At 42.9% G+C, this 71222-nt stretch overlaps 4 protein-coding genes across 7 annotated transcripts; 3 read left to right on the top strand and 1 right to left on the bottom strand.

Moving 5' to 3' along the window:
- Positions 1–29144: 29144 nt before the first annotated feature.
- On the bottom strand, positions 29145–38323 carry prdx6 (peroxiredoxin 6). Its single transcript, XM_015976214.3, has 6 exons — positions 38188–38323; positions 37430–37530; positions 34594–34750; positions 34133–34276; positions 33895–34041; positions 29145–29467 (listed from the first exon to the last, which is right to left on the bottom strand). The coding sequence occupies exons 2-6, from the start codon at positions 37519–37521 to the stop codon at positions 29342–29344; spliced, it is 666 nt and encodes a 221-aa protein (XP_015831700.1). The 5' UTR covers positions 37522–37530; positions 38188–38323; the 3' UTR covers positions 29145–29341.
- plpp6 (phospholipid phosphatase 6) lies at positions 37905–41808 on the top strand. The gene is made up of 2 exons (XM_015976213.3): positions 37905–38554; positions 41341–41808. Exons 1-2 carry the CDS (start codon positions 38071–38073, stop codon positions 41706–41708), a joined length of 852 nt encoding a protein of 283 aa, XP_015831699.3. The 5' UTR covers positions 37905–38070; the 3' UTR covers positions 41709–41808.
- A 2050-nt stretch (positions 41809–43858) lies between these two features.
- LOC129157123 (uncharacterized) lies at positions 43859–47073 on the top strand. The gene is made up of 3 exons (XM_054736285.2): positions 43859–45791; positions 46215–46442; positions 46513–47073. Exons 1-3 carry the CDS (start codon positions 45702–45704, stop codon positions 46858–46860), a joined length of 666 nt encoding a protein of 221 aa, XP_054592260.2. The 5' UTR covers positions 43859–45701; the 3' UTR covers positions 46861–47073.
- Positions 47074–49979: 2906 nt separating this feature from the next.
- LOC107374648 (flavin-containing monooxygenase 5) lies at positions 49980–70939 on the top strand. Of its 4 annotated transcripts, none has more exons than XM_070554070.1 (11): positions 49980–50085; positions 51432–51570; positions 51710–51898; positions 51976–52141; positions 52211–52353; positions 52435–52634; positions 54608–54743; positions 60517–60736; positions 60859–60931; positions 69886–70138; positions 70231–70939. In XM_070554070.1, the coding sequence occupies exons 2-11, from the start codon at positions 51439–51441 to the stop codon at positions 70360–70362; spliced, it is 1644 nt and encodes a 547-aa protein (XP_070410171.1). In that variant the 5' UTR covers positions 49980–50085; positions 51432–51438; the 3' UTR covers positions 70363–70939. The 4 variants fall into 4 exon arrangements, with proteins under 4 accessions (XP_070410171.1, XP_070410173.1, XP_070410174.1 ...); XM_070554071.1 differs by lacking the exon at positions 49980–50085 and adding an exon at positions 50730–50834; XM_070554072.1 differs by lacking the exons at positions 60517–60736; positions 60859–60931 and having other exon boundaries at positions 49981–50085; positions 70231–70319.
- Positions 70940–71222: the final 283 nt, after the last annotated feature.

The following is a 71222-nucleotide window of genomic DNA, read 5'->3' as shown; positions in this document are numbered from 1 at the left end:
CTGGCGGAGTTTTAGGAGTCGTGTCTCTGCCCCCATTTCGCTGCTGGGTGGAACAAAAGTCTTTCTGAGAGCGGCCACGAATGCAGCGTAGTCGCTGCACTCCGGTGATTTGGAGTTGTAGAGCGCAGCAGCCCACTCTGCCGCGCGTCCGGAGAGCAGGGAGGTGAGCTGTGCCAACCGAGAGCGCGCAGTGGGGAAGCGTCCTGGGTGGCACTCGAACTGCATGTCGAGGGTAGCAAGCAGACCGTCTGGACTCCCCGTCTCTCCATTCCACTTCTCCGGGAGACTGAAGTGTGGCTCTCCCGTTGGTGGAGTGAGGGCTTGCAACTGGAGCGCATGAACCTGCTGCTGGAGAGCCGTGACGGCAGTAGACATCTGCAGGGAGAGATCAGTCTGGGAGTTCAGCCTGGTGTTAAGCTGGTCGACCAGGGCGTGGAGCTGAACGTTCTCGCTAACAACCTGCTCCAACTTCCTCTTCATCTGCTCGAACTCCGCTGGATTAATGGACTCAGTCATCCTGTCAGACTCGAAGACTGGGTTCGGGAGTAAGAGCTTTATTAGAGATTGCTGGCTGCAAGCGGTGCTGAAAAGGTTGACGGAAGGATGAGGTCTGAGTTAGAAAGGTGGAGGTTTAACTGTCTTAGCTTCTAAATACTCTGATCATGGAACACGGTGGAACGTGGAGGGAATCCCCGCGAGGGGCATGCTGGGTAATGGTCCGAGACAGAAGCCGGTCAGCTGGGAGAGCCCGGCCTGGGGGCTTGGACTCTGACAGTGTATTGATTAAACAAACGTTCCACACCTTTAAACAGAGATATAGCTCTTCACCTGCACCCGTAGTTCTTGTGTTTTCTTTGTCTACTGCTCTATCCATCATCCATTCCTTCAGGCTCTTTCTGGACGATTAAAGGCTCACAGTGAAACGTATCCATTTAAAATTCAAACAAACAGCGCTGATTTCAGCCGAGTCTTTCTCTAACCTGATGGATGGGCTGTGATAGCTGAACGTGCACTAAACATCCCTCCAAAGCAGTCCCTGTTAACTGAGAGGAATTATAGTTCGGGATGGACCAGTTGGAAACAAAACGGTCTCAGTGTGCACTGATTTGCCATCACATGCAGGCGATTACCCGGTCATTACAATCAGAGTTAAATGTTTATTACCTGATTGTGCTACAGTATTTTTGCTTTATTAAATAATTAAAGAAGGAAAGTTGTTTTTAAGTCAAACCTTGATGGGAACCTGCCCTTGCTCAGACCAACACATGCTTAATATCTGCCACGAAGCTCATTCCTGTTCATCTTTTCCCACAAAGTTCACTGGGTTTTCCTGCCGTTGTCATCCGAGTTGCCAAGGCTCTCTAGCAAATTGCATTTCTCAGGCTTCTCTCTCAGCGTTTGAACTGGAAATTTGAAAGGAAACGAGTTTCCACTGAAGGGAATTAGTGAGAATGTGTTCTCGTCCCCGTGAGACTCGTGTGGACAGCCAGTTAGTCCACACTTTGCTTTCTGTCAATACTTACCAAGTGTCCAAAAGATCTGACCTGTTTAAAAGTGATGGGAATAGCTCAAACAACTCTTATATTATAAAGCAAAAACAGCACATTTTTCACAGAGGAACTATTTATGCAGTGTGTCCTCTCAAAACAAAACAAGACTTTAGCTGGATGCCCACCAACTGTGTGTGTGTGTGAGAGAGAGAGAGAGAGAGAGAGAGAGAGAGAGAGAGAGAGAGAGAGAGAGAGAGAGAGAGAGAGAGAGAGAAAGAGAAAGAGAGAGAGAGAGAGAAAGTGTGTGTGTGTGTGTGTGTGTGTGTGTGTGTGTGTGTGTGTGTGTGTGTGTGTGTGTGTGTGTGTTTGCAGCCCAGCTTCAAAGCAAAGTTTGTCACAACTTTCTCTTCATTTTTTTCTCTCCCTTTGCACTTCTAAGATCCAGATTAAATTTCCTAGCATTTGAAATGGTGCAAAACTTTGTTCTTCACCTGCTCGTGGTTCTGCATACAGTTATGTGTGGAAACAGAATTTGTTTTTATTTGTTTGGCACAGAGTCAGCCAAGTGCCAGGTGTGGAAATAAAAGTAAAGATCAAGAAAATCATTTCCCGAGTTTAATAAGTTACACACACACACACACACACACACACACACACACACACACACACACACGCACACACACACACAGGTTTAGGGATCACAAAGTTCATCTCCACTGAATGACAGAAAACATGACAATGTATTTCAAAATTATGTTTATTTATTTGGCAGACACTTTTATCCAAAGTGACTTGCAAATGTTAACCTATAGGCATGTTGTGATCTGTGGGGAGAAACCGGAGTACTCAGAGGAAACCCACATGCACGGGGAGACTCCACGCAGCCGGGTTTCAAACCTGCAGCCTTCTTACTGTGAGGCAAAAGTGTTAACAACTGCGCCACCATGCAGCCCAATTATTTAATTACACTTTTTACAATTATCTATCACATAACTGAAAGAAAGAGCTGTACCTGAGCTGGTAAATTTTGCATCATTATGGAGCTGGCTGTGGGATACGAATCTGCCCATGAAGAGCAAAAATAAGAATTTAAAATGTTAAATTATGTAATCACTGAAATAACAGGGGACATGAATCTGTATCTGGTGTGGTTATTGGACTCATTGTTCTGGAGAAAGACTCATGGGTCAGCAAAGGTGCATGTTCTTATTACTGCTTTTCGTCAAGTTTTGTTACAGGTCTTTTTTGTTGAGTTAGAGGTCTGCTGAAGTGATGTGTTTTACAAATTTAATGCATGACTACTGAATACTAAAATGCCACTTAATTCTCAAATTGTATACCACCTTACAAAGGACAGCAGAAGAAATCACAAGCACTGTGGATGGTTTAAGCAAAACGTTTGACTAATTGAAAACACGTGTTGCATGAGTATACCTGTTGTTGGTTATTTCAAATAAGCCAGACAGTATGACCAAGATGAGTGGTGATCTCAACGGCATCAGTACCACTTAGAAGAAGAGGTGTCAGTATGATGATAGAAATGTATGAGCTCAAAATATGTGAGAAATTAAACAGAAAATGTCATTGCCTAGTTGACCAATATACAAAATCCATATATATATGGATACACCCGTATATCTTGTCTGAGACATTCATTGAGCCCATCATCTGTTGGGGCCTTATCCTTGATGTATGGATCTTGGATGTTTCATCCTATACAGTGGCTCTCACATTCCGGCCTCCTTACTTACAGCTAGTGTACAGTCTCAGGGTGCTGTATTTGGGATGGAACCCTCCATGCATGATTAGGAGCTTCCTTGTATTAACTTCTGAGATCTGTGTTTCTTCCTTTGGCCTGATTATTATTCCTGCAGGATATCTGATTATGGCAGGGCGTAGCTGTTAATATCACGGCTCTTGTTCTTACCATTGAGCTGACTTCTTAAGACTTGCTTTACTCATTGTAGATATCTGGCTGTGGCTCCTTTCCTTGCAACTTCATTGAGGTTACCATTTGCTTGTGGGATACCAAGGTACTTGTAGCTGTCCTCCATGTCTGCTATTGTTCCTTCTAGGAGTGAGATCTCTTCTGTGTGGACTGCCTTCCCTTTCTTTGTCACCATCCGACCACACTTCTCAAGTCTGAATGACGTTCTGACATCAGTGCTGTAGATCCTGGTGGTGTGGATCAGTGAGTCGATGTCTCGCTCGCTCTTGTTGTACAGCTTCCATCCATGTAGAGGAGGTGGCTGATTGTGGTTCCATTCTTAGGTCGGTATCCATAGCCAGTCTTGATTATTTGGCTGAGGCGATTCAGACCTATGCTCAACAGCAGTGGGACAGGATGTCTCCTCGGTATATGCCACATTCGATGGAGACTTGTGCAAGGCTTAATGGCGGTTTCCCACAGCCCCAATGATTTTGCAGTGAAGGCTCTCAAACTCCTGTTTTGGAGGGGTTCAGTTTTGGAAATGTTGTCGACATTTGGGCTGAATCTCGGACATAATTCAATGGTCAACATTGCACCTCAAACTCACCTTTTACTATCTCATCACAGGTCTGATCACAGGTCAAGCCAAGATCACACAAACATCTTATTCAAGAAAATAAAACACACACTCCACTTTGAGATAAAGCCTAAAGGCTTTGATCTTTTCTCACAATTTCTGTCAAAGGTGATGATAAAAAGTTCCATCCAGTAATCTGCAAACAGTAAAGCCTTCAAGTTCAAAGTGAGCGCAAGCTGACGCACACGTCGACTGCTGAAGTGACTGAGAAAAGTGATCCTTTATCTCCATGTTAGGTAACCACAAACGTGTGGGTTGTGTTCATGTTTACATCATGATAATAGAGTCTCAACTCACCACGCTGCTGCGCGCCAACTCTTTTTCTCTTTCATCGTGACGTTGTTTTGTGAAACACTGCCAGAAAATGTTTCCACGTCTTCCCCTCTCACTGACTCTGTCACATGACCTTCAGAAACTGACTTCAGGCCAACTTTAGGTGGTTTTAGCCCAAAAAGAGGGACATGTGGGAGGCAAACATGTTAAAAATGTGTGAGACATTTAGAAAAGTTTGATTCAGCATCACATACGGAGCTTTGAGTTAGAAAAGAAAAAGGCCAGCAAAGAGGAGCTGAAGAGCAGGGTGGTGCAAAAACTGAAATTTGAAGCCCGGCCAATAAGAGTAACTGCTCTGCCTGCAGCTGCGCAGGAAATCTTTCCCACTGCTCATTTTCCCTGCACATCTGTCCTCATTCCTTGTCTTTGTCTCCTCTGACGATGACCTGATCACTAAAGCAGACATCAAACATCAAGGAACAAAAACAAGTTCAAGTGGAGTGATATGATGATGTTGATGTGATGATACAGTGGACAACGACCACAAAGTGCCTTTTCAGATTTCTGCTTATTTTAAACACACTTCCTCATCGCAAACAACACTTCGGACAAACCCTCGTGCATGTGGAGCGCAGGAATATACCTGCTATGACTTGTTTTGCTCATCATAGACTGTAAAAGGTTTAGTATCACACAAGAGTGTCTTTGATTCAGCAGACAGGACTGGGGACCCAGAGACATATAATTAGAGTGCAGAATGACTTCCTGTCAAAAAGAGATGATAACACGCTCACAGAGATGTGTCTGTCACAGACCTCCTAACAAGTGTGTGTGTGTGTGTGTGTGTGTGTGTGTGTGTGTGTGTGTGTGTGTGTGTGTGTGTGTGTGTGTGTGTGTGTGTGTGTGTGTGTGTGTGTGTGTGTGTGTGTGTGTGTGTGTGTGTGTGTTCAAACTCCTCCCGTTCCCTTAGCAATCAAAGAGGTGTATTGTCTGGTGTCATCTGTTCATATCCGCACAATGAGGAGGAGGAGCTGAAAGGTTGTAGTTAAAGCGTCTGTTGCTTCCCCGCTCTTCAGCTGTAAGTTAAATTCACCGCATAGCATCAACCAAACTGAACTATCTCTCTAGTGTAGACAGGTGTGGCAGACAGGTGACAAATGAGAAGAAATCAGTGATTAAAAACATTTGATGGAACACATTTTCACTAATTAAACACTGTCACTGAGTTGTTGGATGTGGTTTCAGTAAAAGGCCTTCTCATTATTTGCAATGTCTTTTGCTCCCAGCATCACTGGTTGAACTATATGCAACTATGGTAAAATGCTTAAGCACTAACACAATGAAAAAAAACAAAGTGCTGCAATGTATATTGTGCCACTTAAATCCATTTACTGCCTTGACTTTTACATTTCACACCAATGATGAAGAAATTTTTCAAAAGGCTATTCACCTGGTTTGTTTGTTTCTTATATTTGGTTCCTGGAGTTTATCATAAGACCCTAAACAGTTTAATGTTTGGGTCCTGACCCGACTCACTGATCTATTTGTCACAAGGGAACAGGGTGGAGTCAAACACTGTCTCCATCATGAGAGAAGAAGTGGAGGTGGTTGAGGAATACAAATACCTTGGAGTTCACATGGACAACAGACTGGACTGGAGAAAGAACAGCGAAGCCGTTTACAAGAAGGGACACAGCAGACTGCACTTCTTGAGGACACTTAGGTCCTTCATTGTCTGTAGCAAGATGCTGCAGATCTTCTACAAGTCTGTTGTTGAGAGTGTAATCTCTTCAGCCATCGTCTGTTGGGGTAGCAGCATCAGAAGCAGGGACCTGAAAAGGCTCAGCAGCCTAATAAAAAAGGCTAGTTCTGTTCTGGGGACGACTGTGGAACCACTGGAGGAGATAATGCAAAGAAGGATTGTCCAGAGAATCAAGAAAATTATGGACAATCCTGAGCATTCAGATTTACTCTCAGGTGGAGCATCAAAGCATCTGCTTTTAATGTCACGCCTGATACTTAAAACTTTATTGTTATTGTTTTTGAATGATTCGTAATTCCGACCAGACACGGAGACAGAGGTGAAAGAGAAAGGAAAAGACAAAAGGTGGGGAGAGGGGGGGGGGGGGGGTCCACAAAAATAAACAATAATTAACAAGAGTCTGCTTCTAGACCTGCAGAAAGATAAAGAATAGAAAACAAAAGGGACACACAACAATACATCAGGAGCAAGCTATCGCTGCGTCAGCCTGATGAGGAAATATAAAATCAACATTGTTTAACTGAACAATCACACGATAATAAATCATAGTGCATTTAGTGGCAACGACAGCCTTGAGACATGTGTTCAACGTGCCCAAGTCCATACTTATGAGAGCACCATGTGAGCACCTGTGTGTGTACACGCGCTTGTTTATGTAAGGTTTCTCTATAAGAGTGTCCAAGAGTGTGAGGGTCCACAGATCCGCCCCCCAAAGATGCGTAGGAGACGGGGGGAGCTCCAAGTCCCAGAGATCCAGGCGCTGCCCCAGAACACAGGAACCCCAAGGAGACTGCAACCAGAAAGGCCCCCGCCCCCCTCGAGAGGCACAGAGGATCGCCCCGGGGGGGCCACAACCAGCAGCCGGCAGAGTCCCTGGAGACATCAGCGGCAAGCCCACAGGCCCGCCCGCAGCCTCACACCCCCTAGCCGGCCGAGCCCGGGACCCAGCGACCCGGGACCCAGGGGCGACCACCCCCGCCGGGGACCCAGCAGAGCCCAGGGACCCAGACCCCACCAGACAGCCACCGGCATTGATCAGGCAGACGCCAAAAATCTTAAACCCCCTGACCCGGTTGCCACGAACACTCAGGCAGACCAAGGCACCACACTCCACACCAGGTGTGGCAGGGGGAGGGGAGACGAAGATCTATATCATCAAAAGAGGTCTCAGGAGAAGGGAGGAGTCAAAGGCCCCACCTGACATATACAGTCATACACAAACACAGTCACACACTCCCTCCCTCATGCTCACACATACACATACAACCAAAGACTTACAAAAATGCACGACGGACATCCACTCATGCTCCCCATACACACCCTATTCACTCTGGTCCCGGTACTGCTGCACATGGGGTACAACCATTACCGGTTCCCAGAGTTTGACCCTTTCTGCTGGGGTGCTGATGAGCAGGCTCCCCCGCCCAACACTGAGCACAGCAACCTACCACCCCAGACCCCAACCAGACGGCCAGATCTCCCTCCTAGCTTCCAGCCCCGGGAAGCCAAGCGACAACAGAGGTGTGTTAAGACCCCTAGTCTCCCTCCGCCTGCTCCAATATAGTGTTGTTGTGTGTTCATGAGGTGTATTCCATGGCTGTGGTGAGCGGGCAGTGCGGGCATTGTCTGGCCTATGCCAGCTGATGCCACCGCACCATCCCACTTACACCCACAGCCCTCGGTGTCTAAGTGCAGTTTAAAATTGGAAGTGGGCACCGGCACTCGGGATGAGGCTGAGAAATCCTCCTGCCAAATGCCGTTGAATGTGCTCACTCCCAAGGCCCTAAGTGTGTGTTTGCGTGGAATGTCGTTGGTGGAAGTGTATAAGGTGCAAATAAAATTGGGGGGCAGGTTGCCACAGGAATGCGGAAATGGGGTCCATACCCACACTCCCTGACTTGTCCACGCCCCAAGGTCCTATGTGCATGTTTGTGTGATGATGTGAGGGAGCAGCACACTGAGCATTCTGTTCACAAGACTGTCCGACAACGAAAGAGTGTCTTCAGTCAGAGGCTTCTTCAGTTTCGCTGCAACACTGACCGCTACTGGAGATCCTTCCTGCCAACACCCATTGTAATATACAACAACTCTTTGATGACTTGATTATTATTATTATTCTGAGCTACTACAGCAATCAATTTCCCTCTGGGACTAATAAAGTATTTTTGAATTGAATTGAACTGAACTGAAAATACACCACCATTCCATCTAGGAATCTGATGCAGTCATAGTTGAAGTCATTGACTTCAAAAACAGAAACAATTTTCAGAAAAAGTATTCAAGCATCACTAAAGAGTCTTTTCACAATAAAACTACTGTTTCATCTCTATGTAACAGTTAAGGTTTTTTATGCCACTGGCAGTTGATTTCTATAGATAATCTCCAGACCTCCCACTATATGTTTCATGACCCTTAGTCAGGTCATGATCATAAATTTGACTAGAAGTTGTTACACCAGAGAGGACATCTCCACCTGCACAACCCCTTCCAAGGTTTAGAGTCCAGGTCCATCTTCCTGAAGGGTTGCTTAAATAAACAATCAACAAAGCATCAAAGCAGGAAGAGGTGCTGCAGAGAACTCTTCTGTTCCTGTTTCAAAATCTGAGCTCTCTTCTGGTCATTTGAGGAAATCCCTATGTACATCTGGCATTCAAGCTGATGATCCATCATACCATCCAATGGTCTAGAGTCTGGAGAGGTCCTGGAACTTCATGTGGTCTGCACGGGTTCAGCCAACCAGAGGTACATGAGTCCAGGAATCTGCATATGTCAAGCTCTCCATGGGGTCACATTTTCTTTGGTTTTACATCCTGTTGACTAGTTGTTGAGTCTGTTCGTTTTAGAGGAAAACCTCAAACTGTGGATTGGACTCAAAAATATCTGACTCAAAGTCGAGTCCTAGTTTTGTTTTATGCTAGATAGACATTAATAATCAAAGTGATTCTGAACAAATGCTTTAAACTCCAGATGAATATAAAATGTTTATTTATAGTAAGGGAAGTGTTTTGTAGTTCTCCAAGTGTTGAAAATACTTTCATCCACCAAACGTGAGTGTTTTAACACTGCCTGGTATTACTGGTACTTGGTACTGTTATGTATCTCTATTCACGTCAGTACAGTACAAGTATTATTTGTCTTGTAGTAACAGTTCCCAACAGAGCAGTAACCAGAACAGAAGCAGAAACAAAGGCTTCTATTTAAGGAGAAATGTTCTGTTGAAGTCCTGCAGATTTTGCCCAGTATACTCTCTAAAACAGCATCAAGTAGATTTTAGTTGCTATTTTGGAGAGTTAAGATAAGAAACAAGCTCAGAAATCCCCAGCATCCATGGTGCCCTGACATGAGAAAGCCTAGCTGGGTAGAGGCCAGCTGGAGCCGCCCTGAGCTCCTCTGAGAACTAGAGTTACAAAGGCTTACTGTGCTGAAGTGGCTCAGAGAACTGCACCCTGGCAGCAGCTCTGAGCAGCACTTTAAATGTGATTTTTCTGCCTGCCCTTAACCTCCATCATCATTCTATTTTCCTATTAGCAACACCGTGAGCGTTGGGTTTGTTTTTTCTCCATTGTCCCTGCTTGTCTTTTTGATTTCTCCATAGTTTCTTTTCCTTCTTGCCTTTTTCTTTTTGTATTTTCTCCAGCACCATCAGATTTTTGTTTCTGGCAAAAATGTACAACCAATCTGTCATTCCCAAAATACCTTGCCCTTTTCACATGCTATCCCATTGGCAGCAAAGGTTTTACATAATGAAGGTAAAGAGATTTACCAGCTCTGTTTACTCAAAATCCCCTTGACAACATGGATGTGATGTCATCACTGAGAGACGGGGATTGGCTTGTTGGTACTATAATCTTTTATAAGAGGCATAAGATCAAGGTGACAGGATAACAGAGTCAGTGGGGAAGTACCTTCCTAACCTGAAAATCCTCACTGTCATTTGGCTTGTAGCGGTTTATTTTAGACTGAAGCACTTTGTTGAAGTAAAGTCAATTTTAGTTGCAAGCAACGAGTTGAATGGTCTCAGAAATACAAAATGTTCACATTTTGCTATAAATAGTCTATAGTTAAAGGAGCAATATGTAAGACTTCTACAGTGAAGTAATGACAAAAGAGTCAAATTTTTCAATCATGCTGGAAGGAAGGCTACACTGAAACAGATTTAACTCTCAGCTGGCTGGGGGGGGGGGGGGGGGTGTCAGTTTTTCTCACTTCAAAAAACCAAAAGAGGGACGTAACTGAAGTATTCCTTGTACCACCAGGGGCGTCGGACTGGGGGGGGGAAGGGTACCGTTTACCCAGGGCCCACTGCAGGGAGGGGCCCTGAGACAGCTTTGAATAAAAATGTTTTATTGTTGTTGTGTTTTTCCCCCAACTTACTTAATGTCTTAATAAACTTCCCTTTACCTGGATAAAGAGGTTAAGAAACAGAATTTTGCCTTAAAAATAATAACTGAATAATCTCTGAGGCATCTATCACCCCTTAAAAATGTGCAAAGTGGTTCAGTCCACACCAGCGGCCAGGGGCTGCACGGCCGCATGTACAGCTATGAGACATCGCAGATGCCGACAGCCAGAGCTGGAGGCAGGAGAGTCAGTCATGTCTTTTCCCAAGATAGGGAAATCTGGCTTTCAGAAAAGAAAAGAAAAGAAAAAAAGGAGAAGGAGAAAAAGTTAATTGAACAGAAGCAAGTATAGACTAGGTTTTTCAAGAAGGACGGTGAGCAGCAGCAGAACACAGTTTTAGCTGATATTAGCCAGCTCTCAGAAGCTGCATTCATGTTAGGTGTTCAGTGTTAAACGCCTTTAGTTTCACCATCAAGCTCAAATATAAATTAATTAGTGTTATCAGTGAAAACACTAATTAATATATATAAATTAATCAGAATTATTATCGCGGGCGGCCGCCGCCAATTAATTCGCGGACCTCGCAGTAAAAACAGGTTCACTCTGTGTGGATATTTCAGCTCCTTCCCAGTCATGGACCAGGACAAACTTGGTATCGATGGATTCATGGTAATCTCAGGAATGTGAAGCTGCCACTGTTTTTCGTATAGCATGATGACACTGGTGTTAGAGGATTGTTATTGACTTGGTTAGATATTTTAAGCCTATTTTAAATTTCTTTATATTTGATCTTGAAAACGGACAATCTCATAATTTGGCTGATAATGCAGGGATTATAAAATTTAGAGTACATTACATTCACAGAGAGAACCTGGTTTATTTCATGTCATATGTATTTAATATATCAATATATATCAGTATTAGCAAAGCTTAACATCATGAACCATGACAGACATGACTGAAGAGCAGATGAAGATATCGTGCCAGGCACTGATGAGAAAATATTACAAGGATCTCACAGCTGAATTTGAGAATGAGATGCTACACCTGAGAACAATATATGGTGCCACATTTCCACACATTCGGTCTCCTCTTGAGCTGCTTAATGCCACACAGGATGCAATTACAGAGCATTTCTGGAGAAGTTTGTATTGGACTGAGGATATTTTGCACACTACCTGTGACTGTTCCTGGGGGTGAACGGGCTTTTAGCAAACTGAAACTGGTGAAAAATTATTTGAGATCAACAATGTCCCAGGATAGACTGAACAGCCTAGCTCTTCTTTCTATTGAAAGCCAATTAGCCAAAGGATTGGACTTTAAAGATCTCATAAGTGATTTTGCTAACATGAAGTGGGCATTTACTGGAAAATAAATTCCAGGATTTTTTTGTTTGAACACATTGTTGGCAAATAAAAACAATTATATGTGAAGTCTGGCCATTTCACTTTTATTATGCTGGCATTTGTATTTGCTCAATATAGAGGTTAAACTAAGATCATATTTATTATCTTGTCTTATAGCATGACAAAAAATGTGTAAGAGAGATATTAAGTAATTGAGCATGGGGCCCACCTAGAAGACTTGTACCTAGGGCCCAGAATTTGGTGCTACGCCCCTGTGTACCACTATGAAGCCACAGCGTCCTTTTGTTTAGCTCTAATATCGAGTGAAGAAGGCTAGAGGCTAACATTGAGCTGACAATGCTAACAGTGAATTAAAAACAAAGAGTCGGCTCTAAAAACATCTCATCTACTTTTTTGATTACCAGTAACTCGATATTACAGTGAAATGTGTGTGTGAAGTGAATAGTGGGTCAATCATGGCATTTACTTCCTTTAAAGTATTTTTCCAGAGTTTTCTCCTTTCAGAAATGATGTATGAATTTTCAGAAATCTGTAAAAATTATTTTCTTATCAGGTACTGTGATATAATGTAAGCAATACGTCAGTTTTATTTATTTATTTATTTTTGCTAAGCACACCCCCTGCCCTGCAGAGCTCTGTGCAATAGAAAACTGAACACCAACCAGAATTAACCAATAGCGTTAGACTACTGCTTAACATGCTTCAAATTTAAGGAATACCTTGGCTGATGCAGAGTTGATGAACTTTTCATGAACAAGTAAGTCTCTAAAATATAAATATATGAGAACACATCATGACATGAGAATAATACTTGTAAAAAAACATCATGTTTTTGCTCTGTTTGTCGGCTACAGAAGGACATAAATAAACAACAAACGTGAAGTTATTAAAAAAACGGACGGAGAAACTATTTGTGTGATGTGCTTGTCAGCCACTAGATGGTGCCATCGGATAAGTGAAGTACTCAGGAAAGAGATTAATGATAAATGCCCCGCACTTGTATAGCGCCTTTCAGAGCCAGAGGGCTCCAAAGCTCTTTAAACTATCATTCACCCATTCACTCACACACATTCACATCCTGATGATGATGAGCTGCATTGCGGCGATGGTGGCACAGGACTTAAGTGCTCACCCCGTAATCGGAAGGTTGCAGGTTCGAGCCCCACTCAGTCTGTCGCTGTCGTTGTGTCCTTGAGCAAGACACTTAACCCCACGTTGCCTGCTGGTGGTGGTCGGAGGGACTGGTGGTGCCAGTGCACGGCAGCCTCGCCTCTGCCATCCCCACCAGGGTGTGAATGGGTGAATGACTGATTGTGTTGTAAAGCGCCTTGAGAGGTTCCAGGACTCTAGAAGGCGCTATATCAAATACAGGCCATTTACCATTTACCATTGTAGCCACAGCTGCTCTGGTGTGTGTTGACGGGGGAATCGGGGTTGAGTGTCTTGCCCAAGGACACAACAGCAGCATTCTCCACTGGGAGCCAGAATCGATGCCACAGCCCTTCAATTACTGAACAGTCCGCTCTACCTCCTGAGCTACTGCTGCCGCATAATGTGTCATTCAGAACTACAACAGCAAGCTGACAGCAAGACGGTAAACAATCACCCTTCCTCTGATGCTGGAGGCATATTACCGTAACTGTAGTAAAGGATGCCTACCGCAAAACACTCCAGAGGGCTAACACCAGATATGACAATGTATTTATCTACTAATCAACTTCATGTGGATGGCTCATCTTTGCTAGTCATAATCTGGTGCTGATCCGTAACTGAACGACAGTGAAAAAGTGACTTTTAACCAAGAAAAATGGAATGCAGTAATCACATTTGACCACAAGATGTCATTCTTACAAATTGTACCTTTATGACGTTTTTCAAAACTTTTTTAAGCTTGTATCTTAAGCAAGAATCTCACTGGTTTCTGACAGTTGAATCGTGATAAAATGGGCAAATTCTTTTAGTTGGCATCAACCTTGAATTAATAAATTACACTTTTACAGTAAATGACCAATTGTCATGTGTGACATTTGACTAATTGTGACACTTGTGAGACTGTCGTGCAAATTGATTTCTCCCATTTTTGTCACAAAGTGTCTAAATTATGTCACAATTGTCAACTCCTCCCAAACTGTCTCACGTTTCAAACTATTTTTGACTTTCGGAACCTAAGCAGAGAAGTAGGTTCCAGATGCCCTTGAAAACTCTGCAACTATTTTTAGAGAACATTTTGTCTGGCACAAGTTTTTAACATGTTCAACATTCCTGTGTCACAACAGAGACACTCTGTGACTCATGTGAGGAAATTACAAACTAAACAAATGCTTTAAGAGATTTGAAACGTTCTGGTGAATCATTTTACAGCTAGTCTCCTTAAGCCGCGTGCCACAGATGCAAAGCAAGGTCAGTGGCTTTGATGCACTTCAGTGAAAACAAATGAAACATCATCCATGGTTCCTCTGTGGTAGATATTGAAAGTGGCCAAATAGTTCCAATTGTCCTTTGGATAACCAGATCTGGAAATGTTGCCCCTAATTATCTAGGAGTCATTCAGATGCTTTCAGAAATATTACTAACAGGTTTTCACAGTCTTTCAGAATTTCATGTGTCTGACAGATCTACCACATTGGTCTCACTGGTGGAGAGCTGCACTGATTGTCCTTGAGATGTTGGCTTGTTTGTTGGCTGTCTGATAAAGTATCTTCACAAAGTTCATCCAAGAAGTTCTAAAGATATTAAGCTAACATCCAATTACAAAAATGCTATTGCTGTAGATTCCCCATTTTTGTCTTCAAGTCCTAATATGATACCTTCTGAAGACAAGTTGGTAAAGTTCAAGTGCTGTTAATTTCTTTATGCATCTCAGGCCCTGTCCACACGTAGCCGGGAATCTGCCAAAACGTAGATATTTTTCTACGTTTTGGCCTGTCATCCACACGAAAACGGAGTTTTTTCGCAAGAAAACTGATCTTTTTAAAAACTCCGGCCAAAGTGAAGATCTGCGTTTTCTCCGTTTTGGGTGTCTGCGTGTGGACAGACAAAACCGGAGTTTTAAGGTCTGCAACGTCACTTTCCGCGACAGAAAAATGCTAACATCACGTGTGCGACCTGTGTTTACACTAGCCGACAGCATGGATGCCCTCAGAGCTGCGCTCGCTTTATCAATTGTCCAAGCGCTTTTTGCTTGTTTGTTTTTGCAAGCGGAATTACTGCTCCTTGCGGAAGACCACAGACGAAGGACGAGGTTAAGAACGGGGGAAGTACTGCCGCCTACAGGTCTGTCATGTCCTTAACAACGTATTTATCCGGGTACGTGTGGACAATTTTTTTTTAACGAGGTGGTGTGGATGCAAGTTTTTGGAGGGGCGGATATTCGTTTTTTTTTTTAAAAACCCGGCTACATGTGGACTAGGCCTCAGTCAGTAAGATGCACAAGAGCAGCGATGCCCAACCTTTAATGCATCACAGACCGGTTTTCCAGAGCATTTCCTATCTACGGGGCTACACAATGGAGCAGGTGGTAACACTACTGTCTCACAACAAGCAGGTTGCAGGATTAAACCCAGATTGCAGCCTTTCTTCTCCCTATGCATGTGAAGGTTTTCTCCAGGGCACTTCCACTTCTTCCCACAGACCAAAACCATGCTATTCAGGTTAATTGGAGGGTAAGCAATTATCAAGTGACACTTTCCAGCATGTTATAGTTGTTTCTCTGCTCCAACACACCTGACTTTAATCAGGAGGTGGTAACCAGGCTTCTAAAGTGCTCAGTGAGCTACTGAACAGGCAATTCAGTCATTAACTCAAGTGTCAGCTTGAAACTGCTGGATAGTGGCACTCGAAGACCAGGGTTTCCTAACCCTGCTCTAGATTGTCCCTAAGAATGAGCGTGTGACTGGTCGAGGTGGGAAAAATGATCGATTCTAAGATGCATCGCGATTCAGCCGTGCATGATTCCGCATCGATGCAGCAACGTGACATAATGAGATTCTCTCCCTATAGAGCTCCGGGAGTTGACGTCACTTCTCCCGGCATGCAACAGTCCAAATCGAAAATGCGCCATATTGGCATGCAGAAGCCGGCAGCTGGACTATTTGTTATTGTCAGAAAACTCAATCAAACGGGAAATATGGTAAATTCCTGTTGTGCCCCAGGATGCAGGACGACATAAGGAATGAGCCATCTACAGGATTCCCCAAGATCCGGAGCGCCGCAAACGTTGGATCATTGTAATAAAACGCGCTAATGACCGGGCTGAAATGAAGCTGTGGGATCCCGAGAGTAAAGGTTTTCGCTTATGCAGCGACCGCTTCATATCAGGTACTTAAACCAACGTTTCCTCAACTGTGTATGGTATTTATTTTAAATGCTTTTATTATGATTCTTAGTAGGCTTCCTAAACTTATTTTGGCGTGGCTTTTTCTGTCTTATTAATCATAGCAGCAAGTAAACACCACGTAAAACGTTGCCTCGTGAGTTCTGCGTGCTGCCGTTTACGTGTTTTATGATCACAGCAATTAACCGGCTAAGCTGTATTTCATTTTTAAGCAATGGTTGATAAATTGTCAGATCACACATAAAAAGCACTTTGGATTGCTATTATCTGTGTCACAGTGACTACTTACGTGTAAATCTGTTATTTGTCCGTCCATCCATCCATTTTCATCCGCGTATCCGGAGTCGGGTTGTGGGGGCAGTAGCGTGACTTCCCTCTCCCCAGCCGCCGGAGCCAGCTCCTCCGGGTAAATCCCAAGGGGTTCCCCGGTCAGGTCCGGTGCTGTGCCGGTAAGAAGTCCGCTCCGACAGCTTCTGGCGTCGGAGCGGGCAGTAGAGTTGAGCGTCCCAGACCTTCTCCCCAGCTCCTCCGGCCGGGGGAATCCCAAGGGGTTCCCCCGGCCAGGTCCGGTGTTGTGCCGGTAAGAAGTCTGCTCCAACAGCTTCTGGCGTTTTTAAAAAGTATCCCAGGGGCACGGTAAGGGTCGGAGATGTTTAGTCTATTTAATTTCTGACTATATAAAACGATTTCTTCTGTTTTAAAGTGTGAAGTAAACTCCGACGAAGTAAAATCCAAGCGGATCCCGTTCATGTTCATGGTTACATCCGTGTTTGTTTACCTTTTTTGCATGCCAAAATGGCGTCCACTAACTGAGAGTCACGTGGGGTCCGGAGCTCTATGTCTATGTCGGGGGTCGGCAACCGCGGCTCTGGAGCCGCATGCGGCTCTTCCATCCATCTGATGCGGCTCTCTTTGCTTGTAAAATAATGAATGGATATTTAAATAAAATGCTTTATATTTTACTGCATTAATTTTACATCTGTATGCCAATTCTAAAAGTAAAGATTGTCTGCGTAAACCTAAACAGGCCCAACCTGGTCTTACTATGAGACCGGGTTGACGGGTCACGCTTGAGCGTAATCATAGGCGCTTTCTGAGCTGTAGAGGATGTGAGATTCTGGGATTCTCCTCAGCTCCTGGATATGTCGCCACATTGGAGACAGGAACAAGCGCTATTCAGCCAAAGTTTCATAATCAGGGAACATTTTCTAAGTGACAAGTCTCGCTTCAGTCAGAGGAATCTTCCTGCATGCGCTCTGGTTCTGCGACGCGCTCCAAGCCCCTCTCCACATCTTAAGCTCGCTGTGCGCCGTACGTACGCGCTGACAGCGAGCTGCGCTGAGCTCCGTGTCCAGCTCAGATGGGAATCATTTATTGAGTGATTTAGCTACATCTGCGCAAAACGAATAAAGTATCAGTTCGTCTGCATGCGTCGGGGTAATTCTTTTCTTTCCGTCAAAATAAATAGTCAAATATGGGAACTGTCCGGTCAACACAAGCCCTGCTTTTAACTGTTCTGTTTTCTTGTGAAAATTGTTGCAAAGAGATATAATTTAACTTGATTAACACCAGAGCCAGGCGCACTGCGCCGTTATTTCCGTCACTGTAAATGAGGGAAAAACAAAATGATCGGATCCTTTTCTGACCTTCCCCACCTACACAGTTTAATTACAACAATCAAACGTGACAGAGCCTGGATTTGTATTCTGAACAGTCTAAACATGTTTTAAAAAGAAACATATGACAAAAGTGGCACCTGCTCAGTAAAACCACCAACAGGGAGAAAAATATTTAAATATTGTAGGCAGAGACGGGCTACAACTTCTGGATCCACTTTGTATAAATCGTTTTATTGATTATCGTCTTATGAAAGATAGCTTTGACGTACACGAGCGACCGGTACCGGCTGCTGTCACCTGTTGTGAGCAGCTCTCTGCTGTCTGAGGGTAGGCCCCACCCACAACGCCGCGGCTGCTGCAGTGTTTTCTTTACTGTGGGAAACTGGTAATAATGGCTCTTTGATGGGACCAGGTTGCCGACCCCTGGTCTATGTCTATGCAGGACAATAAAGTTTTGAGGTTTTACAATTACTTCTGGGGGCAGAGTTGCACTGACATGCGCACTGCGTTGCCCTAGCGCCAATTTAAAACAGAAAAGGCGGACAGGGATACAGGGCCAACATTACCAGTAATCAAAGATGTACCCGTTACATTTAAATCGGATGTCTGGGTTAATTTCTGTTTTGGGATCCTGGATGTGAAAGAATCACTTAACACAGTATTTGTTTACTATTTTTAAGTTCAGTAATATTCTATCTTAAAGCTGCTCTACCGAAAACATTATTTCTTATATTATTTAAGTAATTATAGGCAGCACACCTTAAAAATTATTGCTCACTATAGTGAATAGATGAATGTTCTGTTTTTCAGGGATTTTGAAATCAAAAAGAAATTGAAAACTATTCTACTGCTTTAATTAAGTAATAAAAAATTTTGTGTGAAGAATCGTGATGCATGTCAGACTCAAATCGAATCGTTACGCAGATAATCGGAATCAGATCGAATCGTGAGGCAGGTAGAGATGCACACCACTAGTGACTGGTTGCTTGGCACTGCCCGTTACTTACATGTCCACATGTTGATATTCACAACACATTTGCACATAAAGAATAGCATATCACGTACTTTAAGGGTTAGAAACTTGCGTAAATGAACAGAGTTGTAAGATCCTGAGGGCTTGTCACTTTGTGTGTGTGATGGACTGGACACATACAGGAAACCTTAAAAATATCTTTAGACTGGCTTAAACAAAATTTCCATTCCACGGGCTTTTGAGAAAAATTTTACATTTTGTATAAAAACTGAACAAAGTAAAGACAAAACGCACAAACATTTTGTGCGTTCATGCATTGTTTATAGAATCCTGCTGCAGTGAAGTCATGTGACTATTTCTGCTGCAGCCTCAGGTGGACCACATATCAGCAAAGGCCATCCTCTGACCCTAAAATGGTTTGGCAGAGGCTAAAGGACACAAGAGTCAGTTCCAGGCAAGTTCATGTTTAGTCTGATTTAGCTGATCTGCTTTGCTTTGGTAATAAAACTGACCTCAAAATCATCACCTCAAGGTCAGTCTGAGGTGTGAAGCCACTGACCCAACATCTAAGCTGGTGTGTCTGTCTGTCTTTTCCCAGCGGGCCGAGGGGGGGGGGGGGGATGAAGAAAAATCCCATCAACTTGTTCCCACTCCTTCATTTTCTTTACCTGTGAAAATAAACGTATGTACAGGCACTCAGGTCACCTTTCCTCCCCACCATCTTCTTCTTCAATAAACACACGGGGGGGGGGGGGGGGTTAATAAGGCCAAGTTTAGGGAAAGGGGAGGAGAATGGAGAGAGTGATGGAGGTCTGGAAAGAGCGGTGGAAGGTGGGGGAGACCCAGGGGAGCTCATTATACTCAGTCAGAGGAGACCTCAACTCACACGCACACATTCTGACCCACACCTCTAAAGTTTTAACACACACAGAGAGACTTATTACTCCCCATGTGCAGCATGTGTTGGCTCAAAGCATCATTAGCACAAAACCTTTTAAAAGCGTACTCATGAAATAGTAGCGCAGAAAACTCACTGGTTTCTTCTGACTTGAAAGATTCAAGATCAAATTTAACCACTAAAAATAACTTTGTACAATTTTTGCAACTGTCTCTTTTAAGAAAGTTCACTTAAAAGTTAAACATACTTCTATATTTAAAAAATCGTATTATAATTTTTCTAGGTTATAATGACATTGTACTAAAGCTTTTGCCTTTTCCTGACTCTGTGAACATGTTCTTGTTTTATGATCATGGCTTTAATTGATAGTTAACTGTGGCTCTGCTGTCCCGCTGTTGGATGAACATAAACAAGTACTAAAATAAAACATGTGTTACTCTCTCCACCCTGTGTGAGGACGTGGATGCAACCCGGGGGTGTGGGAGCCAGGAAAGCCAGACTGGTTTCATTATCGTCCAAACTGGCCCATTATGGTTTGGATAAAGAATCATCCAAAACTCTAAGTGTTGCTATGGCAATGCCATTTCAACTCTTCCTTCACTCATTTCTCTTTCCTAACCTCAGCAGGCTTCAGTCTACTCCCTCAACAATGCATACACGTGAAAACACACACACACACACACACACACACACACACACACACACACACACACAGGAACATGGCACTGTTTCTCCCAGCGATAAAGTTTCATGGCTACCCTCCCTCTGCCCTTTCACTCTGATCAACCTCTGCTTAAAGAAAAATAAACCAGTGGAAAAGAACACAGCGGCTTTTCTTTCTGTCCTTTTTCCTTTCTGCTTTATTTTGGTCAAACTTTCTAGATGCTAGATTATTTAAGGCTCACTGCTTCCTCTCACTGTTCTGATGTACAAGTGTGTGTGTGCGCGTGCGGGCAGGCGTGCATGTGTGTGTGTGTGTGTGTGTGTGTGTGTGTGTGTGTGTGTGTGTGTGTGTGTGTGTGTGTGTGTGTGTGTGTGTGTGTGTGTGTGTGTGTGTGTGTGTGTGTGGGACAAGTCAGCTGGCTTGCTGGTGGTCATTTGTTATCACGTAAAGACAATCTCTCACAGTGAGCTAACTCCCCTTCTCGCATTTTTCAACTGGGAACATTTTATCTTTGACTTGACCAGAAAAAGAACATTTTCAGAATATTTTTTAAAACAATTTTTATTTAAATAAGCTTTATCCAAATAATTCTGACTGATCATGAAAAAAGTTATATATATATATATATATATATATATACATATATATATATACATATATATATATATATATATACATATATATATATATATATATGTGTGTGTGTGTGTGTGTGTGTGTGTGTGTGTGTGTGTGTGTGTGTGTGTGTGTGTGTGTGTGTGTGTGTGTGTGTAGAAAATAGAAAACAAGCTTCAAATCAGAGATAGCTAAACATTTTAAGACATGAGCCACAACTGCCAGGTTGACAGATTTTTACGGCTGCAGGATTTTGCCGAATGAAGATGCAAACGTTTAATTATGAGTCCCCCCATCTCCTGGGGAGTGTTGCTAAGTGTAATGGTGTGAAAATTAATTTAAGATACTTAAATTAATAGCAAAAGTTTATTTATTAGACAGAAGATTCAGTAAGATTCTTTTCATTCGATAAACTGGAAATGCAACCCTTTTCTGTGTTTCATTTCAAAAATGAGGCAAGTTTAAAAATGAAGAAGTTTTATTCCTAACAATTTTTTAACTGAAAATTTGAAGCGACAATTATAAAAATGACAATTCATGGATGGCAATTTTAATGACAATTCTCAACAGCTTTGATATTAAACTTGTTTAAAAGCAAACCTGTGTTGGATGGAACTAAAAATGAGAATGGTGAGTTTTGGAATGCGTGAATGAAGTTCTCAGAAGGTTTCTTTCAGAGGGAATGGAAGCGTTCTGGTGAAAATGATGTTTTACGGATAACGGAGTTATTTTGAGAGAAAACAGCATCAAACGTCATGTGTCGTGTTCTACCTCACCCAAACAGGGCTGACCCTCTTGTGGATCCGGAGATCGGAGGATGGGTTCATCCAAAATGACACTCGGGGCTGGCAGCAAGGCGCGAGTGTTCGATGCTCTTTTCCTGAGTGGTAGCCGGGTACACAGCTGTACGAAACGTTTGGCAGAAGCACGTTATCTTCTTAACTTAACTTCAGAAATCAATGACTCTGGGAGAGTCTTTCGATAGTTCGTTATTTTCGTTTGTTCTTTAGCTATTCTAGTCGGCGTGACAGAACAGCAGGTGGAGGCTTAGGAGACGGCCGTTCTCCTTTCCTCGTGGTGTTGGTTCAAGAACTGCACGTGAATCTGTGATGGTTAGTTTTTACCAAAACTCTCTCAGAATCACTCCCACTCTCCGGAAGAAAGCTTGGTCATGCGTCAAAAAACATGTGAAGCAGTTATTGTTTATCTGAACTCTGTTGGCTGAACAGGGTGAAGGTCTTCTTTGCTGAACACATCTTTATAATCATTATTATACCCAAAGCATAATAATCAATTTAATGTAATTAAAATACCTTTATGTCTGAACTAAGTGAACATGTTATTGACGCTACAGTTTCGCCGACGGCTGCCAGCTTCTTCAGGCTGACGCTGATGGTGGCGCGTCACTTCCTTCTCCGTTTATCTGCGGGCAGCAGAGGACGTTGTCGCCCGCTACTGCCCGCTGTCCCCTCTCCGACGATGCAGTCCCATGCGTGGTCCAGCGTGTAAACTCCGTCGTCCCTGTTCATGGTCCCACATCCACGTCTCCTTATCTCGATTGCTTCCTTGATCCATCTTTTGTATTTTTGTTGTTCGGTGGTTATGATCCGTGTGTTGTCCCAGTCCATTATATGGTTTTCTCTTAAGCAATGATCTGTTACGGCTGACTTTTTTATTGTACTTTCTGCTTCTTCTTTTGCTGCTCTTGTGTGTTTTCGATTTGCCTCTTTCTCGCACTCCTTTCTATGTTCTATTGTTCGTGTGTTGAGTTGGCGTCCGGTTTCTCCTATGTATGTTTTATTGCATATTTTGCATGGGATTTCGTAGATGACTCCACATTTTTGTCCAGCTGATATTTTGTCTTTTGGGTGCACTAGTCTGTTTCTAACTGTTGTGTATGGCTTTGTTGGTGTGTTTATGTTGTGTTTTTTCATTGTTGCTCTTATTTTTTCTGTTATACCTCTGATGTATGGTAGGGTTATCACTGGTTTTGGTTCTTGTCTTTCTGGGTTTCTGGTTCTTTTTTTGGGTTGTTCTTTGCTTTCTGTTTTTAAAAAGAACGACAACATAGATCAGCACCTCCAAATCTGAGACCATGGTTCTCGACCGGGAAAGGGTGGCTTGCCAACTCCGGGTCGGGGGAGTGGTCCTACCTCAAGTGGAGGAGTTTAAGTATCTCGGGGTCTTGTTCACGAGTGAGGGTAGGAGGGATCGGGAGATCGACAGGCGGATTGGTTCGGCGTCTGCAGTGATGCGGACGCTGAGACGATCTGTCGTGGGGAAGAGGGAGCTGAGCCAGAAAGCCAGGCTCTCGATTTACCGGTCGATCTACGTCCCAATCCTCACCTATGGTCATGAGCTTTGGGTAATGACCGAAAGAACGAGATCGCGGATACAAGCGGCCGAAATGAGTTGCCTCCGTAGGGTGGCCGGGCTCAGCCTTAGAGATAGGGTGAGGAGCTCGGACATTCGGGAGGGACTCGGAGTAGAACCGCTGCTCCTCCGGATCGAAAGGAGCCAGTTGAGGTGGTTTGGGCATCTGGTCAGGATGCCTCCTGGACGCCTCCCCGGGGAGGTGTTTCGGGCATGTCCTGCTGGCAGAAGGCCCCCGGGGCGACCCAGGACACGTTGGAGAGGTTACATCTCCAATCTGGTCCGGGAACGCCTTGGGGTCCTGCCGGAGGAGCTGGTGGACAAGGCCGGGGAGAGGACGGCCTGGAGCTCCCTAGTTGGGATGCTGCCCCCGCGACCCGGACCCAGATAAGCGGAGGAAGACGACGACAACGACAACATAGAATTAGAAATAACGCACAGCAAGAACACACCTAAGATGTTCTAAGTGATCATGTTGTAATGATTAATTAAACAGTAATAAAATCATAAGTTTATTAATTATTATTTAATTATTATCATCGTGGCTTGAAGTGTCCTTCTTCTGGGACGGAACAGCAGATGATGTTATGATCTTGGCTAGACATCGTGTCTCCTTGGGTTTAATCTGTGGATTCAAAGTACTGTTTGACCCAGCTGGGCAAATGTGACCTTTGGCACAAATCAGAGAACCTTCATGCCGTTACATAAGCAATTCCTCGCCAGGACAACAGAGGGTGTAGCGATGTTCTGGGGTGTCCTGTCATGTATCCGGTCCAGGATAGTGCATTTACTTTTGTGTTTATATTGTGTTTTTGTATTTAAGAGACGTTTTTACAGGGACAAATTTGTCCCTCATTCTTCTCCACCTCTTCGTGCGCTCACCACCTCTAAACCCATGTTTCCCATCTTTTCCATCCACAAATAAATGCTGGCTGCCTATCTTTTTACTCTTCCAGTCACGGGTGAATAAAACGTTCATATTTTTTAGAGTTTTTCCATGAGGTATTCTTCAAGTTGCTCCATGTCTGTCACTAGATATAATTGACTCGATATGTTTTTGAGGGTGCAATTGTGGAGCTGTTGACGAAAGCGACGTCCTGACCAATCATAAGCTTGCATTCTCCATGTCATTCCACGAATGTTTAGAAAAGTGGGCTTGGCTCCGTTTGTCCTTGCGAGCCTGCTGGAGAGCCCTCGCAAGGACAGATAATGGCGTTGCGTGTCCCTTTTTCCGACGTAGAAGCATAAACTAGGCTTTATACCTCAATGTGTCACTTTGGGAAAACAAGCTGGAGCTGGTCACAAACACCCCTCCCCCACCCCGGCTGCTCATAGCTAAAAAGCTCTGATATCCAGGAGGCAAGTGCTCAGAGTAGAGCTGCTGCTCCGCTAGCAGCAGCTTCTCTCTTGCATGATATGAAGTTCTAATATTATTTCCTCTTTTAGTGACATCACAATTGGAGACTTTTTGAAACAGATTGTTTTAGGCGTATAATTCCCAACCATTGTTCATTTGGAACGGCAGCACAAAAGGATGCAAAATGTGAGTTTTGTATAACGAGTTCCCTTTAAAGGAGAAGTTATTTCAGTGAGTTTATCATGAAACAGAAGAGCCAGGGAACCAATCATTATGAATTTTGGGCCGGACGAGTGTTACACCAAAAACATACTGACTTCAGAGATAATGTACACCGCTCACAAAAATTAAAGGAACACTTTAAAGAAACACATTAGATACGTCAGATCTCAATATGAAGTTGGATAACTATACAAATAACGACAGGGCAATGTCTTAGGAACAAAAGGATGCCAAGTCTTTTAATGGAAATAAAAGTTATCAGCCTACAGAGGGCTCAATTGTGTAGACAACCTAAAATCGGAGTGAAATGAAGATGTGGCAGGCTAGTCCATTATTTCAAAAACAATTTCTGCAACTCAAATTGCCTTTCAGTATCTTGTGTGGCCCCCACGAGCTTGTGCGCATGCTTGACAACATCGGGGCATGCTCCTAATGAGACAACGAAAGGTGTCTTGTGGCATTTCCTCCCAGATCTGTGTGAGGGCATCCCTGAGCTCTTGTACAGTCTGAGGAGCAACCTGGCGTCGCCTAATGGACCGAAACATAATGTCCCACAGATGTTCTATTGGGTTTAAGTCAGGGGATCGTAAAGGCCATTCAATTGTTCCAGTTCCTTCATCCTCCAGGTACTGCCTGCATACTCTTGCCACATGAGGCCAGGCATTGTTGTGCATTAGGAGAAAACCAGGATCTCCTGCATCAGCGTAGGGTCTGACAAAAGGTTCAAGGATTTCATCTTGATACCTTATGGCAGTCAGAGCACCATTTAGAGGTCTGTGCGTCCCTCCATGGATATGCCTCCGCAGACCATCACTGACCCACCAAACCTGTCATGTTGAACGACGTTGCAGGCAGCATGTGAGCATTGTATTAACTCATTCACTGCCAGCCGTTTCCTGATCGCTAACGGCCTTCGCTGCCAGCGTTTCTCACCGTTTTTACTGTTTTTTAAGAGTCGCAGAACGTTGCGCGCTAGCATGATGTCGATGCCAAAACAACCTAAACAAAGAGTAGACTCACCTCTTACATCAGGAAGAAGCCGTGTCTTTCGAGCGTTATCCGTTCTTTCATAATCCGTTGTCGAATTGTGATCGGCAGACGCTTTTCCGGTTCGCGCCTCACTTTTTTTTTACAGGAACGGCCCAACACGATCTCAAAACACATGGACGGTCTGCTTCCTGATCATGTGATCTGTGATGTATGCGGATGAAGATCGGCTTCAGGGCTGAGATGTTTGTTCTCTCAGCGCGGGGGCTCGTTCCAAAGCTCAAACAGTCAAAAAAAATGCAAATGACGACTTTAGTCGTCATTGGCAGTGAACGGTTGGATCTAAAATGACGACTTTAGTCATCAATGGCAGTGAATGAGTTAAGGAGCAAAAGTACAATAGTAGACTGAATATAGAACTGAAGCTATAAACACACATTATTAATTATTGAAGTGATCTACTAGCTCTGTGTGAGGTGGAGTAATTCTGACAGGATAGTAGCTGGTGTTTCTCCTCGATGCCCCCTGATTTAATTACACACACACACACACACACACACACACACACAATTACGTGAGCAACCATTCACCATGTCACCTTGATGAAGCTCCTGGCGCTCTTCTGGGGCTGTTTTAAAGCCCAGACATCCTTAGCCATTACTCAGGTGATATGCCAACAGCCAGTGATCAATGTGTCTCTAATAGTGGCAACAGGACGGAGCAAAAAGGGAGAGAAAGGCAATGAAATTGATAGAGAGAGATAAAGATAAGCATGGAGAGGGACTGCACTTTTACCAGCTCATTTATCACCCTGTTAGTTGGGACTGGCCCTAAACCTGCAGCTGTAATAGCCTGTCTGCTTGGAGTATTTACAGGTGCCGTCACAAGCAGCTGCATTTATCTGGGCACTTGAATCAGAAGCCTTTATTATCGTGTCTTCACCATTGTGTGTCCAGGTGTGTGTGTTCTCTGAAAATCAGGCAGAATGGCGTTTCAGCAGGACAGAGGAAAGCTCAGGGTGGGAGGTTGTTGATTGTGAGGTGGACTTCACTCCTTTAAAAGTTCACGTTTCTGTTTGTTTGTCTGTGTGACCTTCAACCTGCTCATCCATCTTCCCGTCTGTCATTGGGTCTGTGAGCAGGTTAACACCCAGTGAACCCCATGGTTTTAAAGGGGCAGCAGTTTTAGGACCACTATGAATCATAAAAGGGAGGATTTTTACTGATGGGGAAACAAAGCCAATAACTTTTCAGTTTTGAGCTTGCATGGGAAAGGGAAGAAGGAGTGAGGCGGGGGAGGGGATCTAAAGTGTGTGTGGAGGGGGGTGCAGCTGAGAGAGCCAAGAGTGCCAGGCGATGCTGGAGGGAGAAAAAGGGAGGCGAGGGGTGCGTCTGGAAAGCATCAAGTCGTAGCTCAACATGTGCGTTGTGTAGCTCCTCTGGTCTCTGGCTTGTTAACCTGGGGGTCACGGGCAGCTTCAGGTGATGAAGTCAAAGCTGGCACACAAGATGGGAATAACGACCTCTTCCATTGAAATCACTGGCTCATGAATAAACACATGTACTTAGAAGCACATGCAGAACCGCTCGTCCGTGGTCTTTCTAATAGTAATGCGATACTTCTGAGGAATTTAGCTGTTTTGTTTTCTGAAAACAGGTCTGTTTATAAAAGCCTGAAATATTCCGAAAAATTATATAAGTTTACGGGAAAACTGACATTTGGATTGTCTGAAATTAGGTAAAATCATTCAATTTAGTTTGATGGCATGAGGGGAAGCCCTTTTTGCTCTAAGTGTTCGGTCTGAACACTGTTGTGTTATAAAGTATCTCTGCAGAGAGAGAGAGAGAGAAGCTGGCATGGTGTTTGTGTTTTGCCTTGAGACCTGGATGGGGTCGGTATTCAATTACACGAACTGGTGTCGCTGAGGCGAGGTGGGGTGAGTCGGCTCGAAAGCCGAGAAGTGAGAGGGTGACAGATGAACAGGGTGATGGGGGGGGGGTTGAGCAATTAAGCTAGAGTCTGACACCTAAAACAGCTCTCATGCTCTGGCACAGGCTATTGTGGCGTGGAATCTGAGAAATGCATTTGATCGGCGCGGTGTGTGTGTGTGTGTTATTTTGGACGACTCCTGGGGACAAAACAGCCACCAGAGAAGAGAAAGGGAAAAGAGGGAGGGGGCGGCTGAGAGCAAGGGTTACCTGGCAAATGCATCAGCTTTCATCACATAGATGAGTGCTTTTATCTTTGAACTAGTGTGTGTAGCCTTCATTATTCACAAATCTCTGCAAACTTGATGGAAACTTCTGCATTAACTCTGCTTGCTGACTGTACAGGAAAAAAAGAGCGAAGAACATTCTAGTTGATTTCATGGGGATAATAGGAGTGGAAAGGAGGGACCAAAGATATTTTATCACTCCAACTCCCACCTCACTTAAAGGGAATCCCAGCTTTTCTTTTTGACCTCAACATTCCTGAGTCTCAGAGTGAATTCAAGGCCAGAATGAGTAAGATCAGCATTCACCTCAGGAGTACTTTAGGTAATTAGTACAAACCTCTGCCCTGCAGTTTGACGGTTGAATAACCGAAGGAGAAACACACACCACCGTTCTGGCTTCAGTGTCTACGATTAAAGCCAACTTGCTCCTAAGTGTTGGGGTTCTACATCTAATACCTTGGGGTTAGACGCCTTCGAAACGAAGTCTTGAGATGATGCATGATATGAACCCAACAAGGAGTCTAAAGAGTTTCATCATTTAGAAGGAACTGCAAATGCAGTTTAGACATGTGAAAGGTGAGGGGCCTCAGCTGGGGGTTTCAGTGATCAACTCCATGGGAATGCGAATCGTACCGAACTGTGCGTTTAGTGCTTTTCTGGTAATTGCTGCAATTTGATTAATTTTATAAACTGAAATAAATATTCACAACCTAAATTGTTTCAATACAATCTTGTTGCCAGAGTAAATTTTCATTAGGCTCAAATCTGAGGAAGTTGCTGGTGTTTAACAACATTTATAAAGAATGAAGGGAAATATTTAGAGCTCAACACACGGTTATAGTTTTAAAACCTTTATTTCTTTGATTAAATAACTAGGTAGATAAAGCAGGTGTTAAAATCCTCTTCAAATGCAACTTGAGTCTGTTTAAAACGTTTTATGGTGAATGTATCGCCATCTATTGGCTAAACTGAGAACTGCAGCAAAATATTTCACATATCTAAGTCTAGGTTGCAGAGTGACATCTAGAGGTGGGTCCTTAGAGGTAACCTGCATGTCCAATGACGTTTGAGCAAAAAAAGAAAGAACATAGTTATACAAGGTGTTTATTTTAGGTGAAAAAAGCATTATGGTGTGGCAGTATAAATATTCCTGGCTCTGTGGTGAAACTGGAAACATTTCACTACAACAGGAGAAGAGACTATCTTTATTAGTCCAGTTAACATGTAGAGTGACTTTCAGGTGAACCAGCATTAAGGAGAAGAGTGATTCTCCTCCATTGAATTTTTAAATCTGGGTGTAGCGCAGGTATTTTTTCCCCGAAGGCAGGTCTTTGGTCGTCACCCCGTTGGGAAAAAGATCAGCAGCTTCAGAATCAGAGAGGGAAGGGATGACCATGACTTTGTCACCGGGCTGGAGAGAAGGGGAAAGTACATTTTAAAATCAGGGTGTAGTTCTGTCACAATGAGAATGTAGCAGAAGGATTTTATGACTCAACTGAAATTAGACTGTGTGAAGTTTTTTAATCATTTAACACTGAAAAGCTACTTGGTACAGCTTTATTATAAATGAAGTCGCATATCTCAATGGTCTAGTGGTGGAGTGTCCACCCTGGGACTGGGAGATCGGGGTTCAAATCCCAGCCAGGTCATACCAAACCCCTTAACAATGGGACCCAATGGCTCCTGGCTTGACACTCAACTTTAGAGGGGGATTGGGGGGGTTAAACCACCAAATAGTTCCCGAGCGCAGCCACAGATCACTACAGGGAGGGGTCAAATACAGTGATGAATTTCACCAGTGTGTGGTGATGATGACCATGGGACTTTAAGTCTACTCCCTTTTCTACTCCCCGCAAGAATGAAAAAATAAATCCAGGTGAACGGAGAACAAAGTTATTTTCTAATCCGCTTTGCCTTATGCCCTGGATCGCACATATGTGGTATTTCAATTTTAATGAAAGGTAATGATGGGTGTTTCAACCACACCCATCATGTACTTTGAAATTCATCAGCTTGTAAAAGTTTGTAATTAGTAGGACTACAAATCAGACATCGGTACATTGCATATCACAGAACCTCCTCTCCCCTATCTTTGCTGCTACTTACCACATGGACAGATTTAAAGTCAAATTCTTTCCTCCTGAAGGAAGGATTTGAAGTTCGCTACACTTACAGCCATTTTTACTCTGCTCTTCTCCGTGTCTGGTTCAATTACATCAATTTGGTGATGCACATTTGTAGCCCTGGACTTATTTTCACACAAAACCTAAAATAGCACCCCCCCCCCCCCCCCCCTTCAAAATAAGGGCGTTCTTGGCATCAAAATGAGTTTTTAATATTCACGGACATCATATGTGAAATCCATAGCACATAAGGGGAATTAGAAAACAGCATTTTTAGCCCCCATGACTTGCATTCATTTTTTCGTTCTTCTGGGGGCCCATGGTCCAGAAGTTGTGAATTAGGCTCCATGTAGATCTGACAAAACAAAGAGCCAAGTGTGCCCCTAATCGTCCACCGAGACAGATCTGTCTCCACATCAACACCAGATGTTAATCAGCTCTTAAAGACGACACCGCCCACATCTACTAAAACTTTACTGCATGCAGAAATCACCAACAGGCTAGCCACAGAAACCCCTTGGCAGAGGTGACTTATTTAACCAGTTATTTTGTCACAGTGGGGCTAAAGTCGTACATGCTAAACCTCCTTTTGCTGGTTTAAACATCCACTCTAAAGTTCACGTTTAAATTGAAAGCTGCTTTTGTGCAAAGTTTTAATAAAACATTAACTAAACATTCCGTTCTGTGCAAAGTGCTTGTGTGTGTTCCCACAATTATTTTTTATTATTTCCTGTGATTTACAACATCTAAATGTAAATTTTTCCCAATGGGATATTTCATTATTTTAGTATAAAGGATAGATGCAAAGTCAAATTTCAGATGTTGTGCTTGAGGCCCAACAAGAATTGTTCTGATGTTGCAGGCAGGAAGGCCATATACAGGTCCTTCTAAAAAAATTAGCATATTGTGATAAAGTTCATTATTTTCTGTAATGTACTGATAAACATTAGACTTTCATATTTAATAGATTCATTACACACAACTGAAGTAGTTCAAGCCTTTTATTGTTCCCAATATTGATGATTTTGGCGTACAGCTTATGAAAACCCAAAATTCCCATCTTAAAAAATTTGCATATCATGAAAAGATTCTCTAAACGAGCTATTAACCTAATCATCTGAATCAACTAATTAACTCTAAACACCTGCAAAAGATTCCTGAGGCTTTTAAAAACTCCCAGCCTGGTTCATTACTCAAAACAGCAATCATGGGTAAGACTGCCGACCTGACGGCTGTCCAGAAGGCCATCATTGACACCCTCAAGCAAGAGGGTAAGACACAGAAAGACATTTCTGAATGAATAGGCTGTTCCCAGAGTGCTGTATCAAGGCACCTCAGTGGGAAGTCTGTGGGAAGGAGAAAGTGTGGCAGAAAACGCTGCACAACGAGAAGAGGTGACCGGACCCGGAGGAAGATTGTGGAGAAGGACCGATTCCAGACCTTGGGGGACCTGCGGAAGCAGTGGACTGAGTCTGGATTAGAAACGCCCAGAGCCACTGTGTACAGGCGTGTGCAGGAAATGGGCTACAGGTGCCACATTCCCCAGGTCAAGTCACTTTTGAACCAGAAACAGCGGCAGAAGCACCTGACCTGGGCTACAGAGAAGCAGCACTGGACTGTTGCTCAGTGGTCCAAAGTACTTTTTTGGATGAAGGCAAATTTTGCATGTCATTTGGAAATCAAGGTGCCAGAGTCTGGAGGAAGACTGGGCAGAGGGAAATGCCAAAATGCCTGAAGTCCAGTGTCAAGTACCCACAGTCAGTGATGGTCTGGGGTGCCATGTCAGCTGCTGGTGTTGGTCCACTGTGTTTTATCAAGGGCAGGGTCAATGCAGCTAGCTATCAGGAGACTGTGGAGCACTTCAGTGGAGATTGCGTGCAGCTGTGCATACTCCATGTTTGATACATCACAAACCTACTTGGCGCAAGTACATTTTTTGCTGAGCTTATGTACGGTTTTAGTAAGGATTCTACGTAATGTTTGGTAAAAGAGAACCCTGACCTGAACCCCATAGAGATTCTTTGGGATATTGTGAAGAGAAAGTTGAGAGACGCAAGACTCAACACTCTGGATGAGCTTAAGGCCGCTATCGAAGCATCCTGGGCCTCCATAACACCTCAGCAGTGCCACAGGCTGATTGCCTCCATGCCACGCCACATTGAAGCAGTCATTTCTGCAAAAGGATTCCTGACCAAGTATTGGGTGCATAACTGAACATAAATATTTAAAGGTTGACCTTTTTTGTATTAAAAACACTTTTCTTTTATTGGTCGGATGAAATTGCTAATTTTTTTGAGATAGGAATTTTGGGTTTTCATGAGCTGAATACCAAAATAATCAATATTAGCAACAATAAAAGGCTTGAACTACTTCAGTTGTGTGTAATGAATCTAATATATATGAAAGTCTAATGTCTATCAGTACATTACAGAAAATAATGAACTTTATCACAATATGCTAATTTTTTTTGGGTGGGCCTGTATATATGCATGCAGGAAATAAGATGGTTAAACGTCCCCAAGTAGAAATTTCCTCCCAAGCATGCAACATCTGAGATGTTCCTGGGTTACACTTACTCTTGTTAAGTAGAACAACTCCTTGTGTCCTCTAATCATTGTGATCATCTGGATACAGACTAGCACGAGTTGGTAAGACGCTGCTGCAGCAACTTTGTGATGAAACAATAAAAATTCCTGGTATGCAAGCGCCATTTGGAAACATTGAAAATTCCCAGTGACTACTGAGGGGGGAATAGTTTCAAACATGTCCTCATCTCATTTAAAACTCTTCTGGACAAAATAGTCTTAACCTGGTATGATTTTATTGTGATTTTACCCATCTACCCCAAGAAGGAGTCAAATATTTAGGGATCATCATTGCTGGACATCCTGGACTCCCTGCTTTAGTCTGTGAGGCAGACACCTTGTCTACTTTTAGTCTACTAGAGTAGCTGTTTTATTCATAATTCTACCACAAGGTGGGTGAGAAGTTGCAACTGGTCAGCGAGTAACCGAATGTTTTCATTCTAAACTTTCACTGAAGGAGGCTACATGCTCTAGCTGCCATGGTTGGCTCTACTGATGTTGTGTGACACATGATGGGTTAAACCATGTTTACCTAAATAAATCCCATATTCCTATAATAAAATGTACAGGGTTCCCCCAGCGTTTTATAAGCCCGACGGCCCCCCACGCTTTGCTTGGCCACCCGCCAGGCTAAGCGTCATGCCCCCTCCCCAACCCTACCGTGTCTGCTGACACGAACGACGCAAGGAAACTAGAACCCTCCATCAGCCGATACTGGTGAGAAACAGCAGCGGAATGTGTGCAAACCCCCCACCCCCACTCATGGAGGAGCACTGCGGGATGGGGTGCGCTACCCCCCCCCCGGGGGGGGGGGGGGGGGGGGGAGAACCCTGATGTAGTACATGTGATCATGACGTAAAGACATTAATATCTCTGTTAGCTTAGCTTTTGTTCAAATAAATGCAAAAGCAAAGAGCTCTGAACACCCATGTGCTTCGTCTGTATTATCCTGCAACATTGTCTGCACATTTCACTCTGCTTCCACTCTTTCATGGAGTTTTATTAACCAGTAGGAAACGCCACAGCAGAAGTGCGGGACATCACACAGCAGAGGGGCTGACTTATTAACTGGGTTGTGGAAAGCCATCACTCACACAGGGACAGAGACACAGACCGATTTTACGGTTTACCTTCCAGTCAACAGGTGTAGCAACCTTCTTCTGTGCAGTCAGCTGCAGAGAGTCGATGACTCTGAGGATCTCATCAAAGTTCCTTCCTGTAGTGGCAGGGTAGAGGATGGACAGCTTCAGCTTCTTATCCGGGCCGAACACAAAGACCTAGGGTGAAAACAGAAGACAGGTTAAGATACTCCTAAGGGACAAAAGTATCACCATGGTGACTGCGTAAACTGAAACTAGGGGTCCTTACACAGCGAGCAGTGAGTGCCTGTCCATCTTTTCCCCTCTCGTCAGGATCCAGCATCCCCAGCTGGACTGCCAGCTCTCTCTTGTCATCAGCAATGATGGGGTACGGCAGCGCTTTGTCAGCCGCGTCACTGTAGGCCATCACATCCTGGGCAGAGGGAAGGGACATGGTCTTTTTTGGGTCGTTTTATTTATTTTTTTTACATCATTGTAAAAGCATCCTTGTTTATAATATTATTCAGCTCCTGTACTTAAAAACACACCCTCAACTTCTAATCATTAGCAGTGAATATAGAGCAGTCACTGATGTGTTTAACATCAAACACTGAAATCCATCACATATTCTTGCATCGAGCCATGATGGGAATGAATGATAATTAGCATTAAAAGCATTAGCGTGATAACCACATTTAATGATAAATCCACCCAAAAATAAAACACAATGGTGGTAGAGTTGGGATGTACCTTGCTCCATTTGCGGTGATCATCAACACTATCGATCGACAAGGCAATCATCTTCACATTTCGTTTCTTGAACTCGTCGCTTAGCTTAGCAGCACGTCCGAGTTCAGTGGTGCAGACAGGAGTGAAGTCAGCTGGGTGGGAGAAGAGGATTCCCCACCTGCGCAGGAAAATGAGTAATTTTCGTAAAAATAAAGCTTCAACTCTCCATGAAAGCTTTGAATCACCATGACTCAGCATAACAGACCCTATAATAAAGGTTTACAAGTTGGCTGATTGCATCAGTCGAGTCACAAGATTAAGTGGCCTGAAGCTAAATCACAAGATCGAGAACTTTGTACTTTTCCAAAGCTTCACTGATGTGTTGAGAAAATCTAAAGTCTTTTGCTTTGATTTTTAAAATGCAAAAGAATGAGATTTCTTAAAATGAAGTGGAAAAAAAATAAGAATGACACAGCAAAAAACAAACAAAAACAAACAGGGATTAAGTTTCAGCACAGATATTTTTTGACAGACACTCAGGGGGTGGGGAACACTGGTCTTCAAGGGCTGCTATACAGCATGTTTTAGTTGTTTCTCTGGTTCACAACTTCTGATTCAGTGGTTCAATCACCTGTTCACCAGCTCATTGAGCTCAGTAGACGCCTGTTAATCATCTGCTGGTTAAAATTGGGTGTGCTGAAGCAGGAAAACAACAAAAACATGCAGGATAACGGCCCTCTGGGTTCTAATTGAATCAACAAGCATCTGCAATTCCTGAAGAATCAAACTCAAGAATTACTCCAGCCGTCATGGGTGTGCCAACCATTTCCTGCAAAGCGAAACAATGTATTGTGACTTATCACATGAAACGGGGAGGAGAAGATCCATGCTCCCCTTATGCACCAGGATCATGACTGTTGAGAAGCCCAGAAAAGGTCAGGACAATCCTAAAATGTTTTCTTCCATTGCTAAACAAGCGACTTTTAGGCTTGAAAAGTGGCGACCTAAAGTTTATTCTTCAGGAATAAAGCTTCCGCTGGTGTTGGCAGGAACAAGCGTAACTGATGGGAAACAACAGTGAGCCTAATGAAGTGGGACACGACTTTAACAGATGACCGCCACACAATCCAGCAGAGATTCCCGATGAGGAGAGAGGGAAATGGTTATTGTGCGGTCACTCCAACTGATGTCTCTCACTGTCAAAGCCAAGACTTCAAAGATTACATCCACTCTGAGAAGTTGCACTGGTCCTTGTCCATATGTTATCTTCATTTAAATAAAAACAAACATTGGGCATGGGGCTAAACAAATCTACATTAGAAGGAAGGATTGGTTAGAGGCAACAGTAGTTCTGTATTAACCAAACTGAAACAAAATGTGTACCCCCCCCCCCCCCCATTGTTTTAAAACCGTAGTAGGCAAGCACTGCTACAAGATTGCTGAATGTTTGTTTAAAGCAGAAACATTATTCTATAAATAATGCAAAACAAGGATTTGCTAAAACGTGATCCAGAAGATGTGCATATTTACACAGTTCATGTCCAAACTAGACAACAAGTGTGCATAAGTGTACACAAACACCGGAAACAGAGCATTTTCTAATAGAATACACATCTAACCTAATCTGATGAGAAAGTGAAATACTGAAGTGCATTTTATCTTGTTTTAGTTCACTACTTCAAATTAATTGTTGCTTAAAAAGCTGTAACCAATTACTAAAGCAGACGTTTGTATAAAATAATCATAAAAACCATACGGGTATCTCACACACAGATCTGTTATGTTCTATTCTAATATGTGGAAATATTGGCATCCTAACCTTTATGTGACAATGAAACAGCTTGCATTTATTTAACTTATTCTACTTATTTATGTTTTTATTATCTGTTATGGACCTTCTTGTGTCTTTAATAAAGTGACATATCTGTACTGTATAAAATAATCATAAAACCATACAGGTGAGAAGAGATCCGTTTTACTTCTTTAAAATAATCATGTTGGTGATTTTTTTGTTAGTTTACTATCATGTTACATGGTGTGAGGGACCAGTGGTGAAGCATGAGGCCTCACAGGAATACTTTAGAAAAATAGGGTTCATTTTTTATCTTTTGATTATCAACACAAGAACTTAATTTAACAAAGATAAATGCTGAGCTCATAAGAGGTCAAATAACAGAACTCAGGCAAAAATGTGAGCAAAGCAACTGGCTACACAAACAAACTTAACTGACCTCCCAAGAACAGACACACGGGGTATATATATAATCAAACCAATACAAACAATGGGGGTCACCTAAACAATACAACACTCACAATAAACACAATCAGTGTAGTCCAGCTGTTTGGTAAACTAAACATCAAAGAAGAGACTAATATTTACTAATTTAAATACAAATACCTAATCAAGAAAACAAAAGCCAATTTTACTCAAGCATACACTAATTTCACCTATCCATCAGGAACTGGTGGCGCAGTCCAATTAGCTTGCAGATATTTAACTGCTTGGAGCCCTGGCCACCATCTTTGTTTGGCCACTCCCAGAGATCACAGCAGGTCAATCGACTTGTTTAAGTGTGGCCTGATGTTGGGCCATCACACATGGTTTGTTTGTTTAACAAGTCTCTTCAATAAAAAACAAAAACTACTTATGCAAACAAATTGTTTCATCACATCACTATCAGCAGGTAAGTCAGTCAGGTGTGTACTATAAATTAGAGTCAAATGAGCTAAAATATTTCACTTTGATGTACAACTTAGAAAATAACGAGTGTAGTCGTGTTTCAGGGATACTCATTCTACAGAGATTAGGAAACAGACACGCTGACCCAAAAGCATCACACAAAGCGTGTACACTCACGAGTCTCCCAGAAAATCGTGAAATGTGATCCTTCCGACCGTGGTGTCGGCCTCGAAGTTTGGCACAACGTCGCCGAGCAGAAGTCCAGGCATGGTTCGGCTCTAAACACAACAGAAGGAAGGGAGTGAGTCAGCCTAACAACGCCACGCGCCTCACGCTGCTCTGTTGCTTATGAACAGAACCCGGATAAGGGCGGGGCTAAGGCAAGATTCTGACCAATCAGAAAGCAAAAGAAAGACACGTATTGTCGTCGTCCCCCCCCCCCCCCCCCCAAAAAATTAGATTAACTAAAAATAAGTACTGAAATATTAAATAAAAATTACATTAAAAGGGTGAAACATAAAAATCCCGCACCAAGAAAACCAACCCTACCGTTGAAAAATAATTATCTGTTATTGTCCCTCCCCGTTCAGGCGATAGACTCTTTGCCTTTTCCTACTCAATTTCCCAAAAGTCTTTGTGACAAGAACAACAAATATGGCGGTTCGGTTTGGCGTACCTGGACGTGATAGGAATTGTCAAATGAACAACAGATGAATTAACGAAGTGACAACCCTCAGAACAGTATAGTACATTTATTTATTTGGTTCGGATACATAACGTCACATCCTCCTGCCAGCATCGGTGGATTATTCGATAAAATGCCCTCTCCTAAAGCTAAAAACCCCGGTCGCAGCGGAGGAAGCCCGGGGCTCTCCGGCAGCTCCTACGAGTTTTTCTCGTCGACGAAGCAGACGGGCCGCTCTTCACCGTCTCACCTTCAGCGACAGGGTTCCGACCCGACCACCGCCCGCCTTCGAGCCTCGGAGAGCCCCTCTCGGCGCCGGGGCTCCAACTCCTCCACGGGCTCGGCGAGCGGTCAGGGGCCACCTGAGGAGGACGGCATACGGCTCAACCCCTCCCTGATCCGCGTTTCGCTCAGCTCCTTGCTCGCCATCGACTTGTGGTTGTCCAAGCGGCTGGGTGTGTGTGCCTGCGAGGACTCGTCCTGGGGCAGTGTGCGCCCCTTAATGAAACTGATAGAGGTGTCAGGTCATGGCATCCCGTGGCTGGCCGGTGCCGCATACTGTCTATATAAAAGCGACAGTGCTGCAGGACAAGAAGTCATGCTCAATCTCCTCATGGGTAAAGCTACTGTCTGTTATGTGTTCTTTATGTTGCTGCTGCATGTAAACAGCACAGATACAACACCATTCAAACACGATCCAGTTATTCCTGCTACACACAATCAGAATCTAATCATCTTCTGCATCTGATCTCTCCTCCCTTTGTAACTAATCTGACTTATGTTTTTTGTCGTTATCGATGCTTCCCTACTAACACAGGTCCGTTGCAACAACGTAGTCACAACGTATTTTCTGACACCTTGTGATGTTGCAGGAAAGTCGCATGTTAACGCATTATTCCCAGCTTGATTGCCATTTATCAACCTCATACGTCACTTTGACCAGATCTAGATTGCTACATATGTGGTATTTCTTACAATGGACTGATGGTACTTTCAACACTGACAAAACACAATCAAAACTTTATTACAGAGGAAGAAAAAGACAGTTTATTAATTTTAATAATCATGGCTGTGTTTTCAGAAGGAGTTTAGGTCAGTTATTACAAAGTCAGAAATGGTCAACACCATGTTTCTGCACCAATGTTTTCCTTTCATTACTGTTGTGATTATTCACCATTCTTGCACCATTTTTTAACCTTAACCTAGCCGATTGTCAGACAGCCAATATGGTTGGAAATAGCCTGGCTGACCGCCATTCCCTGGTTGTTTTGGATCCCAGGAGAGGTCCGTTAGTCCACATATTACCAAAAGTAGACTTATGAAACTACTTATAAAACTAAAGTACTGGCCATGATTCATAAGCTTCAGTTAATCTCATTTTGTCTATCATTTAATTATGCAGAGAAATGTATTATTTCTTCCTGGGGATCCTAGCCCGCTTTTCATGGACCCGTAAGGAATCTATGTGTAAAAGGTGTGAAAGTCCTTATCCTAACTGGACCATCTGGTGTTTTTCTTCAGGTGTTTAAGTTAGTCTATATGTGCAGATGGTGAGCAGACACAACAATCCTAAGTTTACTTTTCTTTAAGGAGGAACTGACCATTCAAGACAAAAAGAGAATCTTGGAGGCATGTTAATAATAAAGAGGTCAGCCACGATCAGAATCAAGACCTTGAAGTTTTACAAAAATCTGCAATCAGAATCATGAAAGAAAACTACAATCAGTGGATATCAAGTTAACAGCCAATATTATGGGACACTGACTGAAGGGTTTTGACTCTTTGACTTGTTACTTATGCAACATGTCAGGTTAGAAATTATGGTTCAGGATATTGAGGCAAAACTACAGTCTCTATAAAGAAAACAAAAATCTAACCATTTGACAACATTTACATGACTTTAAAATAGCAAAATCAAATAAATACAATTTTATTTAAAGTGAAAATTTTGCTGACATCACTTTGAGTTGAATTGGTGATTGGCTCAGTGTCGCCTGACTTTAACATGAATTTTTTAACACTTCAGCTCCTGAGGATAAAATATCCCCCAATTAATGAATAATTCAGCTACTCATTCTAAAAACTGCATAGCTCGTTTGATCAGTCCTGCTTAACAGGACCTTTCTTTGTGTGTGAAACCTTTTAACACTGAAATCAGTTCTCAATAAATCTGCGTTGTGAAGAAAGCACCATTGTCAGAGCTGCCCCCTTCCAATCACCAGATGAGGCCAAAGTAACAACATTTTAAATCCCAGCAGAAAGCCACACGGCTGTTTCTCAGGTTAGACCATTGTTGTCCATGCCATGTTCTCGAGTGCTCATATCCAGCATGTTTTAGTTGTTTCCCTGCTCCAGCACACTTGAATTGAATTGGTGGTGATTAAAATGCTTCTGCAGACATTCACAAGCTGCTCTATATTGGTGGGTGACTTAAAGTGGTGTTATTAACCTACTAAAATACATCATTTCATAAAGTTAATGAGCTCTTTTTATTTAGGGATTGACCAATAAATCCAGCCAATAATTACATTTTATTTATTTATTGGCAACAAACAATATATCCCATTAGTAGAGCCGATTTAAAGTCGGGCACATCCACAGGCAGACCGGTGCTGCCGCCAAATTTATTTAAATGTTTATTTACATTTTAGTAGAAAATTTGCTTAAATGCTCTGAAACATTACTGTCAGCTGACATTTCTATTTACTCACCTGTTTTTGTTTTTATATTTAAAATTCAGTTTATTGGTTTGTTTGATTAACTTTGGTTAAATGTTGGATTTTATTACTGAGCAGTGCACAAGATTAAGATTCAACAGTTGGTTAAATCCATCATTCAGAGATCAAAAAGGGATCAGGTTTCAGAAGTGTTGTGCTTCAGCAGCACATATTGGCCATGAGCTGACCATAACCTGTCAATGTCACCACTGGTTTCTGCAGTAGAAACGGCATATCGATCAATATTTCTGCTACAGTTCTTTTATTAGTTAACTTACTGTATTTATTATGTTATATAGTATGTTGATTTAAATTAGTTTGATCGTAGGCTGATTTCATTGTTGAAAAAACTGATTTGTAAGTAGTAGATGCATCTGTAATTTACTTAAATGCTAATGACATAAAAGCTACTCTTTCTATTCTATTTTTCAAAGATGAGATTTCCCTACTAACTTCAGTTGCTGTCATGTGTTTACATGTTTTCCTAACAAGCCTCTGCCTACACTTTTTTTTTCCATTTATTTCATACTTTTTAAAAACATAACAAATTGAACAAACAAATAAAACTAACAAACACCTGAATGAAAAGGAGCAGATAGAAGAAAATCTGCCCCTCTCACACTCACTATTCATGCTAAATCTTTTGCTTACGCGGCTGTTTTAACACTCTCCATCTTTAATTGCAGGCCTTCTGCTGGACCTCATCCTGGTTGGTTTTGTCAAGGCAGTGGTGCGTCGGCGTCGGCCAGCTCACAACCAGATGGACATGTTTGCCACATTCTCTGTGGACCGTTATTCCTTCCCTTCTGGTCACGCCACCCGTGCCGCCATGTGTGGGCGCTTCCTGCTGGCTCACCTTGTGCTGGCTGCCCCCCTGAGGGTCCTGGTTTTCCTGTGGGTGGGTCTGGTGGGATTTAGCCGTGTGCTTCTAGGAAGACACAATGTTACAGATGTTCTCTTTGGGTTCTGGATGGGATATTGTCAGTACAAGCTGGTGGAGATGTTGTGGATCTCTCCTCAAACTCTGCAAGGGCTGCTGGGACTGTCGGCTTAACATGAGTGACTTTAGTGGAAGATGTCTTTATTTTAGAAGTTCCTGTTCACTGATGTACAAGATAAAATGTCTTTAGATGAAAGTTGGCTCAGTGGAATAATGTTTGCTCCCATTTTTTGCCAAATCACACATCTCACCAAACTAGTTAGCAATAATACAGAGATCAACCACAACATTAAACATCTGGTTAATATAGTAGAGGTCGCCTTCATAGAATAAAAACAGAGATGCCAGGGCAGGTGCACGGATGCTTTTCTAGAGGCACAGTGTTGGAAGATTCTCTGAGCCACATGCATGGTTGGTCATACTTTTATCCGGGGAGTTTGAAGGCCACTTCAGCACACGAGGCTCTTTGTCGTGTTCTTTGAACAATTGCATTTAGAAGTCCTAATGGTGTCCTAGGGTGTGTAGTACTGATCAGAGTCTGCTGCTGCTCTGGAACTTTGTTGTCTGGAAAATTTCTGCTCCGATTTCCAAGGGTTTGGTTTTTAGCTGAGTAGTTTATGTGTTAATGCCTGTACTCTTAGCAGGAGTTTTAATGTTGTGGCATCGCAGTTCAAGAAGAGGACACTTTAGTTAGTAATAAAAACAATGAAATTGTTTTAGTAACACAGTTAAAGCTTGAATATGAAACAATGTAATAAAAAACTACATTTAAATATTAATACCTCCAGGAGGTGTTTAGAGGTGTATTTTAATTAAAAAATAATCAAATATTTATTTTGACGGGCACAACACAGGGTTTATGTTGACATCTACCAGCCAATAGAGGGCACCGTTGCGGGTTGCCAAATACAGTAAACAGTCCGCTCAGCACAGCGAGGCTGGCGTTGTGGAAAATGGCAGACTAGACAAGTCACGCTGCTGCTTCTGAGCCCAGAAGATGTTCTAACGTTAAATGCTGTTGTGAAATAAATGTATTAGTAGAAATGAGTCCTTACCCTGTACGATTCATCGCTGGACATGGTTCTGGCTGGTCACTTCACCTATCGGCAGCGAACCTGGCCTCCCAACGGCTGGAAACCTTGTTCTACTGTTACAACTACAAGCTTCACACACTAGGTGTCACTTTGGTGTTCGTGTTCCATACTCAACCTATAAACCCAGTTAGCATCCTGATTTGATCTCATTACTAATAACATTGCATTTGTTTTAGGTAAAATCATAATTTTCATTTCACTAGTCCATGTATGAGCTCCATTTTCATTATTAATCAGCCAAAACTTCACTTGTAGCTGGTAATCAGAGCCTGCGGTCTCCTGAGGTTCTGAAGTTGCACCACTGCTTGCTTTACTGACCTTTGGTCTTAATGTTATGGCTCATTAGTTATGGCTTACCAAACCATGCTTTTGATCTGTGTGTTTTAGTCTTGTTCTGCCCTTCACTATGTCTGTGTTCGATGTGTTTGAAGAGACTTTTTCCCATTTGCTGGTTTATTTGAATGAAAAAAAATGTAACTGTCAACAATTATCAGGCTCTTAAGCAACCAAAGTGTTAAACTTTGCAGATTTCTTCAGCTTGATACCATTGAGTATTTCTGCAGATCTGCCTGGGAATGTGCTCCAGAACAAGTTGAGGGTCCGACTGGTTTTCCACTGGTTTATTGGTAAATGCACCTTAAAATAATCCTGCAAATGAACACATCAAAACAAATTTCAGGTGTAAAGGAGTTGCATGTTTTCTGCCTAATTCTGAATGTTTAACCACACACTTAAAATGTATAAATAATGAAAATGTTAAAATTAGTGAGTAATATTTATTGATGTAGGTGGTGATGTTTTATACTCAGTATGTCAGCATTTTTAATCTTAATAATTATTTGAGCTCCTTTTTTATTATTATTTTTTTCTTTCCTTGAAATTTTTGTTGTTCTAGTGAAGCACCTTGTGATTTTTATCTAGGAAGGAGCTATGTAGAAAAATAGTTCCTCTTCAGTCTGTAGCTGTTTAGCATTGTGTGCTGGTGATGTCATCATATCTGTGTAATGTTAATAAATAGTATGTTGGGTTATATAAATTGCTTTAAGAGCTATTTATATTATTAACACCACTTGAGACCAATAAGCTGTGATACTCTATTTAAATATAGAATGTCACCTTGCCTGGTCTTTATTTGTTTTAGTCAGAAGATTCTAGGATTCTTTATTCAAAAGGGGATTGCACACACTTCGTTTTGATTCAAGAAACAGTCAGGTTTATAAAAGTAAGAATTTATTTTTACAAACAATTAAAACTTGACAAATTGGTTAAACTATTATTTACTGTGAGTGGATGGAACTAAAAGGTGATGTCTGGAACCTATGTGTGAATATAATATACCGTAAATCCTCTAATACAGGCCCTGGCCTGTATTTGACTCAAGCTCATCAAGCTCCAGGCCTTTATTGGAAGGAGGACCAGAATTAGAGGCAGGCCTCTATTTCTATTTGAGCAAAATGAACTAATGGTTCGCTGGAGTTTTTGACAATTAAAATTGCGCCCACATTTTCAAAGTTAAACACATTTCTTTTAACAACAGTAGTTTCTGCTTCAGCCCTCTCCCCCCTCCCCCTGCGCAGCGGCTGCAAACTCACTGATGCGCCTGCAGCCTCTCGGAGTTCCTGCTGCTCTAAACATTAAAATAATTATTTCATTTTCTGTTCCTCACTTCTGATTACCTTCAATGGCGTCTGTTTGTTGCAACCACCAGGTACAAAAAATAACTTGTTTTTATTTGACTATTTTTCTGTCCCGTATCTGTTTATTATCTTCCTGCATCTCCTCTCAATCCTAAAGAGAAACTGCTACCTGGGTTCATATATATATTCACCTTATGAACTGCAGTTCTAAAAGATCTACCGACCGCAAAAATAGCGGAGTGCTCGCCGGCCGCATCAGTTAGGTGCGTCACCGAGGACAAAACAGGTGATGTGCCCCGATCCACAGCAGCGAAACGCATCAGGCACAAATAAAAGAATAAAAGACAGAAAATATAAAAGGAAATGAGCCGACATGAACGATCGCGTGTTAAATTTGTTTTTGAGGTGGTGACACCTTGTTTGATAATGTTACTGTGGCCGTGCTCAGGACGCAGATGTCTGGAGCGCGTCAACAATCAGAGCTTTGCATGCGTAAGCTGGTTAAGGTTAGGATGGGGGTGAGGGGAAGGTTAAATTGCAAGAGGGTAAAGGTCACAATTTGGTTAAATGTCCGTTTTACCGCGGGTGTCAGTACCGACGCTCTGGCACAGCGCTTTGCCTCCCGACGCGCAGGAGCTTGTCACCTGCTGACAGCAGGCTGCTGTCTTTTCCGAGGACTGCATCTTGCCGGTCATTATCACATGACAGCGACTAGTTGATGACGGGCATAAAAAGTCACTATAGAGCGGTGAAGTCGACTAGTGACTAGTTCATACAACTCCTGCTACTGCTCCCCAGAGTGTTCTGCAGCATAATCAGCACGTTCTCTTTGAACTTGATATCACATTTTTGCCTCCTCTTCGTCTCCGCACAGTTAAAGTTACCCTCGCGGTCTATCACTGGCAAATCAAAAGTGAGACGGATGACACAACTGCCCCCCGTACTTGCTTGTTACCACATTCCACCCGCCACAATAAAAAAAAAACGGCCATTATTCACCTCCGCCGACTCCGACACCGGCCAAAATATGATACCCGGCAGTTAATTAAATGCAGGCTAATATTAGAGGATTTACGGTAAATAAACACATTTTAAGGGAGTAATAGGGAAAAGGAGATTGACACCTTTCAGCATGTGCATTTCCTGCTTTTTCCAGCAGTGATATTGCTAATTCTGTTGAAGGAAATTCACTGTTTAATGAGAGACAGCTGGTGAAAATGATATGTAAATAAGTAAGAATGCATGTAGACCTACATAATTAAAGGCACAATCCGTAAAATGACACCGTCAGGGTGAGGAGGAGGAGATTTTTAAATTCGAACGGCTGTTGCTCACTCCCCCGCCCTTCCTGAAAGAGCCGAAAGCCACACCTCCTAATGTGCACGCGCAGGAAAAGCCGAGTCAACACCAGAGCGTTGCTTCTTCATAATAGAGCTGAGCTAGTGTTAGCAATGGAGTTATCTGAGGTAAGAAAGTTGTTTTTAACCAGCACATTAAACACTTACTGTTTACAAAAGGCATTTTATAAAGAATATCTATAAATATATTTATATTTTAAAATACCGGTAACAGTTGACAATCTATATTGTAAATAAAATTAATCCTATCAAATTGTTAGCATTTATTATGAGTAACTAGCTTATTTTTAATTGCTTTGCCATTCAAGATGGGATGAATATATCAAAGCATATAATTTATGTGGAAATCATAAATAAACACTGCATTCTGTGTGGTCCTCCTATAATCATGGTTGATTTCATAGGGTTAATGTTTATTGTTGGTTTAGCCCAAATTTTGACTAGATGTAAACCTGATCTGTGTCAAAATTGATTAATATGCAAGAGTACTTTTTATATTAGTATAATTTTTTTTATTCTAATACAATTTAGAGTTCAGTGATTGAGGAATCTTCTGAGGAAGAGTTTGAACCTCCCATTGCATCCTCAAGACGTGGTGCAAAAAGGAGATGCCCACCATCATCTCAAAGCCGTGGTGCATCTAGAGGCCGCGGTGCATCCAGAGGCCGAAGAAGTGCGAGACACTCAGCTGTGGACCTTGGAGATGAAGATCTCTCTCGAGTTCGGAATCTTCGTTCCGAGCGAATAGACTTTGAACGTGTAAGCATAACAAAATTACACTAAATTATCCTAAAAACTATTGCTGTAGCATCTCTTTCCACTTTTGTAGCAACACATACAGAACCTGAACCCTCAGCAGGCTATTAACATCCTTACCATGGTGCTGGACAGAGACCCTGGTGTTCTCTTTGATGTACTTGCCCTCTGGTCCAAATGCCACAACACCTCCAACACCCAATCAACCTTCATGGTGTGTATGCTCCCACTGCAGAGATATGCCAACAGCCTCCCCAGACATGTATTTCAACTGTACCACACATGGAGGAGTTTATTCTGCAAAATGGTGTTCTTCGCCTGGCCAGAACATTGTGGAATGAGTTTCATGCGGTTTATGATGACCCGGACCCCGGTGAGGACAACAGACAGTTCCGCCATGCAGCTTACAGACAATTTGTAGCGTGGCAGCACGGAAAACTTGGTGGAGGGCGCAGAGTAGTAATCCCAAGCTGTGGTCTGGAGGATGAGGGAAAAATTCCCTGACCCCAATAGTAACTACACTGGTTTTATTCCAAGACGATTGTAAATAAATGTATATATTTGATATTTTACATAAGTTTGTTTTTTTTATATATTTTTGTTTGATGCTCTAATAAAGTGTTCTAAAGCATAACTCTGTGTTGCATTTGTAAAAATACCATAAATTTTAAAACTCCTGCACAACAATAAAAACTTATATCTACCTCCAGCATTTTACATACATTTTTAAATTATTAGCCCTTATTTCCCCAAAATATAAAAAATAAAATAAATAAAACACAGGAAACAAAAATAAAGAAGGTTTTGGGTTTTCTCTTGCCTCCCCCAACACCTATGTCTGTGGCAAAGTTTTACCTGTAAATAAAAAATAAACTCAATTAGCAATAGACTATTGTGTGGAAGATGTAAGGCAGATAATGTTTTATTTTACCATCACCGCAAGTCCGTTGGTGTTGTAGAAGTTCCTCTGTTGATGGTGCAGGGACTCCGGACAGCAAACCATAACGCCTTGGATCCTCAGGCCTTAGCTTGTAGCGTCGAGGAAGACCTTTCTTGCTTGTCAAACGTTGGTTGACGATCATGGTTTGGATCTCTGGGATGTAGGAGTAGTCTTTTGCCACCTTCTCAGAATACAGCCTCCAGCATCTTGATTTTTTGTTGAATATTTTATGGTATCTGAAATGACACATACCATAACTTGTAGTAGAGCCCTGCACTGAAGCCCTAGGCCCTCGGGTCGGCCCAGCTCGATGGCCCTCGGGCCGGGCTTCAGGCCAATGACTGTGTAATTACCTCGGACACGGGCCGGGCTCCTTTATTTTTAATCTAATTCATAAAAAAATTGAAACACTTAAACCAGGGGTCGGCAACCTGTTCCCATCAAAGAGCCATTATTACCCGTTTCCCACAGTAAAGAAAACACTGGGAGCCACAGCAGCTGCAGCGTTGTGGGCGGGGCCTACCCTCAGACAGCAGAGAGCTGCTCACAACAGGTGACAGCAGCCGGTACCGGTCGCTCGTGTACGTCAAAGTTATCTTTCATAAGACGATAATCAATAAAACGATTTCTATAAAGTGGATCCAGTCATGAACTGTATCCTCTATGTTAATTTCTTGCAGAGTCTCAAGTTGTAATGTTTTTTGTAATTCTGCTCCGGTCCTGTATTATCTATGCGCTATTGCAGTTTTATAGAATGTTAAACGAAAGGAATTACCTTATGTGTGTATAAGGTGTGTAGTCCTCATTACCGCAGTCATCAGTACCGCTGTCCATCTCGATGGTTTCGTCCTCCTCTGAAGACGAATCAACTTCTGTTTCTCTGTTTGGTGACCAAGTGTCATCTGATGACTCTATCCTGAATATACACAATATAAAGTTTTTAGTATGGAAAATTAGACACATTTTATTAACATCTGAATACTTACACAGAGTTCTGAATATTGTTGAACTCTTCCTCGTCAATGTTTGCTTCAATTTCCACACAAGATAACCTAAAAAAGTAATTATTGTTTACTTTTCCTAACAAATGTGACAGCCGTATACAGATACAACCTTGTACTTACATTTGTGAAGATCCTTCTTTTTTAGTTTCACCTTGTTCCATCACCTCCTCCAAATTATCATCCCTATGAAAATAAAATACAAGCACAAGAATATGATTAGAATCAATACATATTTTGTCATTTTGAAGGTAATAGACCTCGTCTATTGGCCGTCATCATCACCCTCTCCTTATTTTTCTCACTCTACTAATTACGCATTTCTCTGCATCCACTGAATTCCTTCTTTACAAATAATTTCCTGTCTCTCTCTTTACATTTTAAAACACAATTGTGTTATTTTTTTCTCATAAACTTTGAAATAAAAATATAATTTTTTAAAGTATGTTTAATTTTGTTGTTGTGAAGTGCCTCAAGAGTTTTATCTTGAGAGGCGTTATATAAAATGTAGTTTTACTATTTATTTCTATACATTTTTTTATAGTCATTCATTATCCCATTTCTAGAATTTTTTCAAAATAATCCACCACTAACTTAAAACAAACAGAGGCAAAATTATAATATTCCTGGTAGAGGTTTTTACGCAGCTATTTACCTTTCAGATGATTCTCCATGAAAAAAACCTAAAATCCCCTTTCGTTACTCATACTTCTTCCAAATATAGCATAAATAGTTCGACTAGCATCGATTCATGTCGACTTAGCATTCAAGCTAATGCTACATTAGCCAATAGGACACCAAGCATACAAAGCTTGTTTGCTCTATTACTTCTTTCAGTGAAAGATAGATTATAAGTAAATTTATCCGAAAAACAATAAATAACTTACCTGTCTAAAAGATACTTTGCCAACTCTTCATCCATTTTCAGGCCGTGTAGATCACGAAAATCTCTCCATCGTGTGTAAAACAATCTCCAATGTAAATTCTACTCGACTGTCTTAAACGTCTTACAGCCACTTTTGAAGAAGGGCTTTTAAACTTTTTAAATGTTTTTTGAGATGTGGAAGGCAGTCGAGGAATTGGTAATTTGGGGTTTTGTTGCTCCATGTTTCTGCAGTAAACCGAGTGAGGCACGTGACACTGTTGTGCACGCTGAGACCTGCTCGTGCTCGATGATTGACAGCTGCACCCTGGTGGTAACGCAGCGCTATTGGTCAACGCGTTAGGCTTGCAGAAATATTGGCTGAGCTCTACAGGACAGGGGAGGGACTTAGGAGAAAATTGAAATATTAAAGATTATTTACTTTTTTTAATAAAATTGGGTCAGATGGTCAAAATCAAACATCTTTAAAGTTATTCTACATTTAAATGTTGCAGACTGTGCCTTTAAGCAAAACTGAAACACTAATATAAAGAATATATATATATATATATATATATATATATATATATATATATAATTTTTTTTCTCTCCCTTTGAATCTGGGAGGGTGGAACCCCAGCTCCAGCTATGGACGAGCCCCCAGGGGGCCCAACTTGATATTTTTTCATGGGGCCCAAAATCTCTGGCAGCCCCCCTGACCACGCCTACTAAACATCCCCCCAGCCTGGTATTATCTTCAGCTGACCTAAAATACAGCTGATCTCAAACATCGGATGCAAACTTGAGCCATCCAATTTGAAGACATTCAACAAGCTAAAACAGGTCAGAATTTAATCATACATTAATTTATGACAAAAAAGCATACTGAGGTAAATAAAAACAGGAAATGTGTTGCAGTGACAGGTAAGTTAGTTGAGTACTACTGTTTTTGTTTTCTTTTAGTTGAAAGTGTTTAGCTTTTATTTTCAGATTTTCCCAATCAGTGCATTTAGAAGCTTGTAGTAAAATGTGTTTCGGTTTACATTTAATGTCGTCTTGTGATCTTGAAACTTTTTAACTTTCACGAGTCTTTCGATTTGCTTTTTAATATGTTACTGATAAACCTTCGCTGGGTCAGCAGATGGGGGAGTCTTTCATTAGGATGAATGTAACAAAGGGATTTTCTTAAATTTCTCTTTTATCAGATTTATTTTTCAAAGTATCATGGCTACTTAATAACTTTGTACAAAGACACCCACACCTAATTTTATGCTGTTTAAAGTTAGAAAATATGCAAAGGAAAAGAAAAGATTTCTATACCCGTGTGCAATCATTGAGGCTCAGTCACTGATCAGCCAGCTCACACCTGATTGAATCAGGATACAAACTGAACTTTAGCCAAAGTAAAACCTCACGTCTGGGTAAACATTGCTCAGTAGGGTTGCTGCATGCATTCTTTGTTAAGAATGAAGTAAAAAGTGAAAAGGAAACTACCAAACACTGCTTTCTGCTCCACTCTCATGGTCAAGTTCAGGTGGGGCTTCTCGCTCACAGAATATCAACTAACAGGAATTCATACAGGAATGAACAAGGTGCCACTTTCTTTTTTTTATTGTTATAGAAGTAGGTCATATCTCTGAGTAATGCTGGAGTCACCAACAAACTTTTAATGTCATTTTTGGGTATGTGAAAAGGGAAAAAGGATAAAATTACTTTCAAAAAACATCCATTCATCCATTTTCAGCCACTTATCAGGGTTGCGGGGGCAGCATAAGTAGGGAGGCCCAGACTTCCCTCTCCCCATCTACTTGGGCCAGCTCCTCCGAGGGAATCCCAAGGCGTTCCCCGGCCAGCCGAGAAACATAGTCTCTCCAGCGTGTCCGGAGTCTTCCTTTAGGTCTTCTCCCGGTTGGACGTTCCCAGAAACTCTCACCAGGGACGCATTCAGGAGGCATCCAACCAGATGCCCAACCTTTCAAAAACCAAGAAATTTTTTTTAATGTTCTAATGAAAGGACATTAAACTGAAGATGTTTTTTTTACAGATATGTTACTTATTATCTTATTAGAAAGCAAATCATTAAATCTTAATCTGGATACTTTGAAGTCAGAGGTGGTTTAGTGTGATTTTGGAAAAAAGGTTTAAGAGATTGAATCATTAAATGTTGTCTTTCTGTTGTTTCCTTGCAGCTTCATCATGGTGTTTAGAGTAGCAGTGATCGGAGCGGGCCCCTCAGGTCTGACCAGCATCAAGGCGTGTCTAGATGAGGGCTTGGAGCCAACCTGCTTTGAAAGCAGTGATGATATGGGTGGTCTGTGGAAGTTCAAGGCAAGTCATCACTTTTTCAAAAAGAACATTTTTCTTGCCCGCAAATAGTTTGTGTGAAAATCAATTAAAAGTTATCAGATTTTGGCACCACCCCGTCTGTCTTGAGTCTTCTTGTTATATCATAACTGTATCCCCGCAGGAAGTCTCAGAGCCCAACAGGGCCAGTATCTATCATTCCCTCACCATCAATTCCTCCAAAGAGATGATGTGCTACAGCGACTTCCCCATCCCAGCTGATTATCCCAACTACATGCACCACTCTAAAATCCTGAAATACTTCAGGATGTATGCAGAGCACTTCAAACTACTTGAACACATTTGCTTCCAGGTAAAAACAGAAGAAAGATTCCCAAAGTAGTTTAAATAGAAATCTGACAAATCTTAAAGTTCAACTGATATTTTTAGACCTCAGTGAAGAAAGTCACACAGAGGCCAGATTTCTCTCGCACTGGCCAGTGGGAGGTGGTCACGGAGAATAAAGACGGACTAGAGGAGAGACACATCTTTGAAGCAGTTATCTGCTGCTCGGGTCACTACACCTATCCTAACCTGCCACTCAAAGACTTCCCAGGTAAATGTGTGTTAAAATAGATTTCATGTTCGGACAAAGGCAAGGCAACATTATCATGCTGTTTTGCAGGAATTGAGACATTTGAAGGAAACTACTTCCACAGTTGGGACTACAAAGGAACAGAGAACATGTATGGTAAGAGGGTGGTGGTCATCGGCATCGGTAACTCAGGAAGTGACATCGCTGTAGAAAGCAGCAAAGTGGCAGAGCAGGTTCTTGTTTCACTTGTCTTAAAACAGACTATGTCTCCAAAATCTGAATGGATGTTGATTTGGTTGCTTGTCCAACTGCAGGTGTATATGAGCACTCGTCGTGGTGCCTGGGTCATCCGCCAGGTTTCTGATAATGGCCTACCTGTGGACATGAAGTACAACACAAGATTTGTTCACATCCTGTTTCAGCTGCTGCCAGTCAACATCCTAAACTGGATAAGCGAGAAAAAAATCAACTCCATGTATGATCACACCATGTACGCTCTTAAACCCAAACACAGGTAGGTGCTGTTAGGATTAGGTTCCTGGGGGAAAACTGAAAAATCCTTTAAAGGCACAATGTGTAAAACCGTTCGACTCTTTAGTTCCATGCTGTTCAGCGATGGTATTGCAGTTACGGTAGACCCAACACATTCTCACACCCGAAGCGTGGAAAAATGACGCTGGGTGACCAAGCGTTTGTTTCCGACGCGTTGGGAGTCCCAACGAGTCGGGCTTGATGAGGTCCCAACAAATTTGACGTGTCTTTCCATTCCGTTTTTTTTTTTTCTTTTTTTTTTTTTGTAATTCAAACTAACCAAGTACAGCAACAGTGTATACATTCTCTTCTTCTTCATAGTTGGTTTGGTAGACTTCATGCTTCCAGGGCGTACTGCTGCTGTTTCCTTTGGTCTTGTCAAAGTGCAAATGCTATACGCTATATTATATTTTGTATAAAAGCAGCTAAACAGCAGCACAATGATGCTTGACTATGGAGTGTTGACCACAGTAAATAATGTAAAATTTCAAGACATGAGAAAAACTAATAGTAGACATTGGTGAGGAATATTAATGAAAAAGGACATGTTTGTGAATGGGATACACAGAATATGAAAGTAAACAAGTAAAATAATTACACATTGTGTTTTTAAGACTGTCATTAAAATATATCATCATGTCTACTTTGAACATCTTTTGTATGTCCGTTCTGTGTAATCCGTCAAATTCCATTGGTTCATTTCTAAACACATTGTAGGAAAGATTTGATTTACCTTTTAAGCTGACACGTTTTGGCTAACACTGTAGCCCTCCTCAGAGTGCCGCTGATGTTGGTGGCGGCGCTTCCTTCTCTGTTTATCTGCAGGCAGCAAACGCCAAAATAAAATTATGGAAACATTATGTGGATGACATTAGAAATCATTTCAAAGGGACAAACAGAGACACTAACAGAACACCTGAACAATACCAACGACACAACAACATAAAGTTTACATATGAGGAAGAAACAGAAAGCAGCATAACTTATGAACATGAAAATAACCAGGCAGAGAGACGGGACCCTGAACATGAATACATACAGGAAACCATCACACACAGAGACCAATATTTATTGTGGACATCAGAACATCCTACCGAACATAAAATGTCAGTGATCAAAACATTATACCACCAAGCATACATAATAACAGAAGAACGAGACTGCGGACAAGAGGACCAAAAGACAAACCAACACAAAGAATCAAAAATCCTGAAAGACAAGAACCAAACCCGGTAATAACCCTTCCATACATCAAAGGCATAACAGAAAAAATAAAAACAATGAAAAACACAACATAACCACACCAACAAAACCATACATGACAGTCAGAAAAAGACTAGTACATCCGAAAGACAAGATATCAGCAAGACATATGTGTGGAGTCATATACAAAATACCATGCTTACCTCTGGTATAAAACATACATAGGAGAAACCGGACGCCAACTCAACACATGAAAAATAGAACATAGAAAGGAGTGTGAGAAGGAACCAAATCGAAGACACAAGAGCAGTGAAAGAAGAAGCAGAAAATACAATAAAGAAATCAGCCATAACAGACCACTGCACAAGGGAGAATCATATAATGGACTGGGACAGAACATGGTTCATAAACACAGAACAACAAAAAAACAAAAGATGGATTCAAGAAGCCATAGAAACAAGGTGGGGTAGACCCAGGACCATAAACAAAGATGATGGAGTTTAAACATTGGATCGCTGATGGGACATTGTCATCGGCAAGGACGTTGCGGGCAGTAGAGGGTAACATCTTCCTCTGCTGCCAGTGGATAAACGAAGAAGGAAGAGATGCCTCCAACATTGGCGGTGCTCTGAAGAAGGCTACAGTGTTAGCCAAAACTTGTCAGTTTGAAAGGTAAAAAATCTTTAAAGTGCTGTGTTCAGAAAATAACCAAGCAATGGGATCATGTCTGCTGTTTTGTATGCATTTTGAAAGGTTCTTCAGTCAGATCCCAGTGGTCAATGATGACCTACCCCTGAAGATACTGTCAGGATCCGTCATCATCAAACCAAATGTGAAGGAAATCCATGGCTCCACGGTGGTGTTTGAGGATGGCAGCATTGCTGAAAAGGTCAGGATTGTCATAGATTTGTTTGCAAAACTTTTATTGGACTTTTAAGGTACAATATTTAAGAAATTTACGGTGAAGTAATCACAAAACAGTCCCTCTCAATCAGCGCTGGACTGACCATAGAGCATAGCGGGCAACTGCCCGCTGGGCCGACCCTTTCATCTTTTATGGGCCGGTGTCTGTTTTTTTTTTTTTTTTTCTTTTTTTTCCTGGCCTCTAGTTTTTGCGGACAACTTGCCCGCGCCGCCCCACGCGACGCCTCGTAAAAGTTGGTGGATTGGCCAATTGGTAATAATACACTCTGGGCTGGACCAATAGCCAGAGGTCTGATGCACCCGCCAGTTGTTTGTGAATCTCAGTAAACAGACAGACGACCTTTACAAAATGGAGAACAAAAAACGGAAAGGAGGAGCGGAGAAAATTAGACTAAAAAAGAAACTGGCCCTTCAGGCTGATGCTGGCACATGTGTTAAAATCTCATGTTTGGTAGTGAAGGTTCAAGTAAAATCAATTTAGGAAGTGATGGAGCCTCAGCCCAGCGACAGGTTGGAGAAGAAAAGAGGGAGGAGGAGGAGAAACCCGAGCCGGTGTTGTGCCATAAATTGACTCGCTGCCAAAAAATGATTAGCCACCGCGGGATCGCGCACGGTTAGGTAATTGCATTTCTAGACAAAATTCCCCAGGATTTCGCCCGAAAACTCAGCATATCTAGCAATATGGACATTCAGAAAGCAAAGATAACCTCTTCCGGTACTTAAACAGATGTTTATAGAGGATATTAGTGTGGCAGTGTTTGTGGCACCCTGCGCGGGAGCACGAGGACGTGCTTGTGGAAAGAGGAGGAAGATGTGGCAGTGTGAGCGTCCTGTCACAGTGTCCCGATTGATCATGCGCCCTGGCTACTGGGCTAAGGAAATGTCCCTTTGGCTGACTGGTTAGAGCGTATGACTCTCACCCGGGAGTCTGGGGATTGAATCCCGCCCGGGCGTTCGTTTCTCCACCTTGCCACATAAGTTTTTCCAGTTTGGAAGTTGTTTTAAGTGTTGCTATTTGTCTTAAACGTTCACAATGAGGATATATTAATCCTTTTTGCAATATTTGCGATTGAAAGATGGTTTGTGCCACAAACTTTGTGGTAAGAACTGGCTTTCTTTATGTTACAGCCTTGATACTAAAAAAATAAATAAACAATGTAAAATGGCACCCTGTATTGAATGTAAACGGAAATATAACAACATGGAAATAAACAATTCTCCAGCGATTTAATTTTTTCCCCTTCCTTTCTTTAGTCCACTTGACATGGAGCCACAGTTAACTAGTTTGGGGCACATTTTTACTTGAAAAAAAGTATTTAAAATGATCAAGCTTTGGCTTTAATGACACTGTGTAAGTTGCTATACATTACGTTGCTCTATTTAAAAGTAACAAGATAAAAGCACTTCAGCACATAAAATTAAGATTGTCACTTGCCAAATAGACTACACCCTCCCGTTTACCTATAAGAAACGCCTCAAAATATCTTTAAATTCTTTATTGATGATTTAATTGTAGACAACTAAAATGGCATTTTACTTGCCAGAAAGTGATTGAATCGCTAAGATTTTCATGGAGGCTAAAATTGACCAAATAAGGGTTTTATGTATTATCTGTTGATGTTACTGTACTCATACTGCCTACTGTATCATCAAAAACACCCCAAAATGGCAACAAAAAAAAAAGAAAAAAAAAAAGATAATTTCCCTTGCCAAAAATTGATTACAGTGTCCTGGTCACCTGTAAAGGGTAACATTTACCTAAATATTACTTTATTTATTATCTCTTGATGTTATTAGTGCCATCACAGGATGCTGGGTGTCTTTCACATTCATAAACACCTCAAAAATGGCAACAAATGATCATTTCCCTTGCCAAAAGTTGATTACAGTGTCCTGGTCACGTGTAAAGGGTTAAATTGACCTAAATATTACCTTATTTATTATCGCTTGATGTTATTAGTGCCATCACAGGATGCTGGGTGTCTTCCACATTCATAAACACCTAAAAAATGGCAACAAATGATCATTTCCCTTGCCAAAAATTGATCACAGAGTCCTGGTCACCCATAAAGGCTTAAATTGGCATAAATATTACTTCATTTATTATGATGCTGGGTGTGTTCCACAATCATATTCGAATAAACATGAAAATATTCTGTCCGAATATCTGTTTCTTGTTATAAATATAACAGCTAGAAGGATTTACAGTTAAAATAGGAGAAACACGTGACTCCCCAGGAAGGGTCGTAACACCACTTGCCTCATGCACATAAGTGAACAAATCAAAGCAGCATGGAGACACTCCGTCTCCAACCACCTCTCAGGCAGCAGCCTGCACTCCCAAGTTCTACATGTCACCAGAACATAAACAACCGCAACACAATAAAAGCAGTGTTATACAAAATGGAAGGCCTGTAGTGTTTATTCTCTTACAGTAACAACTTATCAATTTTTTGGAGGAATTTATTTGAGAATTTTTTGGTTTTTATTAATTGTGCAATAGAAAAGTAATCGCTAGATTAATCATCTAAATAGTCATTAGAATAGTCAACTATTCGATAAAATAATCGTCAGAATAATCATTTTAAAAATAATCAATTACCCCCAACCCTACTTTTTAGAATACCAGGATAGGAAGGATGGTGTAGGTTTACGTTTATTAGATTGATACATAAATACTACCAATAAGAAAGTGTACGTTGGTGTGTGTCAGAAACAGCGTAAGGCTTAATGTCTTTTCCAAAAAAAAACAGGTGATGGGCCGGTCTCCAGTCAAAATGCCCGGGCTGAATTTTTGTCCCAGTCCAGCCCTGCTCTCAGTCATGTTGGAAGGAAGATTACACTGAAACAGATTTCCTTCTCAGCCAGCCGGGGAGGGGGGTTGTCAGATTTTTTTCCTTTCAAAAAAGCTAAAGAGTCATTGTTTATCATCTGTGAGCACATGGGGTCGCACCTGCAATCTCTGCTGCATTGGTAATTGTATGTTGACACGAACAGTAAAAAATCTCCAGTGTTGTTTAAAGTTGTAGAACACTTGTTTAATCAATACATTTGCAATGGTCTCTTGTAGGAATGAAAGCCTTGTGAGTCATATTCTGGGGGTGGGGGTGGGGTGTGTGTGTGTGTGTGTGTGGGGGGGGGGGGGGGCTGATGTGCCTGTTTCAGGATCTAGAAGTGAGCCACATCACAGCTGACCTTCAGATAACAATATTTGGAGTCTTATTTTCTGATATTTGAACATCTTGCCTCAGATTGGATAACAGCAACACAACTCTACCACTGACTCTGTTTTCTTTGCAACATTGACATTTTATATCCTCAAATGACACAAGCCTGGAGGAGTTCTGCTGTGAGGTGGAGTTGCTAATGCTAATGGTAAGTTTATTCTAGTCAAGAAGTTCTGTTTGCTGGACGCTAAAACAACAATGGCCTTCCCAGTCACGAGTCAAGATGAATGGGTCCATTAATGTTAAGTGACAGTGTGACGTAGATCTATCAGGATTTTCAAATCCTTGAGGTTCACTGTCTGTTTTCCATCAGAAGCTAATGCAGGAAATAGGTGTAGGAGACTATTTCATGTTCAGCCTGCACGAAAAACCCAAAGTCACCGATTAGAAGCCATCCATCCATCCATCCATTGTATGAACCCGCTTTGTCCACGTAGGGTCACGGGGGGGCTGGTGCCTATCTGCAGCGGTCAATGGGCAACCAGGCGGGGTACACCCTGGACAGAGGATTAGAATCAGAAATAAGAAAGAAATAAATAAATTAGTTTTTTTAGTGTACCATATCTGTCACGATATGGTGTTGGAGGACCCAAATATGCAGTACCAAGGATGACACGAGGCAGGGATGAAGGTTAAGTAAAATCCTTTATTTAAAAGGAGAGCCAAAAATAAAGTAAATCCAAGGCTGTGAGCCAAAATCCAAAAACCAGATTAAGATCTGGAAATCCAAAAAACTGGTTTATACACAGAGAAACAAGACTGACAGAACTACAAACAATGGACCGACAAGAACAATGAAACAAGGAGAGGCTTTATACACTGGGGTTGGAGTGATAGGAGACGAGGAGCAGGTGTGTGGAGTGAGGGCTGGAGGGCAGGTGACAATAATTACCTAAATGGGGAAACAGAACCAAAGGAGGCCAGATAAACCTAAAACTACAAATCCAAACTAAAAGGCTGCGGGAAGGACTAACACACACACACACACAGAGAGAGAGAGAGAGAGAGAGAGAGAGAGACATACGAAAATAACTCACACACACAAACTGGGCTGGGGAACAAGAGGCTGGAGCTGCAACTGGAGGGACAGAGGGTAACTAAATGAACACTGGACCTGAGGGAATGACAAAAAGGCCTACAAACAGAAGACACAACATAGAGACGCAGATAAAGGACACATGAGGGCGCTATGAGACACAGAAGGGAAACTAGAGAGGATGGGGAAACATCAGGAAACACATAAAGGAGGGGGCAGACACAGACCATGACAATATCTTTAAAAAAAACAGTAAATTAAGCAGCCCAGAATTATTTCTTGAACCCTTAAGAAGACACTATCAGGTGAAGATGGCTAGAGGCTAATGCTGAGCTATTGCTACAGGCAAATTGGAAACAAATCTCAAGCTACTTTTTCAATGACCAACAACTCAGTATTACAGGAAAATGTGTGTGTGAAGTGAATAATGAGCCAATTGTGGCATTTTACCTCCTTTAATGAGTCCTTCAGTACCAGCTTAGTGGTGGGCTGGTATGAGTGTCTTGCCTGAGACTGGGACATTGTGGGTTCAAATCCTTAATTGGGTCATACTCAAGTCTTTAAAGATGGGACCCAACGCCTCCCTACTTCACACAGCGTTAAGGGGTTCAATAGGCGGCTGAACCATCAAATAGTCCCCGAGCGCGGCCGTGTCCACAGATCACAGCTCCCCCAAGGGATGGGTCAAATGCAGAGAACACCAGTGTGTGAGGTAACTAATGGGACTTTTATCTTAATCAGCAAGACTGCAAACAACTGCACTCAATCTAAAGCTGGAGGCATACTACCGTAATAAGTATACTACATGTACCCCCTACCGTAAAACACTCATGAATGCTAACACCAGTTATAACAAAGTATTTTTCTACTTATCTGGACTGGGCGAAGCGTGGTGGGAGACAAGGATGGTGGTGTTCCACACACGAAGGAAGACTGGCTAGAGTTTAAGGAAAATGGGTAAATAGTGGTTCCGTGAAATGATGGCGTTGACGAGGCGTGAGAGAGAAGTTGAGCAGAGTGGCTGAGGAGTTAGTTAGGCACTTGTGTCAGGACTGATTGGGAAGCTGATACATGTAACATGGACCAGGAGCTCATGCATGAAAACCACACAAAGACTTAGCACTGAGTGAGAGGTGAGTGAATCCTTTGAATTATTTGGGAGGTGGACCTCCGCCCCACAGCAGGCGGGGGAAGCTGGCTATCTTGCTCAGCTAATGCTGGTTGAGCCTGTTGAGTTCCTGATATTATCAACTTAGTGCGTATGACTCGTCTTCGTTGTTGACCTAGAATTTTCTGGTGCTGAGCCGTAGCTGGTAACAACCATGAAACTCATGGAATAGTAATGAGAAAGTCCCTGTTTGTATAGAAATATGAACTGCAGACCCAACATTTGACCACAGGATGTCCTTTTTTCTTCATACATATTGCACCTTTAAGCACAATTTTAACAGACTCATCTGTTATTTTTACGACAGGTGGATACAATCGTGTTTGCCACAGGGTACAACTATGACTTCCCCTATTTGCCAAACAATGTCATGTACAAGTCAGGGCATCGTGTTGGTCTGTATAAGCATGTTTTCCCTCCAAATTTGGAGCATCCAACTCTGGCTCTTGTGGGTTTCATTCATTCTTGGGGTTCCGTCATGCCTCAGGCTGAAATGCAGGTTCGCTGGGTGGCACGTGTCTTCAAAGGTGAGATTTTAAAACAGGTACCTATTCTTTCAAAAGGCATTTATCCACCAAATTAACTAGATATGCACACACCCCCCCCCCCACCCCTTATTATTTTCTTTTTTTTTTTTTTTGCTTTCAAGGACTCAAGCAGCTGCCTTCAAACCAGTCCATGATCAAGGCTGTTGAAAAGGACACCAAAGACATTGAGAAAAAGTACAACATCTTCTCCATTATTTTTTAATTACCATCTTATTATAAATAAAAGGAGAAAATGCTTTGTAAAAGGAAAACAATTAAATTTAAAATGAATCACCATAACCTGTCAAAAACAAGGTTCTGCAGTCTGAAAGTTTTGAGTTTAGGCACAAAAGTGGCTGCATATCTGAGGAGGGATCACAGAGAGGAGTTAGTCTAAAGCAGGGGTTCCCAAACTTCTTTAGCCGCGCACCCCCTTCTATGTCCCAACCATGTTGACACACCCCCCAGCCCCACACCAGGGCATGGCTATATATCTATATCTATATATATATCTATATATAGATATAGATATAGATATAGATATATATATATATATATATATATATATAGATATATCTATATATAGATATAGATATATATAGATATATATATATAGATATAGATATATATATATATATATAGATATATAGATAGATGATAGATAATAGATAGATAGATAATAGATAGAAGATAGATAGATAGATAGATATCCATATATATATATATGTGTGGCACCTTCCTACCGGGTGGGTGGGCTATATTATATATCTACCAAATACAAAATCCCACCCAAGGATTACACCAGGTAAATTGAGAGCGTCTGCCAGAGATCAAAGGAATCAGCCATTAACCACCGCACCGGGGTTTATTGAAAATTCTAATTAAAACATCATTTAAAAAAACCAGGTTAGGACAGTCACTATAAACGGTTGTCAGAACTGGGCCGGAGAGTCTGCAGCCTTATCTGGACGCTGCGGGGCAGATTCCTCCTCCTTGGGGACGCTTGTCTGCCGCGCTGGTTTCCTCTTCCCTGATAGCTCGCCTCCTCCTTCAAGACGCGCGTCTGCCGCACCGCCGTTTCCCTCGATCGGCCACTTCCTCTTCCCTCGATAGCTCGCCTCCTCCTTCAAGACGCGCGTCTGCCGCAGAGGAATACCCTGCCCACATCTCCATGAAGCCTCGTCACAGACGATCGGTGTCGTTTCACCCAGCGATTCCCTGCTTGCTGCCACCGTCTCCACCAAAAAAACAGACGCTCCTAATCTGCCACCGGTGCAGATAATTGCTCCGCTCCGGATGTCATCTGTCCAAGCTCATCAAAGTAAAATCACACACCCTCCCAGTTTCCTGGGTTCCCCAAAATAAAAGCATTCCATGCACTAAACTAAATAAAAAAGAATACACACTAAAAACACACCACACTAGAAGGAAAACCACAATAAAACAGACTTTGCCCGTATGACATCCCCCCACTTCTTGACGTCGTCAGTCCCTGTGACGTGAACAGTTCAATCCCCATATCTGTCTGGTGGCTTGCCAAAATTAGGCCGAGCAGAGCGCCGCACTGCTTCCTGTGGTCCATCTTGGGGAGCCCCGTGTGGAGCTAGGGGAAAAAACCCATAGAACAATGGTTCCGGCCACTTTAGAGTCTCTAAAAGCCTTTGACTGCCTGCTTCAGGCTCCGCTACCGGTGGTAAAATGTCTACAGGGGGTGCTGTACACGGCTTCAATGCATTCCTATGCACCGTCTGCTGGCGACCACCTTTTTCAGGTTGCACCCGATAAACCACCCCCATCTCTCCCACCTTGTCCAAAATCACAAAAGGATCATTTCCCCACCATGTACACAGTTTCCCTCTGCCCTGCCTGTTTCTCTCCCGCACCCACACTCGTTCTCCTGGCAGCAGGGGCATGGCCTTGGCCTTCTTATCATAATGCTGTTTCGACTGAGAAGCTGCCTCGCTCATCTTTTGCCCCGCTATATTATAAGCGGTGGAAAGTCTCCGCTGGTGCTCATTTACCCACCCACTCAGCTCGTGACGTACCTCTTGGGGGCCAACCCCCAGCTCTAGATCTACCGGGAGTCTCAAATGCCTGCCAAACATGAGAAAAGAGGGCGCATAACCGGTGGAGCTGTGTGTTGTGTTGTTATACGCATGTACCAGCTCAGAAATGTATTCCGGCCAGCGGTTCTGCTTGGCTGTCTCCAATGAGCGAAGCATGTCTAGCAATGTCTGGTTGAACCGCTATGTACCACCATTCCCTGCTGGATGGTATGGCGTTGTGCGACTCTTAATTACACCATAGGTGTCACAGAGCTGCTTCATTAAGGCAGACTCAAAGTTGGGGCCTTGATCCGAATGGAAACGGGCTGGGCAGCCAAAAGGTTGAATTACATGCGTCCACAGAGCCCTCACTGTGGTCTGCGCCGTCTGTTCTCTAGTAGGGATGGCCCAAGCAAACCGGGTGAACAGATCTGTAGCAACAAGTATGTTTTGGAAAACATCAGTAGGCCGACCAAGCGATAAGAAGTCTAACCCTATCACTTCTAAGGGGTAGGACACCACCACAGGGTTCAAAGGAGCCCTCAATTCTACCTTCTCTCTCTGTAAACTACAGGCGACACAACCCTGATGGTAACGACGTACCTCCCCCTCTTGGTCTGGCCAGTAGAACTTTTGTCTGACCCGGGCCAGGGTCCGGTCCACACCAGCATGGGCAGCTGCCTCGTGGATTCTCATCCAAACCTCTCTATGTCGAGAGCTGGGACATACAATCTGGTAGTGCTCCTCATTGGTGCGGGGCTCGATCACCCTCCGGCACAGTAAATTGCCCTTATTCACAAGCCTCTTCTGTTGTTGTAGCAACTTCTGGGCCGTGCGGGACATAGCTTGTCGCTCTGCTCTCGAGGGTCTCGTTTGTCGGTCCACGTACTCTTTAACCAGCCGGATATCTGGGTCATTGGCTTGAGCCAGCTCCCATTCACCATCAGCCCAATCTTCACTTCCCCCATCAGGGGCAAGCTCCACGGCTGCCGAAAATGCAGCCTCCGCATCGGAGGGTTCATCATCCGAGGTGGGCACTGGGAACCTGGACAAGGCATCAGCATTCGTGTTGCTTTTCCCGGGACGATACTTGATGCTGTAGTTAAAAGAGGCAAGCTGAGCAACCCAGCGCTGTTCCGTTGCCCCCAGGCGGGCTGTCTGCAGATGGGCAACAGGATTATTGTCAGTATATACCAAGAACGTTGCACCAGTCAAATAATCCTTAAACTTCTCGGTTACTGCCCACTTGAGTGCCAAAAGCTCCAATTTGAAGGAGCTATAGTTCGCGTCATTACGCTCAGCTGGGTGCAAGCTACGGCTAGCATAGGCTATGACACGTTCCTGCCCCGTTTGTACTTGAGCCAGCACTGCTCCCAGCCCCTGGTTACTTGCATCTGTGTACAAAATGAATGGCAACGAATAATCAGCGTATGCCAGGACTGGGGCCTGGATAAGCGCTGTCTTCAGTGCGTCAAAGGCCACTTGGCACTCAGGGGACCATCGTACTGCCCGGGTCTCCGTCCCCTTGTTAATAGGGGCGCCAGCGAGCAGTGCATTCAGCGGCCGGGCAATTTTTGCAAATCCCGCTACAAAGCGTCTGTAGTAGCCGGCCAGTCCCAAAAAGGCCCGCACTTGTCGCACAGTAGAGGGGGGCGGCCAATCCCTCACCGCCGAGATCTTATCTGGGTCAGGTCTTACCCCTCTTTGATCTACCACGTGGCCCAAAAATTTCACCTCACGTTGCAGTAGTTTACACTTGTCCAGCCGTAGCTTCAATCCGTGCTGCCACAGCCTTTGGAGTACCCCGTCCAGATGCTGTAGGTGAGAGGAGAAATCGGGTGAGTAAATAATGATGTCATCCAAGTACACCAACAGTGACTCTGCCATCTGACCACTTAAACACTGCTGCATAAGTCGCTGGAAAGTGGCGGGGGCATTACACAATCCGAACGGCATGCGTTCAAATTCAAACAACCCAAGTGGAGTGGTAAAAGCAGTCTTCTCCCTGTCCTGAGGATCCATTTCGACCTGCCAGTACCCACTGGCCAGGTCAAGGGTAGAAAACCACTCTGCTCGGTTCAGACTGGTCAGAGTCTCCTCTATCCTAGGCAAAGGAAAGGCATCTTTATGAGTTACTGCGTTCAATTTCCTATAATCGACACAGAATCTCCAACTGTTGTCTTTTTTCTTCACCAGGACTATGGGTGCAGCCCAGGGGCTACAGCTCTCTCTAATCACTCCTCTCTCCAGCATATCTGACAACAGGGATTTCACCTCTCTGTACATGAGGGGAGGGAGAGGTCGATATCGCTCCCTAATAGGTGCTGCCCCACCAGTGTGGATTTGGTGTTTTACGGCCTCTGTCCGCCCAAAGTCTTCATCATGCTTCGCAAAAACTTTTTCCCACTTCTGCAGCAAGGCACACAGATCCTCCTGTTGAGCTTCAGACAAATCTGGCCGGTTAGTTAGATCTCTCACCCTTTGTGGAAGCTCACTTTGTTCTGTAGGCACTGCTGCATCCACCAACGCCACTTCAACCGCTCCATCCTCCTCCAGGGACAGGCTCAGATCACGAGGTCCATGAACATCCGTCTCATCCATGTGGTACAGCTTTCCCAGCTTCTCGTACCGGCCAATAGACAGGCTGTAAGGGTGGGGGTTGCAAACACGCACCGGAATTCTGCCATTTCTTACAATGGCCAGTGTCCTGGCCACGCCCACCTTACTGGTCTCTGATGTCGGGTCTAACAGGGCACAGTAGTCTGCTCCTCGTGGGCCCCTCCGCGCCCGGCCCCAAACCAGCATCTCACTTCTCGGTGGGATCCTTATAGGGCCCCGACGGGCCAGCCGCACAAATCCAAGCAGCCCATCCTCGGCCACAGTAGCTTCAATACGCCTGCAGGTTGCAAAGGCATCCTTCCAGGCCTTCTGATGCTTTATCGGTGATGGGCATGGGGCAACCGCTGCAGAACTCTTAAACAGGGCCTTCCAGCAAGCAGTCACAATGTTCATGCCTATAATGAGCGGGTGTGTACAATGTTCATCCTTAACAATAATAACGCCCCGCCCAGGTATGCTAATGCCCTCCACTTCAAAGTCCAACACTGCATAGCCAGTATAGGGGATCTCTAATCCATTGGCTGCTCTCAATTGGAAGAATACAGGGGTCTTCTCAGATTTAATTCCAGTAAAATATTTTTCTAGGAGACTCTGTTGCATTAAAGTTACTTGGGAACCCGTATCCAGCAACCCCTGGAGCTGGACTCCCTCAATGGTCACCCCTATGGTAGGACTTTGTCCAACAAACGTCTCAGTGGCCCCTTTTCCCTCTGGTGGTGAATCAGCCACCCCTGCCCCCCGGACCTCAGCAGCAGGGATGGTTAGTTTAAAGGAGGCGGTGAAGCATTTGGCTCCCAACAGAACCTGGCTATGTGGCCTGGACATCTACATCTGTGGCAGATTGGTCGACCCTGTGCATCCCGGTCGTTGGCATATGACGTGGACCGCCGCCTCTCCCTCTCAAACCTTGAGGGTTGTGGAGCAACTGCTGCGGGTTGGAGAAGTGATTTAACCTCCCTCACCAATTCCTGGGTAAGCTCTCCCATCTGCGCCTTCACGTCCTCCATAATCTCCCTCTTTAGGGCCTTCTTCCAGCCAGGTCCCTGTGATGATTTGGGGGAAGCACATGGGTTACTCACAGCTGAACATGTCGCCTCAGTCGGCGTGTTTCCGTACTCTGCATCAAGTAATAGTGCCTCCTGACGGATAGCAGCAAAATCCCCCTCAGGGTTACGGCGAGCATAAACCTTTAAGGCCTGGGCCAGGGGACCCTCCTGTAACCCCAACAACAGCTGGTCCCGTAAGGCTATATCTGAGGGGGAGTCGTCGGGGTCATGTCGCCGCAACCTACAATGTAGCTCACGCAACCTCAAAATAAAAGAAGATACAGTCTCACTTGGCTTCTGGGTGCAACCGAAAAACTGAGACCTTAACACCGCGGTTGGAGTGCGGTCTCCATACAAGGAATCTAAATAGTTAAGGATTTTACGGACTTGATCTTTTTCCTTCTCTTCCAAAACACTGACCTGACGTTTGGCTTCCCCAGCCAGCGCCCCCAATACAATATCAACCTTCCTGGGTTCTGCCAACTCCTGTGTCCCTAGCAACCCGGTTATCTGTTCCTTCCAGTCACAGTATTTTAAGTCCTCCCCATGTCCTTTAAATTTTGGAAGCCAAGGGGCCCCTGGGTAAACAGGCATCATCATGGCTAATTTATTTGGCTCCAACAGCCGCTCCCAAAGCCTGGATCCTGCCAACAACGCCAAATGTGGCACCTTCCTACCGGGTGGGTGGGCTATATTATATATCTACCAAATACAAAATCCCACCCAAGGATTACACCAGGTAAATTGAGAGCGTCTGCCAGAGATCAAAGGAATCAGCCATTAACCACCGCACCGGGGTTTATTGAAAATTCTAATTAAAACATCATTTAAAAAAACCAGGTTAGGACAGTCACTATAAACGGTTGTCAGAACTGGGCCGGAGAGTCTGCAGCCTTATCTGGACGCTGCGGGGCAGATTCCTCCTCCTTGGGGACGCTTGTCTGCCGCGCTGGTTTCCTCTTCCCTGATAGCTCGCCTCCTCCTTCAAGACGCGCGTCTGCCGCACCGCCGTTTCCCTCGATCGGCCACTTCCTCTTCCCTCGATAGCTCGCCTCCTCCTTCAAGACGCGCGTCTGCCGCACCGCCGTTTCCCTCGATCGGCCGCTTCCTCCTGCAGATCAGTCACTGGCTCGGCCGCGTCACCGCGCCACGCTGTCGTCCTCCTCTGTCGCGGGTCCACCTGTCAGTGAATTTAACGGCAGTCACTGCTCGATCACACACCGCGGGTCACACCTTGTCACAGGGCCGCTACTCACACGCCAGGGCAGAGGAATACCCTGCCCACATCTCCATGAAGCCTCGTCACAGACGATCGGTGTCCTTTCACCCAGCGATTCCCTGCTTGCTGCCACCGTCTCCACCAAAAAAACAGACGCTCCTAATCTGCCACCGGTGCAGATAATTGCTCCGCTCCGGATGTCATCTGTCCAAGCTCATCAAAGTAAAATCACACACCCTCCCAGTTTCCTGGGTTCCCCAAAATAAAAGCATTCCATGCACTAAACTAAATAAAAAAGAATACACACTAAAAACACACCACACTAGAAGGAAAACCACAATAAAACAGACTTTGCCCGTATGACATATATATATATATAGATATCTATATAGACATATATATCTGTATATCTATCTATCTATCTATCTATATCTATCTATATCATCTATCTATCTATATCTATATCTATATCTATCTATATCTATATCTATCTATATATATATATATATATATATATATATATCTATATATATATATATATATATATATATATATATATATCAGACGTCACGCTAAACAAGGAGTTGGCAACCTGTTCCCATCAAAGAGCCATTATTACCCGTTTCCCACAGTAAAGAAAACACTGGGAGCCACAGCAGCCACGGCGTTGTGGGCGGGGCCTACCCTCAGACAGCAGAGCGCTGCTCACAACAGGTGACAGCAGCCAGTACCGGTCGCTCGTGTACGTCAAAGCTATTTTTCATAAGACGATAATCAATAAAACGATTTATATAAAGTGGATCCGGAAGTTGTAGCCCGACTCTGCCTACAACATTTTGATATTTTTCACCCTGTTGGTGGTTTTACTGAGCAGGTGCCGCTTTTGTCATACGTTTCTTTTTAAAACATGTTTAGACTGTTCAGAATACAAATCCAGGCTCTGTCACGTTTGATTGTTGTAATTAAACTTTGTAGGTGGGGAAGGTCAGAAAAGGATCCGATCAATTTGTTTTTCCCACATTTACAGCGACGGAGATTACGGTGCAGTGCGCCCGGCTCTGGTGTTAATCAAGTTAAATTTGTAACAATTTTCAAAAGAAAACAAAACAGTTAAAAGCAGGGCTTGTGTTGACCGGACAGTTCCCGTATTTGGCCGTTTATTTTGACGGAGAAAGAATAGAAAGAATTACCCCGACGCATGCAGACGAACTGACACTTAATTCGTTTCGCACATCGCAGATGTAGCTAAATAACTCAAGAAAAGATTTCCTTCTGAACATCTGAGCTGGACACCACTCAGCGCAGCTCGCTGTCAGCATGTACGTACGGTGCACAGCGAGCTGAAGATGTGGAGAGGGGCTTGGAGCACGTTGCAGAACCAGAGCGCATGCAGGAAGATTCCTCCGACTGAAGCGAGAGTTTTCCAAACCCGGACTCTCAGAGAGACTTGTCACTTAGAAAATGTTCCCTGATGATGAAACTTTGGCTGAATTGTGCTTGTTCCTGTCTCCAATGTGGCGTCTGAGGAGAGTCCCAGAATCTCACATCGTCTTCAGCTCAAAAAGCGCCGATATGATTACGCACAAGCGTGACGCGTCAACCCGGTCACACAGTAGACCGGGTTGGACCTGTTCAGGTTTACGCAGACAATCTTTACATTTAGAATTAGCTTACGGATGTAAAATTTATGCAGTAAAATATAAAGCATTTTATTTAAATATCCATTCATTATTTTACAAGCACAGAGAGCCGCATCCGATGGATGGAAGAGCCGCATGCGGCTCCAGAGCCGCGGATTGCCGACCCCTGAGCTAGGGCATGTGCGGAGGACACACACACACACACACACACACACACACACACACACAAGCAAAATATACTTGTTTTCAATTACGTTTATTGGGCCCACTTACATTTTCTTAGGCCCACACACAAATGAGTTTCTGGCTAGCTAATGGTGACTTTTGACAGACTTCTTTGAGCTCTGCAGCCATTACACTTTTCACCTCGCGCACCACACTTTGGGAATCCCTGGTCTAAAGTCATAGTTACACAGAGATTTCTTGGTCCACTGGTTTTACACAAACGTTACTTACCCCAGCCAACCAGCAGGTGATGGTAAAACACCCTGATAAGATACAAGGAGATCCACAGGTTGATAAAATGCCATACATTTCTTCTTTTTGCTTGTATAACAGCATTTTTGGGTTGTTTCCTCAGCTACGTCGTGTCCAAGTCGACACCTCTGCAGGTGGACTTTGTTTCCTATATGGACGACATAGCTGGAGAAATTGGCGTTCGGCCCAGTCTCCTCTGGCTCCTCTTCACAGACTACCTACTGTTCAAGAGGGTGTTATGGGGACCTGTCACTGCTTACCAGTACCGGTTAACAGGACCAGGCAAATGGGAGGGGGCCAGGGAGGCAATCATCACCCAGTTTGACAGAGTGTACCAGCCCCTTAAGACCAGAAAGGTCTGAATGGATTCAAAACTAACGATCTAATATTATTTTAACACACTGACTGCTTTGCTAATGCAATTGTTACATTTCTTTGTGCCATGCAGGTACCTGAGAAGGAACCATCCCTGTCTGGCCTATTGATGAAGCTGAGCCTGGCGGTCCTGGCTGTAGGAGGAGCTGTGTACTATGCAATCCAGATGCTTTATCCAACTTTCACCCACCGACAGTCTAAATAGGCATTATTGGTCAACTGATGAGAGAGAAACTCAGATATATTTTACTAACATGCACATTTTTTGCTAAAAAAATTAATTCATGTTTGTTTTGTGATGCTGATTATTAAGATTACGTAAGCATCTGAACTATGAGCACCTAATAGGAAAATCATTGTATCTTCATTTTTACTTTAAGTCCTTGAATTGCAATAAATATTTCACTAAATAAACTTCAGACTAAGTATACGAGCTTTGGTTTTCTTGAACACAACAAACTTCATGTTGGTTGTTGCTGTACTATATTTACAAATTGTCTTCAAATGAGACTTTTTTCTCTTGACAAAATCCTATATCTTTACCAGCTGATAGTGTGTGAAACCACACTGACTTAGAATTTAGAATAATGCTGTCAAAACAAAAGAGAACATAGAAAGTAAATGTAATTTAGTTTTAGATGTAGCTAGTTGAAGCTGCTATAGCAAGTTTGGAAATCATGTTAACTTAAAACAATTTTTCATGCCTCTTCTAACATAGTATAGCTATAAATATATTGTTGACATTTAAAAATAAAGAATAATCATGTGATTCTGTCACATTTGTCTAAAATCCTCCACCAATTGTGGTCCAAAAGCACCTATTGCAGCTTTGAATCTCATGACTTTACTATAAATGGGGAAAAGGGAAACCATGACTTAACATTCAAAAGGTTTGAATGTTTTTTTTTTCTTTTCTTTTATTATTTTTTTACAAAGATTCTTTGGGAAACTTTTGAATAAGTACAATTATTCCAGACTTTTGCAGTATTATCAGATTGTAGTAGCAGAAATCATTAAATTTAAATTTGCTTCTACGAGCTGCAGGTCATTTGTAATTTTGGAGCC

This window comes from Nothobranchius furzeri, chromosome 8 (genome assembly GCF_043380555.1).
Source record: "Nothobranchius furzeri strain GRZ-AD chromosome 8, NfurGRZ-RIMD1, whole genome shotgun sequence".
In the NCBI taxonomy this organism is placed as follows: Eukaryota; Metazoa; Chordata; class Actinopteri; order Cyprinodontiformes; family Nothobranchiidae; genus Nothobranchius; species Nothobranchius furzeri.
The sequence above is the reverse complement of the archived record's forward strand: the minus strand, read 5'-3'. Positions and strand labels throughout refer to the sequence as shown.

Coding starts and splice junctions, on each gene's coding strand:
- prdx6 (XM_015976214.3), bottom strand. CDS start 37,521: ATGCCTGGACTTCTGCTCGGCGACGTTGTGCCAAACTTCGAGGCCGAC. Junction 34,751..37,429: donor CACGATTTTCTGGGAGACTC/GTGAGTGTACAC, acceptor TTTCCTGCGCAG/GTGGGGAATCCTCTTCTCCC. Junction 34,042..34,132: donor AGGCACTCACTGCTCGCTGT/GTAAGGACCCCT, acceptor TTTTCACCCTAG/GTCTTTGTGTTCGGCCCGGA.
- plpp6 (XM_015976213.3), top strand. CDS start 38,071: ATGCCCTCTCCTAAAGCTAAAAACCCCGGTCGCAGCGGAGGAAGCCCG. Junction 38,555..41,340: donor CATGCTCAATCTCCTCATGG/GTAAAGCTACTG, acceptor CTTTAATTGCAG/GCCTTCTGCTGGACCTCATC.
- LOC129157123 (XM_054736285.2), top strand. CDS start 45,702: ATGTGCACGCGCAGGAAAAGCCGAGTCAACACCAGAGCGTTGCTTCTT. Junction 45,792..46,214: donor TAGCAATGGAGTTATCTGAG/GTAAGAAAGTTG, acceptor AATACAATTTAG/AGTTCAGTGATTGAGGAATC. Junction 46,443..46,512: donor AGCGAATAGACTTTGAACGT/GTAAGCATAACA, acceptor CCACTTTTGTAG/CAACACATACAGAACCTGAA.
- LOC107374648 (XM_070554070.1), top strand. CDS start 51,439: ATGGTGTTTAGAGTAGCAGTGATCGGAGCGGGCCCCTCAGGTCTGACC. Junction 52,142..52,210: donor GCCACTCAAAGACTTCCCAG/GTAAATGTGTGT, acceptor GCTGTTTTGCAG/GAATTGAGACATTTGAAGGA. Junction 60,932..69,885: donor ACCAAAGACATTGAGAAAAA/GTACAACATCTT, acceptor TTGTTTCCTCAG/CTACGTCGTGTCCAAGTCGA.